The 72,089-nt window shown below is 41.1% G+C and overlaps 1 protein-coding gene and 1 long non-coding RNA gene across 3 annotated transcripts; one reads left to right on the top strand and one right to left on the bottom strand.

Annotated features, from left to right (window-relative positions):
* RNASEH2B (ribonuclease H2 subunit B) lies at positions 27,438–67,033 on the bottom strand. 2 transcript variants are annotated; one of them, XM_021376669.1, is made up of 12 exons: positions 66,907–67,015; positions 63,109–63,214; positions 55,475–55,546; positions 52,470–52,577; positions 47,270–47,346; positions 44,885–45,005; positions 40,387–40,451; positions 39,681–39,786; positions 35,728–35,806; positions 34,740–34,782; positions 30,038–30,118; positions 27,438–28,100 (listed from the first exon to the last, which is right to left on the bottom strand). In XM_021376669.1, the coding sequence occupies exons 3-12, from the start codon at positions 55,503–55,505 to the stop codon at positions 27,993–27,995; spliced, it is 819 nt and encodes a 272-aa protein (XP_021232344.1). In that variant the 5' UTR covers positions 55,506–55,546; positions 63,109–63,214; positions 66,907–67,015; the 3' UTR covers positions 27,438–27,992. The 2 variants fall into 2 exon arrangements, with proteins under 2 accessions (XP_021232344.1, XP_021232336.1); XM_021376661.1 differs by lacking the exon at positions 63,109–63,214 and having other exon boundaries at positions 44,885–45,002; positions 66,907–67,033.
* Positions 67,179–71,099, top strand: LOC110387925. Its single transcript, XR_002432750.1, has 2 exons — positions 67,179–67,487; positions 68,933–71,099. It is a non-coding gene; the product is annotated as an uncharacterized LOC110387925 (long non-coding RNA).

Genomic DNA, 72,089 nt, shown 5'->3' with positions numbered 1-72,089 from the left:
ATTTTCTGGACTCACAACATTCTCCATAAAACTACACTGTGGGCAGAAATTTGGCACTAGAGAGCAGTAACAACATTGTAACTAAGGCCTTCTTCTGTTTTATTTTGGGAAATTAAGATTAATGTTAATTTGCACATGACTGTACCTGGCTTCAGGCACGCAGATTTCATCCTCCCTGGCATGCTTTTATGGTTCATCCTTGGCGCATCACCTGTTGCTTTTACTTTGGTAAGGCTGTAGTCAACAAGAGCAGGACAATGTGTGTGCACAACATCATAAGAGCTGGAAAAAAAAAAAAAAAACATGTTCCATCTGCTTCACAGAAATATTTCAAAATAGTGCATTGCTGTATGATTATTTCTTTACCAGAATAAATTAGCTAATCACATTTTCAGTTCATTCCTTTGATTAAAAATGTAATAAAAAACACCTCCGCAGGCAGAGTAAAATGAAGGTTCACAGAAATAGTTTAGATTTCCTTGAAAATCTAAAAACATATTTTTAACTTTCTCATAAGCATCACCCTGTATAAATGTTTGATGAGTTTCTACAAACTGTTTTTTTTAAGACACTTTTGTGGAAAAAATATATATGTTTTGATCAATTGATCAATTAGCTGGGATTTGTTATAGAGAAAGAACATTTCTGGAGATATTAAGTGCAGAAAGGCATACAACACCTTCAGCAACACTTTTGCTTCAGCATCGCTTATGCCTTTCAAAATCCTCTCCTTGACATTAAAGTTCATTTTATTCTGTGTTCTCTTACAGAATGTTGTATCTTATTTTTAATCTCTATTCACAGAATCACAGAATTGCAGGAATTGGAAGAGACCTCAAAAGATCATTGAGACCAACCCCTGCCAAAGCAGGTACCCTACAATAAGTTGCACAAGTAGGCGTCCAGACAGGTCTTGAATATCTCCAGAGAAGGCAACTCCACAGCCTCTCTCAGCAGCATGTTCCAGTGCTCCGTCACCCTTACTGTAAAGTATTTCTTCCACATGTTAGTACAGAACTTCCTATGTTCAAGTTTTAGGCTGTTGCTCCTTGTCCTATTGTTATGCACCACTGAGAAGAGCCTGGCCTCATCCATTTGCTTCCCACTTCCCTTTAGATATTTATATACATTTATCGGATCCCCTCTCAGCCTTCTTTTCCCCAGGCTGAACAGACCCAGGTTACTCAGCCTTTCCTCAGACAGGACATGCTCCAGGCTCTTTATCATCTTTATCATCCGGATAAGTTTAGGGCTGAAGACAGAAAATTTTGCTGTGTATTTCCATTCCATGCTGCGCTTGATGGAGCAGAAAGGCAACATTTTTGGTTTGAACATGGAGCCAAACCTCTGTTGCAGAGCAATACACCTATGGGCTGGCTCCTTACTTGGCACAAATAATTGCCTCAGTTGATTGTGATATTGATGCAGACAGACTTTTTTTTTCTTTTGAGGAACTTTTGTTATTTTGTGTTGGAAATCAATGAACACCAGGTTGTTGGCTGGAAACTTGTGTTACCTGGTAAAGAAAACCTGCTTAGTCTCAAAATGAGATGTACTTCAGGACTGGGATGTTGGGCTTTGTGAACTTCATCATTAAGTAGTGTTATAGCATTTCTGAAATGAAGGAACTGAGATTGAAGTGGAATTCTGGCATCTGTGGAGTCACAATTCTGTCAGAACTTGAAGCATGGGAATCAAGAATTTGGTCAACCAAGGCCCCTCTATAGCTAGTGGTGAAAGGAGAATCTACAGAATACCCTTGTCAGAGCTTCAGAATTCAGAGCATCCATCACAGAATCTCAGTGTGCTGGCTTTAACCCCTTGATTACGAGGGGAGGTTAAGAGTGATTATGTTCCTACATTATGTGCTTTAATCTGATGGGAACAGTACTGGTATAAACATCAGCTGCCTGAGAAATTTCCTCAAAAAATCAGTAGTAGCAGTTCCTTCCACTAAAGAAGGGATGAGAAACAGGGTGGCTCATCATGCAGAGGGTCCTTATTTTTCTTTTCCTCTCTCACCATGGACTCAATCTTTCCCTGTCTCCCCCTTCTACACATCCGCAGACACACATTGTGGCATTTTATATCAGAAATATGAGACCTGTTTAGATAAATATTTTGTGATTACTGATCTAACAGTTACCTTCACCATTTTCAGTATAAGGAAACACATCATGAATTTTTGTTCTTAAAGCAGGAGAATTCATCTAAACCATGAGCAAACCAGTTCATACTGGAGCTCAGGGGTATCTTTTTACTTCTCTCTTTGTGGACTGAAAGCAGGGAGAGGAGAAAACAAACAAACAAACAAAAACAATCTAAAAAAGAGCTCTTGTGAATATATGATTCATGGAAAAAGATGCATGATACAGAATACCAGCTCTTCTGGAGATCTTTTTCTTTTTAGCACTGTCCATTCAAAGGAGCACCCAAGATTCCCAGTATAATCTGTGGTATGCATGTATGTCTATTTGCGTTGTCATATCTGATCCCAGTGAAAGTTTCAATGCTGAAAGAAGTGGCAGTAAAGGTGTGTTGCCAATGACCATATTCAAACACCCTTTCATTAATGCAAGCTTACAATGATCTTTGCTCTGTCCTTGTTCCTAAGAATTTATTCAGAATTACACCTTGTCTGTCTTTCCATGAAGCTGATGGTTGATTAAATGTCTGGAAAACCTTCGAAGTTTCCATGTTTCTGCTCCATGAAATAAGTCCCACAACAGTTGTATCATAGGGCATGGACAGGAGAAATAGGAATGAAGAAGAAGCCTTTACAAGAAAGGCATTTGTGGTGTGGGTATTTCTTTGTTTCCAATCTGGAACCTACTAAATCAGGAAAGTCCCATCCAGCACTTGCTAAAGAAGTGTCTAGCCTGTGTTTAGCACATGTATTTTGCTGCCCACTTTGCATTTCTTTACTTTAGAACCTTGAATTTAGAGTTACTTCTGCAAATGTGCACCTTTAATTCTTCACTGAAAATAGGGTTTCAAAGGGATTCTCTGATTACAGCTAAAGTGGCCATACAAGAGTACTCCTAAATCCCTGAGTCTTCATCTACATCCTCATGCAGCCCAGTTCTGCAGTGCACCATCTCCCCTGTCTCCCCATCCCACCACAGCACACTACTTTCCATGAGCAGGAAGAATCGCTGAGTGGGAAAGGATTGGAAGTATCTTGTTAACAGAAGCCTAAATTCCCAGTCTATGAAAGTGCACCTCCACAGCATGGCAGAGAAATCTCCTTTGCTCACAGTTCACAAATATTTGCCTTGAGCCCATCCCAGTTTGATTGATTAGACAATGTCCATAATATTTATTATTATTATTTAACAATGAGTTTTCTTCCACCTAACAAAACAGAACTGGTGGTGATAAAACAAAATTAAATAATTGGCTAAAAATTTGGGATGAAGAGAGCTCCTTCAGCCATCAGTTCTTGCAACCTGATATTCTTGCTCTCTCTTCAACGTTTTGAGACGAGTATTTCCATTACTCTTTCATTTGTCCATGTAGAAAATAACAAACTAAAAATTTGTATCTGAGCACTTCTTGAAATAAGAAAGGAATTTTTCTAATTCAGCATATGTGTCTCTCTTTATCATTTCGATGGTTGAACACCCATACCATCAATGGAAACGGAGACTAAGCTTTTATCTGAGTCCATATCACATCTATGGGAGCTTTTCCATTGACCTCAGTGGGTCAGTGTTGATCAGGTATTTTATTTTATGTTATTAGAATTTCTTTCTATTAAGTTGAAGAAATAGGATTTGAATATTGAGTCGCAGTCCTCACTGCTAACCATGCACCAAAATTAGCCATTTGGACTTGGCATGGAACTTACCTCCTAAGAGGTCATGAGTGCCATGTCCAATTACCCATTCAGGTAAGGATGACTGAATATTTACTTTGAAATAGATGTTATCTATCAGTAGCTACTTTAAGCAAGACCTCAAGTTTCAGAAATTCCAATATTTTCACTTCAAGGTAATAACCATGTGCTTTGCTGAATTGAGAATGTGGAGCTTTAATTTTAGACCAGGAAGGACTTTGTAGTCTGGAAGGCATTAACAGAGAGAAACAAACATTTAATGTAGTAGCCAAGTAGTCAGGTCACTGACAATTTAGAGAAGTAAATACTCAGAAATAGTCTCTATCTTTATTGATGTTTATATTCAGAGATAATTAGTAACTTGTGCACAGACATGTAATGATTTATTTTGAACTTGTTCTTCTCTTGTAAGAGCTGGTTACACAAGGGCATACATTGACTGGTTTGTTGAAAATATTTAATTCTGTAACTCTTCACTGACCAGGTATAAAACCTAGCACTATACACATGGAGAATTGACTTCAGAATGCTGGGCAATGAGAAGAGAAAATCTAGTGCAGAGACATCCAAAGCGATGCTTACTGTGATACATGGGGGATGTACTCTTCTCTTCTGCAAATTACCATCACCAGAGTGAGGATCACAAGATAGGGCAGGTCACAAGAGGGAAAGTGGCTATAGTGCCACACATCTTCAAACAGTACACTACCTGTCAGCTAAGTCCTTGTTTCTGCAAGAAGGTGCATGAGTGCCTGTGGAGAAGTAAGCTTTTAGTCTGTCTCTGGAATGGGGTGTGGGGAAGAGCCTGTTCAAGGTTTTGCAGTGGTTCAGGAAGTACAGCTAATATTGTGGGTAGCAACAGTGAGAAGCTAAGTGATGCATCACATTTTCTTTTTGATTCATGCCTATGATTCAGAGCTGGGATCCATCCTGGACTAGTGCTGGTTTGGGTTGTTGGTGAGAAAATGCCAAAGTGTGGCTTCTTTTACAACTTACATCTATTGACACTGCCAACAAAGCTCCAGAGATGGAGAGTCACAATCTTCCCAATAGCACCCACCTCAGCTGAGCAGCTTTTAGGTAGGGAAAAAGAAGTATCACATGGAACAAACCAACTTGAATGTTTTCTTCCCCATCACTTCTAGCTAGAGCAGTCATTTGAGAAAGGACATTTTTATATTACCTTTAACTGGCTATTTTGAAGGTTTCATTGGAGGGGTGTTCATATGGTCAGTCAGTTCAGCACACAAAGCAGTGAGTTGGTGCTTCAGGGGGACAACTTAGCACAGCTAACACAGCAAGGGAAGCTATAATGGTGGTGCAAACACTGCCACCCACAGACTTAGGTCACGTGAACAGAATTATTTTCACATTACTCAGTATTTCCATCCACCACCTAAAATTCAGGTGCTTGAACGGAGGAGCAAGATTCCCCTACTGCTCACCTTGTAAAACTCGCCAATGCTCTGCTTGCACAAGTGCCCATTGCTGACAGACAGAGACGGACCTCTCGGCGGAAGCGTGCTTCCCTGCCTGGACAGCTTTTCATGGGCTCTCCAAATAACAGGCTGTGCTGAGTGAAGTAATAACTTGGAAAGCCTGGAACATCCACTGCCTTCTCTGTTTGGACTTCTTTACTGGCAGGCTCCCCTTCTCTTTCTGTTCAGTCTTTTACCTGGAGAGTGCTGAACTACAGAGGAGCTACAGATTCTTTCAGCAACTTTGTCCTGTACTCTCCGCTGCAGCTTAAGAGCAGTGAGAGCTTGGTTGCTTAACAGCTATGCTAAATGCAGGACAGATAGCTGGAACCAGGCTTTTACACTCAATAAACTGGCATAATTGACAGGAGAGGAAAGCAATATGCACAGACAATGTAGACAAGTTGAGACGATTTCTCTGCGGATGTCTATAGGTTTGCAGAGTAGTTGAGGCAACCCCTTTGAACACTTAGGCTCAGGATTTACACTTACCTGTACCTGCAGAAGAAAAAGAAACCTAATTCCTAGTAGTCCTGATTCTGGTTTCCCATTCTATACTCAGGTTCTCCAGCAGGGATGTGTTGGCTCTGATTTATGGTTCACACATTTTTATTGGCCATGCTCTTTCAGAATAATTCACAGCTAAAGCAATTTTTGGGGCGTCCAAAAGAGCAATGCTTAAAAATAAAATTTCCGTGGCCTGCAGTGATTTAGTACTTGGCACAAGTCCTAATCAACCCCAAACTCAGCAATAAATAATTTGCAAGAACAGCTTTCTCACTGTGGCATTACTTCCTCCCCTACTGAACAAATACAGAGTTCTCCTTTGCATTCCATGTTCAGGAATAATTTCTGGTGGTGCTAACAGGACTTTGCCTCAGTAGTCCAATATCTGGTCAGCCATGTAGCAGTGCCACAGTTGATTGAAGCTGGCCTGCTCTACTCCCTGGGTAAAGCTGAGATTCTCAGCTGACTCTTACAACCTTATTACTTTCGGCATCACTTTGCAATATACAGCCCAGAATAATTTTGGTTTTATCAATAGGAAAAACAATACCCAGTTTTTGAGATCAATATATATATATTTTTTATGTAAAGGATGAAAAAATGCTATTGTAGTGCAATTTGAGAGCTCAGCACCATAGAGTCTGTTTGATTTGCATTGTGCATTACTGATGCATGGTCCCATGAAAACAGACAGAAATACTCATTAAAGAGTCATGAAATGCCACATGCTGTGCTCTATACATAACACCTTCACATATTTAACACCAGTAATAAGTACTGTAAAGTGCCATAACAAACAGCAAAACAAGTGTGCAAATTAAGTCTTGAATGTTTAGAGCAGATCTCTTTCTGAGAAATCTTGCAAAGTTCTTTTCTGCTCAAAAAATTTGCTAGCAACAAATGATTTTTATTAGCGTTGCAGAGCTAATGGAGCTGTAGGAGAGAACTCTGGATTCATTTCTGATTCATGCCTCGCAGCGGAATTGTTAAGTTCCAGTCGCAGAATTTTTTATTTCTGGTGATGATGCATGAGCCAGAAAAGAGCAGAGGCCGAATGGCAGTAAAGTTGGCACTCGTGAAAAAGATTTCCTAGTAAAAGCTGAGCAAATCAGATCAGAAACCATAAACATGAACCTTCACACTCTTACTTCAATCTGCTCATTTTCCTGCTTTCTTGTTGGGCATTGTTTTGTTTTGTGCATGGAATTTGGATATATAAAAGAAATATAGCATTAGAGAAGGTATCACTGAATCCCAGTCCTGCAGTCTGACATGCCTGAGCAGTCGTTCAGCTGTTATTCATGCTCTGTCCATTACAAATGGGGCTTTGGGGTTTTCTGTTTGAATTCATTTGAACAGCTCGATAACATTCAGAGACCTCACCCTCCATACAGATTTGTAAGAATGGTTTCCTTTCTCAAAGCAAATGAGCTCTTGGTATCTCTTCCAGACCAGGCAGATCCTTCCTGTACTCAGCACTGGTGAGGCCGCAACTCAAGCACTGAGCTCAGTTTTGGGCCCCTTGCTACAAGAAAGACATTGAGGCGCTGGAGTGTGTCCAAAGAAGGACAATAAAGCTGTGAAGGGTCCGAAGCACAAATCTTATGGGGAGCGGCTAAGGGAACTGGGATTGTTCAGTCTGGAGAAGAGGAGGCTCAGGCGAGATCTTACCACTCTCCACTATTGCCTGAAGGGTGAGGTGGGGGGTCGGCTTCTTCTCCCAGGTCAAGAGGACAAGAGGTAATGGCCTTAGGTTGCATGAGGGGTGGTTCAGGTTGGATATTAGGAAACATTTCTTCTCAGAAAAAGCAGTAATGCATTGGAATAGGCTGCCCAGGGAGGTGGTGGAGTCACTGTTACTGGAGGTGTTCAAGAACCATGCAAATGTTACACTGAGGGACATGGTTAGTGGGCATGGTGGTGATGGGCTGATGGCTGGACTAGATGATCTTAGAGGTCTTTCCAACTTAATTATTCCATGATTCTTATCAGAAGTAGTACTCTGTGGTATATTGAGTACTTGGAGGATGGGACCTTACACTGCCAGGTGGTTTAATGCAATGCTGTACAAAAGGACATAGTACACAGGGCGCTGTTTACACCCAGAACCATTACAACACAGGCAAGCACCCATAGAACAGTGAGCTCTTGCCTTGAGTATCAATGTTCTGTCCATCAAAATGGACAGAGCACTAATGGTCCCGCACAGTCATTTTGGCTTTTCATTTCTTTTTGATAATTTTTGGTCTCAGTGTTGCCACAGGGCCTCTTTGTCCTAACTTCCATGTTTCCTCTTGTGCAGAGCTCAGCAAAACCAAAGCTATGAAGGAGATGTAAGAAAAGAAACTGAAGAGGAAGTGAAAGGCAAGAGGACTGCATAATTTTTGAGGAAGAATTTGCATGCAGCTGAGGATAGAATCGAAGGGGGGCACCTCACTGCAGCCAGTGAGCAGAATGGCAAGTGCAGGGGACCTGCTGACCCAGTATGTAGCAGGTAAAATAGTGTTGCACTGAATGCTTTATAGAGGTAGTAAGCTCAATTTATTCTTTTGTGTTGAGTAATTCATCTATACTTCACGTAAAGCCCCTCCAAAATCTCTCAATAAATTAAATTCATAAATATTAAATTAATGCCATCCAGAGGAACCTGGACAGGCTTGAGAGGTGGGCCCATGCCAAACTCATGAAGTTCCACAAGGCCAAGTGCAAGGTCCTGCATCTGGGTTGGGGCAATCCAAAGCACAGGTACAGGTTGGGTGGAGAAAGGCTTCAGAGCAGCCCCGAGAAGGATTTGGGGGTGTCAGTGGATGAAAGACTCAACATGAGCTGGCAATGTGTGCTTGCAGCCCAGACCATATCCTGGGCTGCATCAGAAGAAGCGTGACCAGCAGGCTGAGGGAGGTGATTCTGCCCCTCTACTCTGCTCTTGTGAGACCCCACTTGGAGTACTGTGTCCAATTCTGAGGTCCCCAACACAAGAAGGACATGGAGCTGTTGGAGCAGGTCCAGAGGAGGGCCACGAAGATGATCAGAGGGCTGGAGCACCTCCCCTATGAGAATAGGCTGAGAGAGCTGGGGCTCTTCAGTTTGGAGAAGAGAAGGCTCTTGGGGGGGAGTTTATAGCAGCCTTCCAGTACCTGAAGGGGGCCTACAGGAAAGCTGGGGAGGGACTTTTTAGAAGGGCATGTAGTGACAGGACATGGGGAAATGGGTTTAAACTGGAAGAGGGTAGATTTATACTAGATATTAGGAAGAAATTCTTGACTGTGAGGGTGGTGAGACACTGGAACAGGTTGCCCAGTGAGGTTGTGGATACACCCTCCCTAGAAGCATTCGAGGCCAGGCTGGATGGGGCTTTGAGCAACCTGGTCTAGAGGGAGGTGTCCCTGCCTATAGCAGAGGAGTTAGGACTAGATGATCTTGAAGGTCCCTTCCAACCCAAACCATCCTGTGTTTCTATGATACTACAGTGCTCAGGTATACCTGCTCTGGCTATCAGTGAGTACACTGGATGACAGGACTGAATGTTACTGGAAAGCAGACGGAGAGTAAAATTTAAGCAGTGGACATACAATTAGATCTCCTCATGCTTGGAAAGTCATACTTGCAAAACAGGGAAACACTGTCCTGCCCCAGCAGAGGTAGGTCTCCAGCAAAGAGCTTGGAACTGGAGGACACAACACAAAGTCTACATGAATAAGATATCAAGTGATTTAAGAGCTCAAGGTTTTCACTTAGTTTCAGTGACTTCATCATTTTACAGTGTCAGTGGAAGAGCTAACAACTACCTAGAAGCAGGAGGCAGGGAATGGTCTGGGTGGTCTTGAAACTGTCTGGGCAGTGTGGGAGACATGGGAGAAGCACAAGGGAGCAGGGAAAGGGCATTGAAAAGGGTCAGTAGCATGAATAGAAGCTTTCTCTGGTGTAAAAGAGAGAGAAGTTGGAGGGATGGATTACGTTTAGATACACGACTCAGACTGCTGGTTTTGAGCCCCGTTTCTGGACAAATTGCTCCAGGACCTTCACCTGCTGCAGCCTATGTCTGCACAGAGGTTCATCTCACCGGGCTGCGCATCACTTCCACCACTACCATCCTTATTGCTGGTAGGAGCCAGTCAAAAGCAGTGACTAACATGGAAAAGACTACATATTGAGCTGTGAAAATAGGAAGAGATATATGTATTCCTCCTTGATGCATGTAGCCTTTAGCCTTCAGCCTGCAGAAGCCCAGATTACTGAGTCTACATGTGCTGGGCATGCTGAGATCTAGAAATGGAGGAGGATGGCTAAGCTCATCTCTTACTTTTGTGCCAAAGCTACTTAAGGAAATAACAACATGAAGGCAGATCAAAGGTCCATCTAGCCCAGCACCCTGGTAGGGGCCAGGAGAAATTCCTTAGGGAAGATCCTTGAGAATGGGAAGCATAGCAGCTGAGGCTCCACTTGACACAGCCTGTTGGCTTCCAGCAACCAACAACATATGGCCTCCCTGTCCCCAGAGTTGTGTTCAGACCACCAAGTTTAACAGCCATTGCCTTACCCTCCCTGAATCTGTCTAATTCCCTCTTGGACCCATTACTCCACAGCTCTGCAATAGCTGTGCTCACAGACACCACTTGGCGGTGATACATGTACGGAAGAAACCAAGCATGACTGAGCTTGTTAAAAGAAAATAGAAATATAAGAAAGAGAGGACTTTCAGAGCCTTCCTTCCCTCCCAGCTCTCTTTTGAGGCCTTGGTTTCTCAGCTCCTCTGCCTACCAGGGGCTGCTTTCTGCCTACTCTAACTTCTTCTGCAGGCAGAAGCTCAGCCAGGAGGATGGCAGCTGGATGAAGCACACTGATGACAACCAGCTGCCCATCGCAAGCTTTAAAGTGGCCCTGATGCTGTATTTCACACAAGGGCAGGTGGGTTGAGGATGGTCCAGATAAGTCAGGTCATACATTTGCCATAGAAATCATGCCCCAATGGCCAGATGTGTTTGAAAGCACTTACGTGTTCCACTCCTTCAATTGCCCCAGGAGCAAGGCAACTAAGTACCTTTAAGATCTGCCCCTTTGGAGTTGCTACTACATTGCTAATGATTTATCTCTGAAAGCCAGATTTCAGCCAATGCACTATGAGGGACACTTTAACACACGTTAAAGAGTTTTATGACCTGATTTGGCCTTATTTGCTCAGAGCACTGCTGCCACTGAGTACAGCACTAATCTGGTTTGGTCACAGTAGAGTTCACATTTTTATGGGCTGATGACGAATTAGTATGAGGCTCATTTGCTTTGCATAGAACAAGCCATCAGCTCCCAAGCTATATGGGCAACAACTCCTGCTGATGCCAAATCACCTGCCCCTGCAAGAGCCATTTACCTGCAGCAGTCTTGCTTCAAAATTACAGGTGACCTTCACTGAGTTTTTGAGTGTGTTCTTTGTTCTACACTCCTTCAGTCTGGAATCTCCACAGGATGTCATGAAACTGCTGTTGGCGTCCTGGGGGAATGGAAGCAGATGAATCAGTACAGATCCAGAGAAGACAAAGGAATATAAGAATGCATACACCCTGTGCTTCCATAGCATCACTTCTCAGCCCACCACCTCACCTCTAGTCTGCCAAGTCACAGCAGGGACATTATTCTCAGGATTTTGCCTTCTTATTCCCTTGGTCTGATACATTTCTTCAAGCCACCTCACAGGCATTCTCTGGGCCTGGTTATGTTCCACCATGCTCGTCTTCCTCCATCCCTCATAAGCAACTTTCTAGCACAGTTTCACTCTGCAGCTCTCAGATTTGTCATTGCTTCTTTTGCACCATGGTGTGTAGGACTCACAGTGAGGCAGACAATAACAGGAGTCAGAAGCAAAGCAGCAGCTCTGTCAGACAGAGCTGGACTCAATGCACCAGGGGAGCCCAGAAGAACGAGGCGACTCAGGACAGCACAGGCATCTGAGACAGAGGCATGTTGTCTTGGCCAGAGCTTTCTCCTGAGGTGGCTAACGAGAGAGGTTTGCTCACACTGAGCACTGCTTGGAGACTTTCCTGGCAGTTTTTTTAACACCCCTTCTTGTTTTCACTTGTTATCTGTCAACAGCTGAAGCCAGTTGGCTTCATGGAAGGTGTACAAAAGGGAGCAATGAAGAGTGGCTTTCCAATCACACAGAACACAGTGCTTTAGCAATGGCAACAGACACCCTGGGCTTAATGTTTTGTCGTAATACATGGAAAATAAGAAACAATCCATTGATATTGAGCACTTCAATGAAAAAAAAAAAAAAAGAGGTTTCATTCCAGACTTAAAGAATGCCAATACTGTGTAATAAAAATGGTAAACAGAAGTGTTTGGAGCTTTTGCTCGAGTCCCAAAATGAAAAAAGATGAAGCTTTATTACTTTTTTTTTTAAATACAGTCTAGAGCCTTTCGCTTTGGCTGCTAATATAAAGACAATGAGATATAACACTGTGACACAGCAGCTGCCTTTTCAATGAGGAAAGAGCCCCCAAACTTTGGTTTGCTAGTATGACATTCACTGAGAGACTATTTAATAAAAAAACCATGCAGGACGAGGGCAGGTTATCTACAAGCTGGATCTGGATCCATTAGTACCAATGGACTTCAAAGCTTTGGTCCACCCATTTAAACTGAAGGGATCATGTTGGCACCTTACAAGAGGATAGACACATGCTCTGGATGTCCATGTTCCACTTTGTCAAAATCACTACTGTATGGGCAAGAGGAAGCAAGTGTGAGGATGACTTGAGACGGGCAGTGAGTACCCACCTTCATGTGCCAGACATTGAGAATGCCTAAAAAACACAAATGAATTGGTACAGCTTCAGCCAGAATTCTGAGGAAAATATGTTAATGCTGGGGAAAACATGTTAATGCTGGGGATGTTCTGTTGGAGAGCCTCTGTTCATCACCCTGAGTCAGGGAGTAGGGGTATTTGAACTTAAGTCAAAAATATTTTAACCTATTGCCTGTGCACTAGGGAGGTAGGGTAGGCTCCAAGACCAATCCCTCTTTGCAAAAGAGGCCCAGTTTTCCCTGGGAAACCAACCTCTCCAGATAGGAATGGTTTGCATCAGAAATGTCAGCATCGAGCATAAATAACGCCAGGGCCTGCCCACTGACAAATTAAAGGTGTACCCAACCCCTCATCTCCATACACATTCATTTGATCGGCATTACCACAGGTACAAAAAGAAGGACCAGCTCGTGGAAAGTTCCCAAGCCTTTGATTACACAGTATGATGGCACATTTGTTACCTAGACTCACTGGCTGCGATCTGTGTCATTTACTTGGGTGGCTTGTTCTGCCAAGTACATATAAGTCATCAGGAGAAATGCAAACATGTTTCCAACTTTTTATATGAATTAGAGTCACGGCACAGGCTCTCTCATGCTTTGCTTCTATGGAAAATACTTTTTTTTATTTCATACCCGGCAGTTTTCCTCCTACACATCATGCAGACAAATAAACAGCCATACAATCTAGCCAGGGAGGTTAGCAGGCCTGATACTGTGCTGAGCCAGTCTTTTACATATGTTATATATTCACCTTTTGTCTGGCATCTGCATTGCACTTGGGAAAACACTCGCACGCAAAGGGATGGGCTCTGGGGAATGGAGAAACATTATCTAGCACGGGAATACTCAATTAATTTTCAGCAAGCAGCTTTTATAATACATAACATACACTTAACATAATACACTTTGGTCTCATGCCAGAGATTTTAAATGATTAGGCTGTATCAATTTACTCTTGAAACACTGATTAAAATCTCAAAACTTTCATAGCAAATGATGCATGAACCAGAATCTGAAATGTGATGATTGAAATATTGCAATGTCACAGATTCATCACACAGCCTTTCCAAATCTACTCTTGGTTTCAGCTGGCCCCTTAAATGTTCTGCTCACGCGTCCCAGTGATCAACTCTTTTCTCTCGCTTCATCTCCCCCTCCCCAGCCCTCCGCTTCTTGGAAAGATAATAGCCAGGCCTTAATTGAAGCAAACAGGTCATTAAAATAGTAATTTTGTAGACATTTGCACTGACAGACATTCATTCACTGCCAAAGACAAGCAAAGAATCGGGGACTGGATATTGCATGCACATTAATTCTACCATGGGCCCAATCAAAGTTAAACATCCTCCTCCCTTCTTACTGTGAGAAATTTCCACTGGGCACAGAATTAAAACAAAGAAAAACAAAATATAACGATTCAGCTCTTGCCCTGTGAATCACGCCTCGAAGCAGGCCTTGTCAAACAACGTCACACCTTCTCCACTGAGAAGGAGGACTCCCATCTCCCATTCCTTGGTACACACTCATTTCTATCAGCTGTTGTAGACAAGATAGGTCAAGTCACCCCGATTACTTTTACAGTCTCTCTGTAGGAAGGCTCTCATCACAACGTCACTAAGATGCACTTTTTTTCTCACTAGAATCCAGACACTCCAAGCCAAATTTCCTGCTGCGCGAAGCACGGTGTCCAACGACATGGCCTGACCTAGAAACCACCGCACTGAAGTTTTCTTGAAATGTTAGTTTAGTAGTGAGCCGCAGCAATAAATCTAGAATTGGGTCTCAAAGTCTGTACAAATAAGTACACTTGGCCTTCTTCAAGTTGCTGATTCCAGGACCTTTCCCCAGCTGTCAAACCACAGTGCCTCCAGGGAAGGTGACATGTGACCCAGATAGGCAGCTGGTGCGGGCATCCTGACCTGCCCCAGGACAGGGCAGGTCGCTGCCCTGAGGGCAGGTAGCTGAGCTTGGGCTCATCCTGTCTGACTTCAGGCCAAGTTCAGAGTCTTATTACACTAGCATTTTTCCCCCCACGATCAGTGGATGGAGGCACCACCAGGGCTCTTGTCAGCACTCAGATGAAGACACACTTCTGCTGTCTACAGTGACTCTGGAGAGAACTGAGCGAACAAAGCATTCAGTTACATGTGTAAAATGAGGCAGGGTGACCAGGGCCAGGCAGCAGCCCATGCAGCTGCCTCCACATTAACTGTCCGTGTGCTCCATTGCCAAGTCCATTGGCAGGTTAGGGCCAACGTGCCTGACCACAACGGATATCCCATCAGCACCAAAGGGTGCTCAAGGCCAGGTTGGATGGAGCCCTGGGCAGCCTGATCTAGTGCCTGATTAAGCGGCTGGCAACTCTGACCACGGCAGGTGGTTGGAACTCAGCAATCTTTGAGGCCCCTTCCAACCCAGGTCATTCTATAGTGCTACGATTCTATGAACTAGGGCCTGAGGAGATGAACTCTGTTCCACATCTGTCAGGGGCTACACAAGGGAGGGAGAAGCCAGCGGAACAGCACATCCCCATCTCAGTGTGATGTCCCGAAGGCTCCCTCCTACCCACCTGTGATGCAGTGCTTTCATGCTGTGCTTTCTGCATTTTTGAACCCATGTCCATGAGCTCTCCGTGGTCCACCACGTCTCACACGTCACCGCTAAGGGACAACTGTGCTCTTTTCAGAGCTTTTCTCTTCTTCAGCTCAAGCTGCATGTATGCAAGAGGAAAAAAAAGTCCTGAATGAGATCATTTTTCTCTTCTCATCTCAGACATTCAGCCTGCTAGCCAGGGTTACTGGAATAAAGCAGGGAAGCTCTTTTTCCACAGCAAGCCATCTGGTTGACATAGACTCACACTGATGCTAATCTGCTGGGTTTTTTTTTTTTCTTTTTTTTCCTGAGGAACACTTCATCTGCAGCTGTAAATTCAGACCTGCTCCCTCTGTGTGCAGAGCATTCATTCTGTGCACTTATTTATTACCGCATTATGCCCCATTCTAGGTGTCAGGAAATCATTGTTATCCTTGGTGTGTCTACGTTGTTCTAATGTCAGGGATGTACTTTCAAATGGAAATTAAGCAATTATGTTTCACATGGGGAAACCTGACAGATGCATAGATTTTTACACCACTGGCAATGTCGCTGTCACAAAAGCAGACATTGTTCTCAGCGGACTGTCAAAGAAATATAATGTATTTCAAGAGCAAAGCGGGGCGAAGGCGCGGGGTAATTAACTGCGTAATTCAAGTTCATAGATCATGGGGCTGTTTAACTTCGAGATGCAGTAAGGACAGGACAATGAGTCTACTCAGCTCATCCCTGAAAAGGAGCCTTGTGGTAGTCTTTTAAAACACAGACACACATTTTCAACCGTATCTTAACTTCCACCTAGGGTTAAACCAGGATGGTGTTGTATGAATCATAGAACCATTAAGGTTGGAAACGACTACCAAGATGACCTAGTCCAACAGTCAGTCCATCACTACCATGCCCCACCATACCCATTGACCATGTCCCTCAGTGCTACATCCACACGGTTCTTGAACACCTCCAGGGACAGTGACTCCACCACCTCCCTGGGCAGCCTGTTCCAATGCCCCACCACTCTTTCTGAGAACAAATTTTTCTTAATACCCAACCTGAACCTCCCCTGGTGCAACTTAAGGCTGTTCCCTCTATGCTTGCTATTCACACTGCTTTGCTAGCAACTTTAGTGCTGTAGAGCCACTTAACTGCCATACAGCTGGAAGAGCCATGCCACATCCCGGTTCACCCAATATCAGCTCTGTGCAGGCCAGGCAGCATTCTCAGGGTAGGGAGCTGAGGTCCTGCACACAGTGATGACTGAGTCCCATAGGATATGGCTTGAGTTTCTGCTCAGCCCACATCATTTCCATACAGCACTGGCCTAGAACCTCATGTGGCACAGCCTTCTCTCCTCCTCCTTGCTTTCCCCTGGTTATTTTTGTTTGTTCCAGGCTGCATTCAGCAGCCTTCTATGTAATTGTTCACTGCCCTTGGCCATTAGCTTCATCCTGCTCCCCTGGGGCAGTTGACGAACAGCAGCTCACAGCAGCAGGCAGTCAGCAGGGACCAGGAGCTGTGCTTGTGCCAGTAGAAATCAACAGGAATCCAGGGCCCGAAGAATATGTTGAAGAATAAAGTCTTTTAAAAATGTTTCAATAAAATATTCAGTAAACACGTGGCGTTCAGTAAGGGCTGCACGATGAAAACAAAGTATCTAAATATATCAATTTAAAGGCAATATCAAAAAGCACTTAACACTGCTTGGGGAGGATTTTTTGTTTTTTGTTTAATGGATATTTTAGATGGGCAAATCAGTCCTCAGTAAGGCCCAGTTCCTATGGTTGAGGTTACAAGGGTTAGCTGGAGATCGAGACTCCTGTAAGCCAAGGGCTGCACCAAATATAGCTGAAGAAATGGGTCTCACATCAAGGAGTTCACCTTAAAAGTACAAGGCATCACTAAACCACAGATGGGGGGAAAACACAGATTTCTACCTTCTCTCTTCTCCATGAGGAAATAAAGGTGTGCCTCATCCCATATCTCAAAGAGGTTTTGGAGGAAGTCAAGAACCAAGATGACTCAGATGCCAGCTACAGCTTTTCAACTCTTCCTGTGGTCAGATCAGGTTAGGTTTACCAGTAGGAGAGGGGAAAAAAGTCCACAGATGTGGGTGCAGATTCAGCAGGATGTGGATGCCTGGGGCCTGATGCTCCCAGAGGTGTTTTTTGGCTCCTGAATATATCTGCTGTGTCCAGAGAGAAGACCCTACTCCATCCCTGCGGCCCAAGGAACCTGGCTGGGAAGCTGCAAGCTGCCATTCATAGGTCTTGGGAAGGGAATCAACACAGATGTATCTGGCTGCAGGGCAGGAACCTGTCCAGCTCTGTCTTCTCCAACTCCCTGCTCCCTTCTCCTGCCGACTCACTTGCCCTGGCCTCAGCTTCTGTTTTAATTCTTTCCCTGATCCCCCACAAGAAGGTGTCCCCTGGTCATTAAGACCTTACTTCTGTTAATCCCAGCCCCGTGACAAGAGGCAAAACCTGAAAGCAGTGCTTGAGGATGTTAAAGATTGCTGAAAGTATTAGTGCTGCTGTAACACCAGTGGGTGAGAGCCATGGCTTCTTCAATGAGAAACAAGTGTCACTGACCCACAGATTAGGTAGGGAAAAACAAGCCCAAGAGCAGAAGGGGCATTAGCACTAGGACCAGGTGGGCTTCTGTAAAGTAAGGGTGGGGTGGAGGGAGATAACCCTTTCTAGCCCTCTGTGAACACATATTTTACCACAACTTGGCAAAACACATAGAATTCTCCCTAGGAATATTCACAGCTGATGCAATGTCCCATTGTGTGCTAAAGGTGAAAAGCAAGTCAGTGACACAACAGTGGGCCACAAGCAATTTCTGCCCATGGCAGTGCAGGCACCTCAGGAAGCTAAGAATCTGAGAAAAATGCATGGTGTAGTCCCAGAGTACTATGATCACCTGCACCACGTGGTCAAAAGGCAGAATGTGATCTATATATACAGAATTGAAGAATGCTGAGTAGCATGGCTTGACCAGTACCCATGATCTTCCAGGCCTGACTATCCAACCAGGCTTTTACTCATCTGATTGTCCATCATCCAGACCATAATGTCACAGTCTGGATACAAGAATACTATTGGAAACTGTCAAAAACCTCACTAAAATCAGTGCAAGGGATGCCTGATGCTCTTCTCTCAACCACAGTCCCAAGCCTTTCCCCTTCACTCAGGAGTACATGCACTGTTAGGATAACAGCTTACTCTCTGTCAACCCATAAACATGTTAATACCTGCTGCTTACTTAAACTCAGCAGTTCCAAACTCCAGGACAGAATTTAGCTACGCAACTCCCATTCTGTTCAATAGGATTTGTCTGGTTAAATTTTGGCAGAGTTGAAAATGCTTCCACACATCCAGAGCAGAACACATGGACACAAGGATGAAGACATCTGAGAATGCCATTGCTTGGAGTTACTCTGCAAGTCCGCCAGACAGATATCTCTCAGTGGTCTTCAAGTCAAGTAGAACTTTTCATGCACTGTAAAAATAAACCATCCTCTATAAAGAACTTCTGAGGCCTGGAAAACGCTGGACCCAGCATCTCTCTGATCCTTATAAGTGCTACTAAGTAAACTCATTTCTATGGTGGTTTTCACTTAAAAAGGTCCAGTAACATTTTCTCCTCGTGACTGCCTGCTACCTAGCGCTTTTCACATCCCAGTCGTACAACTAAAGATGAGCATTTACTGCTTAACTTCCAGACAAAAAGAGAGGCTGGAAAAGTGCTGAACCTCGGTTGTCTTTGCTCTCCTGTGCTGTCCAAGCTCCGTCTCTCTCCCCTCTGCCCTTTCTACTTCTGCCCTTGAGCACACGCTCGCAGACCTCACAAGTAGCCAAGTTAACCTGCCATCCAGCACGTTACCTTGGGAGCAGTCATCCCACTACAACCCTACAAACGTGTTTTTTGCTGGGCTTATGGTTTAATACTCCAGGAAGTCCAGAAGTTTCAATCTGTGCTTACCAAAGGCAAAATTGTACAAAAGCAGCACAAAAGCTCTAGGGTCATTTGCTTGCGGGAGCAATTGACAGTACTAAATCCTCCACAAAGCTTCTATTCCTTAGGGCCCAGCCTAACAACTCTTAAGCTGGATCTAGAGGGAAACTTCCCTCTGTCGAGGTTTGGGAGCCCAGGTCAGGGCCCAGACACTGCTGTCAGCCTCCCACGGAGTCATGAACCAAGTGCTAATCCCACACTGCTTTTCCTGAAATCAGAACAAACTGGTGTCTCCGTGTAGCTCCATCCTCCAAGGAGGTATTCTTCCTTGTGGTAGGCATATGGGAATTTGGAAAAGTTCAGGTTGAGTTCACGGGGTTCAATTTTAAATATATTTTTATTTAAATGTAATCCTGTGAGCTAGTAACTGTCACAAATAACTGTGATGAGGCTGGGAGACATAATTCACAGCTTATAGATTGAAGGCTGAGGGACAGAGAGCTGAAAGGTATGCTCGGATATACTCTTTCAGCTGAGCCTTAACAGCTTAAGCAGTTACGACCCCTTGGCTGCTGGTTGCTGCTTTAATTCGCTCTGAAAGCGCGGATGTGCCTCACCAATACCTCACAGCATCGCAGCCAAAGGAGTGGGGGGCAGTTAACAGCTGAGAAACAATAACTGGAAATTAAGGAGCTAAAACTCCTTAAAATCAGTCACAAGCGTATGTCTGGAAAAGGGTGTCAGGATAAACTTGCCTACTTTTATGCTTGCACGTTAAGCAGACAGCTTAGTTCAATTTCTCAGTGCTTTCTTGTGGGCTGGTGGGAATGTTTGTCACTGAAGAGTGGATGAGCACTAACAAATGTTGCCCTTACAATCACAGAACAGTTAACTGTGAGGCAGGGAGGAGGTAACAAACCAAGGCACCTCAGCCACTCCTCATGTCTTCCTCTCCAGAACCCTCACCATCCCTGTTGCCCTCCTTTGGACACTCTCTAATAGTTCTATGTCCTTTTTGCACTGTGGTGCTCAAAACTGCACACAGTGCTGGAGATGAGGTCACTACAGTGCAGCATAGAGCAGACAATCCCTTCCCTCGACTGGCTGGCAGTGCCGTGTTCAGTGTACCCTAGGATACAGTTGGCCTTCCTGAATGCCTAGGCACAATATTTAATGGAAAGCAGAAGGGATCTTCAGAGCTTGATCTATCCTGTCCTGCCTGGAGGCTACATTCAATTCCTCAAATACAGGACTTCCTCCCAATCTTGAAGATACTACAGAGATGCTGAGGACAGCCACTTGCAAATGTTGTGTGCGAGCACGCATAGTTGTCCAGGATCATCTTACTGGACATGAGAAAGAGCCATAGTGCCAGTGGATGTTTCTTCCTGGAATACAAAGTCACCTTTTCAGGACGCTCCCTGTTAATAACGGAGAAACTGCAGAGATTTAACTTGCAGGTGGTTAAAATGAGGTGAAATGCATCCTTAGTGGCTTACTTCATAGAATAGAATCATGGAATGGTTTGGGTTGGAAGGGACCTTCAAGATCATCTAGTTCCAACCCCTCTGCTATAGGCAGGGACACCTCCCTCTAGACCAGGTTGCTCAAAGCCCCATCCAGCCTGGCCTCGAATGCTTCCAGGGAGGGGACATCCACAACCTCTCTGGGCAACCTGTTCCAGTGTCTCACCACCCTCACAGTCAAGAATTTCTTCCTAATATCTAGTCTAAATCTACCCTCTTCTAATTTAAAGCCATTTCCCCATGTCCTGTCGCTACATGCCCTTCTAAAAAGTCGCTCCCCAGCTTTCTGGTAGGCCACCCTCGGCAGGCCCCTTCAAAGATCACTATCTTATCACTAGTTACCTATCTCAGTAGACTTTCTGCTTAGCTTCTCTGATGTAGGACTGGCTAAAGATTAGAAAGATTATCAGCTATTACTAAATCAAATGTGACAGTTTATGAAGAATGCCTAGTAATGTCAACTACACAAGGGAGGGACTTCAAGAGTGAGACTCAAGGAAGTGGCTGGTGGTTCCATTCACACCAGGACCAGCCCTGCATCATTTGCAGGGCTGGGGAAATCTTAGATTTTGTCTGTCTTCATAAATGCAGGCTCCTGTTCTGAATCGGTTTGCTTGGTTGGCTTGAAGTTAAGGAAGTATGAGGTTGTACCAAGTTAGCATGTCAGGAAAAAGAATCAAGCTCTCAGAGTGAAAAAAGCAAAGGATGAACACAATGAATGCTCATTCAGTGAACATAAACCAAAACAAGAAGCCAAATTTTAATGCATAACTTTTCAATTTTCTATCAGCTTTCCTTTTTAAAAAAATGCTGAACCTCACAGAGGCATTGTTTTAGTTGTGATAACATTGCTTGCTTTGCAACCAAATGCATTTTAAATGGGAGCTTTGGAAAAAATATGGCCATTTGTGATGTGACAGACCCCAAAAGATCTGTAAGTTGGGCACAGGAGGTACTAGAGAGCTAAGCTTAGACACTTGAGCTATGACAATTCTTCAGTCTTTGCATTACTCCACAAATTGTCTTTATTAAGCATAGCAGTGTAAACGCCATTTCACATTTAAATAGAAGCTGCCATAAATGCTTTGTCCTTAGCACTGGTAATTCTGTTTCTACAGATAACTGCTGGCAAGTGATGGGTAGAAACTTTACAGCTTTTCATGCTCATTAATACCAATAAACCAATCTAATTGCAAAAACAAACAAAAAAACCCCAAACCAACCCAACCAACGCACAAAAAAAAAAACCCCTCTACGTTTGCTTTGTCCCTTGTTCTCTGGATTTTGCAAATGAAATGGCAGCAGGTCTACTAAGAGCCCTACAGCATCACGTCAATTCTTGGTGAAACCAGAATAATGTTTTGACTGAGGAACTGCTTTTCCTTTGTGCCTGATTGAATATCTTCTATGAAACAAAAACACCACCACCAAAAAAAAAAAAAAAAAAAGACACAAAAAACCCAACCCAACCCAAAACCAACCAGAGAAAAAAAAACCCAAACAAGTAAGCAACTAAAAATAATAAACAGCAAAACCAACAAGAAGGAAAAAAAACCCACAACCCTCCCCCCTCCCAAAAAAAACACTTGTGAAAATCAAAATGGCCCAAGTGCTTAGGCCAACAACTATACATACATGCAGATGGGTTTTCACTACACTACCTGTACAGTAAAGGACTGACTTAACTAAATCACTGAATCTGTCTTACCAAACTTTTAGATTTGTATCTACTTCAGGATTCATTTTTTTTCCTTCAGCTCAGTTTAAGAGTTACTGACTAGCTTGCAGAAACTTGTATTCTGATGGAACTGCATTTCTCTTCGTATTTCCCTGTGACATTAATGAATAATCAACAAATTATTCCAAGAGTATTTATTTCTTTTTTTTTTGCACATGAATTAAAAGTAAAATCTGAAATAAAAATCCAACAACAATTTTCTGAAATATATAGCCTTATTTTTACATCAAACACTTTCTGAATACAAGTTAGAAAAATAGAAATTTTTATCTTGGACCCATATAATGTTCGTGCATTACTGCCTAGAAAACCAAGTTAAAATACATATTTTTATCCTTGAAAAGGGACAGTGAACATTTCTGAACTAGACAAGTATGAAGATAACAAAGAATTCAGTGCAAATTTCTAAAATGAGCATTCAGATTACATTTCCTTTCAACCTGATTTCTAAATGGTTCACAGTTCAGTTCTTTCCTATTCTGAAACAAAGATGATCATAAATGCAAAAGAAAATTGAATACGCCAATGCTTCTTCATCTTTAAGATTTCAGAAATGTCCTAATAAACTCTTCTGGATGTTCTTGTTTGACCTGGAGTTAGGCAGAATTTGTGGATGCAAAGCATCTCTTAATTTCTGATCTAGAACGCCTCAAACACATTCAAGCTTTAGAGAACATTTTGGTCACTTGCTGTAGGTATCACAGTGAATTGGGTTCATAGTTACAACATTTAAACATTCATGATGCTTAAAATCCTGTCCCTCATTACTTTAAAAGTTCTGTAACAAAAAATTAGATACCAAAGGTATCTTGATAAAGTTATTTAAGTTAAAAACGTCAGTCTGCATCTAGCATATCATTAGGGATGTCATTAGCATCCATTTCCTCCATGTTTTATGTGAATTCTTGTTGACATTTTGGTTGAAGTTCACTCCACAGAAAATATATTTTATACATTCAGAACAATAATATAATCAGGTCTCTCTCCCTCTCTTATTTTTCATTTTTACCTAAAGGACTACATAGGTTTCAGTTTTGTTCTCAACATAAAATATACATGTTGATTTCATCATGTTTAGGTTAAAAGCACAACTTCTCCATTAGCCCCTCTGAACTCATATCTTAGCTCAAGCCTTAGAACCTCAAGAATCAGACTGCTCACATAGACAGAGCTAGGTAACCTCTTCTGGATACCAGAACAGGGTTGGACAAAATCATTCAGATCACATTCAGTGAAATAACTCTTATGGAAAAAATCTGAAATGTCTTTAAAAAGTTAACATTTTTCATTGTTGATGATTTTAAGTCTGAACAATTGGACTTTTAGTCCAAAAGAGTATTTTGCGGAATTTGAAAAATAAATGCAAAAATTGAATAAAGCATTTTGCTACGCAGCTTCTAAAACTTGAAGTTATGGCCACTAAAATCATTTGCTCTGTTAAAAACAACTAGAAAAGAGAAAATTCATACAAAATCAAGTAATTATTTAGGACTTGCTTAAGGATGCTGCTGGTCTGATCTTTCAAAATACGCAGGCAGGTGCTTAATTTTAAGCATGTGAGTCACTGTGGCAAGAGAGGTTTTATGGCAAACACTAATGCACAAATATTAGTTAGACCAGCTCTTCCACTTCAAGATAAGCATAGACATAAGTGCTTTGCTGGATATAGATCAGGATGCTCAGCACCTAACAGGACTTTAGGCGCTGGTCCAGCAAAGCACTTATCCACACGAACAACACTGCTCATGTGCTTAACATTAGGCATGCTCGTAAGTGCTTTCCTGGAAGGACCCGATAGACCAATAGTGGATAAGCTATAAAATCTGAAGCACTGTATGTTTAACACACCGCATATTTAACAATGTTAATCTGCTGAGATTTGCTTTTTCTTGGAACAGGGCACATCTAACTTCAAGCATTTATTTTCAGAAAGTGCGTTAAAAAAGCCTTTAAAAGCTGCTTTGAGATTATGGCAAGTTAAAATAATATTAGCAAGTCTCCTTACGCTCCTTTCATTTCTTCTTTGGATGTTTTTGTGCAGGCATCTAAAAAGAAAAGAAAAAAACCCTAGGCATAAGCATTAATCTATTCAAATAAGCATCCGTGCATTTACTTTCTCTCTAAAAGCCATGAAGTCAGATGCAATTAACACCTGAAAGAATCACTAACTCTTCTAAATTTCAGATCTGAATGCAAATTCTACCAACTGTGCCATCATTTTCACCGAAAAAAAATCAAATCAATTGTCGCTTCTACAAATAGAATTGATTTTATTACTTAAGACTTCAAATGATGCGCAAGCCCAACTCTGATATATCCCCAAGTCAGTGCTTTATTTCCATATGAAGTTTTCCACGCCCACTGATGTCAGTCTGTTTGCAATGTGAAGTCTTAAAATGAGTAGGCCTACAAGAGCAGCTTAATCCAAAACCAACAACAATAAAAGCATCACAACTCATCAGATATTTACACGAGTGCGTAGAAACAGCATGCTAGTTCTGAAAAAGAAATACAGTAAGACCATATTTCTGAATGGTGCTGGCATATTGTCTTGAACTAAGCTAACCAAGCAAGAAATACAAAAGCAACACTTCATAATGACCTAGTGCTACTGCTGGCCAGTCATAGTAACTATATTTAAATCCTCATTGTGGTAGGAAATATTGCTATATGTATTTGGCACTACATGTTCTTCATAATTTCTTACAGCTACATGTTAAGGAAGTTTCAAAGTTACTAAATGTATTTCATTCTTTCCAAATGGGAAAAGAGTTTTGTTTTCACATGAAAGCTGTAATGGCTCTTGGAAATGGCTTGTGTTCTTCTGTCATGCACAAATTTCTGCTCAAAGACACAGTCACTAATAAAATTACAGCTGTTGTAAGTTACAGTATAGCAGTCAGCTGAAGTTGAGATGTGACAAACTAAAGCACAGTACATGCGCGTACAGAACTCTAGACTAGTTCTTATGTGCACAGATTCTTATGTGCACAGATTGTGAAAGTCATGACTAGAGAAAGAAAAAAAAAGCCCAGATCAGAAGCTCACAAAAGCCTTCCATCTGTATCAGGACCGCCCTTCTATCCTAAAGTCTGACAAGAGAAATAGGGTTTTTTTCTTAGAAGAAACGTTCTCAAATTTTTCAGTCAGTGAACAATTTAATGCAATTCCAAAATTATTTAAAAAAAAAAACCTGAAAGCACCAGATTTATATATCCAGAATAAGAAATACTGTCATCTATCTGCCCCATTTCACAGCTTGTTTCTTCTGTAAATTTCTCCTATTCATGTTTTTCCATGGAAATGTCCATCCCATGCTTGCTTCCTTCCTCAAAATTTTCCAATGCTCCGAATTGGCTTTCTATTAAGAGATGCCCAATTTCTTTCCTCTCATTTAACAAAACACTCCCCAAGATGTTGCTTACTGCACAAAACTTCACCTTAAACATGACAGTTAGTGTCCACTTGTTCTTTTTTCATTACATTATCCTGCACTTTGACTAGTGTTCTTCAAATGTTTCATCACTGCTGCATCCCTTTTTCTACCGATACCAATTTGGAAGGCATCTTTTATTCTCAAAAGAAACTGCTGGGCTAAGTTGAATGCTTTTCAAAACCAAACCCTTCCAGGTCACAACTGCAGTTGCTCATTCTGGGCTTACCGAGTGCTTGTTCTTTCCAATTCATAGTAAGAAAACCCTTTGGATAAACAAACACGTCTGCTACAGGGTTTGTTTTCGCTTCTAGTCCAGAGAAGAAAGGTAGAAAAAAAGCTAGATGGCAATTCCCACAATAGTGCACATCAAAAATTATCACACTGACACCTACTATTATTTTTTAAACTTATCTAACAGTTAATGTCAAAATAGGAAACTCTACTAGACAGGGCTGCTGAAATTCTGCTAAAGACACCTGAAGAGCAAGGCAGCATGGTATAACAGGAATTCCTCTACGCTTCCACATAACGTCTACCATTCTGGGACTGTTAACTCTACACTTGTTCCTCATTCAGTCCAGCTTCATTGAGAAGGCACTCACACTGATGAAATAAGTATCTTTGCAATCAGAGATAATTCCACAGATTTGTCCATTTACAGACAGAACTTTGAAAAAACACTGTTTTGAAAGGCACACAGATGCCAACAAACTACAAAACAACACACAAAATAGCATACAATGCACAGCAAAGTTTTACATTCACTTCTGTTTGGAAAAGAACACCACAGAGCTCTTTAACCTAACAGACACCACAAGGGTTGTAAAAGGCAAGTAGGTCTGAAGTGGGAAAATGGCAGTTACTAATAATGAAGAAACTCACACTTTCTCTAAAAGTCCCTATTATGAAGGGATTCAAGTAGAGTCTCTACTGAGCTGAAGTAGCTAAGAATGATGTATTTTAAGAATGTCTTCCTCTTCTAAAGCATTGTAACTCAACCACAGGAATGGCGCAGCCCATGAACTGCTGGAGGAAACCAAGCCTCAGTGCTCTGCAAGACTGGCAATCTCTATACAAATGATCCCAGTGACTTCGTCTTTTTTTCATTCTGTGAATCGTGAAGGTTGCAACATAGTAGGTAGCTATGCCCCTCTGTATAATACAAGAATACCTCCTAATGAGGAAAGAATACATCCAAGAGTGAGTTGTATGCTCAACATAATAGTTCAACTTTGTGCACATCTTTGTAAAGCTAAATCTTAGATAAGATATTCCACATTTTGAATTATGCATCCTACATCACAAAAGCTTTTTTTAACTGCACACTTTTGTCTTTAAATCAATCCTTCCCTAATTATTTTCACAAGGACCTATACACCTTGGAACTAAACATAAAGTAATTCTGTATTACTACATGTTAAGAGATTTATCATTTACGCTGAAAGCGATGTTGTAATTCTTTTAGGATTACAATTTACACACAGAAAAATACCAAAAGCCCACAAGAAATATCTTGAAGCATAACCCAACCCTTGAAAATACAGCAAATACAATAAACACAAACTGTTACATAAAGCACTTTATTGCATTACATGGATGTTGAAAGTTATCACAATTGTTTCCAGCACATTCAAAACTAAAATCCCAATATTCCTTTGCCTTGATAAATTGGCACTAATGGCGATGCTTACTTGAGCACTTAGATTCTCATCAACATAGAAATCTGATTATGCCACCCTATTCGGGTGTTACACCAAGTAAAAATCTCCAGAGTGTTTCAAAAAGGAATGTTCCTAATGAACAAAAAACCTCTCCTTTAACACTCATCACAGGAAAGGGCACGTCTCCAGGCCATAATGGAGTGCAATGGAAAAAGCTCTGTGGTGATTCTGACTGAGGTTGCTCTAGAATATGAATTAATATGGCTGCAATGTATGGTACATGCTAATTCCAGGCTGGAATTTCTCCACAGTACTGAGAGAAGAGCAGTCCCGCAGATACCTTCATCACACTCCACCACAGACACAGACATGTCTCAAATACACTAGTAACAAAAAAACCCAAGAGATAGCTTAATGTAAAAGTAACCACTATATAAAACTTCTTCAAGAACAAGTGTTCATTTTGATGCTTTAGGTTTGGAGCTAAAAAAAGAAGAAATGGATTTCATTCCACTCTTATCAACTTTGGCCAGAGCCTTCTGAGCTGCAGACATCTTGATGTTTGTCTGTGAGTGAAATTAGAACAGGTTAAAAAGCATGTCCGTAGGAAGGTAGTACAAGGTACAAATCCTAAATGCACAAATCAAGTAAAAAGTTGAACTACTTTTTTAGTATACAGCAGTAAAGATAATGTTATGCAGGCTTCAAATTGTAGGGAAAAAAACGTACAAAACAAATTGGAGATTATTCAATCAGAAAAATACTTGTCATAAATTGCTTAAGCTCAGACAAAGACAGAGAATCAATTACAAGGAAAAGGAGGCGAAACATCTTTCCTTTCTACAGAATGATATCCCAACTCAAACGTTTACTTTTGGATAATCCCTGAGTGTACATTAAGAGGAATAATGCATGCAATATAACAGATGCATACTGTACCCTCTGACTCAATCTCATGATTATGCTGTCAGCAGGCTGAATTACAGCCTTGCATTACTGATGATGAATAATTCACACTGATTTATTATCAAATTCTTTATGTGCAGTGAAATAAAGAGAAAAGAAATGGAAGAACTGAGAATGAAGAAGGTAACCAACATTTGCAAAGCACTTTGAGGCCACTGGGACAACATCCCAGACTTTTACACCTAAACCACATTTTATGAGGCACTTTTTTTTTTTTTTTTTTAAGACAGAGCTGACTTCTTTTCTTTCTTACATTTTAAAATGTTACTTCTTAAAACTCTAGGTGTTTTCCCTACTAAGAAAACTTTGCACTGACCTTTCTTTATGATATTTCTCAGACTGCAGGGCTTCATAATTACACTACTTGGGATCAGCTAGAAGGTTATGGACAAGATGGAGATATGAAACTACAGTATGATTGTGTTACTGTACAAACATAAATACTGCTTAAAAAAGAAAAAGAATGCTACACTATATGGAATCCAAGAGTTATATTTCTTTCCCAGAATCTCTCATCAGTGCTCTTCATTATTTTAAGTGTGAATCATATCTAGCATTAAAAGGAATTACCTCTTCTCAGTCTATCTTTATGCTCACTTCAAAACCAATGGGTAGATAACAGGGACAGAGGAGAACATGTAGATTTTACACCAGTTAACATCTCCATTTAAGGATCAATCCTCTCACTTCAAAGATAGTGTGAGCCCTAAATATGAAAAAAATTGAAGGGGTGCTAGGAGAGGAAGGGATTTATCTGTCACTAGCTGCTTTTCTTTGCAAAAGGATGAAGAGTAGTCAGCCTTAGCCTCAAGGTCACAAGACCAGCACAGAGGGCCTTTTCAGCTCCCCATGGACTGCAGAAGGATTCATTTTCTTTCAATACTACAAGAAATAAACCAGTGCAAGCCTCACAAGCTTGGCAAACACAGACAATCTATTTTTCACATCTATGTTGCTCTCCTAGGAATAGTATAGTGGCAAGCAACACTGGACTTAGATTTGAATTGGCCTCCAAACTTGTGTTGGAGCTGGAGGATAGCAAGCTCAGTGTTGATTTAACTGCACTAAATTGACATAAATAAGTGCACAAGCAATATTTCTATGAAAAAATACAGCTTGTCTTTACAACCCTTGAAATTTAAGCATGCTGCCATCTTTGCCTCTTTTTCAAATAACCGAAATATAACAGTTGCAATCACTATGCCACAAGATTTATCATGTATTGATCTCAAGAAGCTTTGCAAATATCAGCTGAGCATCTCAACACGTGTCAAAGTCTGAGAGTTTCACTGGAATGTTCACCAATAAAATACAGTCAAACAATAACAGTTTAGAAGAGTTCAGAATGGAACACAAAGACCATTAACGTCAAATTACACCTGAAAGTTGAAGATGATACAGCTGCAAACATCTGCCATTTGGCTTTTTTTTTCTTTTTTCCTTTAATGTGTTTTGGAGGAGAGAAAAAGGGAGAGTGCTAATACTGAGTTTTAAGCTACGCTTTAACAAAACATGCGCGAGCGCAAGGCTTGCTTACCTTTTTGTTTTTCAGATTACTGCTGTTAAACTTAGTATAGTCTTCTTCTGCTTCCATAGGGACATCTGATAACTTCCTTTTCTGAAATGTTAGAGTGATGAAGTTGCCCTGTCAACCACTTTTATGATGTACACACATGGAAGTTACAAAGCTTTGGCTTTGTAACGTAACCATAGCACCAAAACAGAATTGGCAATGAACTGAGGAATCTGCAGTAAAAGTCGAAGATTTCTTTTTGTAATTGTCTTCTTTACATATATACAGTCGCTACAGTATTCAGAAGAGATCATTCAATGTCATAAGAAGTATTATTTCTTCTCAGCCTCTGAAGAATGACTTACAGAAATGACTTTAATCCAGTTTCTAATTTCCATGATTATATCTGTGGTGTCAGAGTCTAAATATTTAGAGAACCTTTATGGAGCAGCTGTTGGAAGCTAGTGTCTAACAGCCAGGGAACACAGACTCTGGTCTTGACAGTCTCACAGAATTGTGAAGGACCAGCTACTCCAGCCAGTACTATTGCCATTTGCCAGCACAGGTGGATCACCATCTAGTCTGTGATCTGCTTGTGCACAACCTCTAGAACTAATTAGTTCTTACAGTTTGGCAAAAATGAAACACTGACATAGTTCTGCTGACTGTTTCATCACTTGAATACAGCAGTATATTGAGAAGTTTGACTCTGCATGTGTTGGGTGCCTTCTAGCTTCAGAAAAAAAAGGGATTAAGGGTTCTCAGAACTTCACATGATCAGGCTGTAAGAATGAATATTTCTTTCCATAAACTGCATGCATGTGTTTAGTTTAAAGGTGAAAACTTTCTGGTATGCTTCCAAAAGGGGAAAAAAAGTATATAGTATTTTACAACGTTGTATTTTTATTATTATATATCTGATATTACTACCCTGTCCTTAATATCCTGTGAAATCTAAGCTGTGGCCTTCCTAGTTTCTGTGCCAAGGAAAGTGATTTTGCAAGCAACTTGGATGGTACCATTTTAAGATCCTGTTTTATTCATTTTGTTTACAGTGCTTGTGATTCCCACTCCCTACCCCCACTTTCTCTCTTTCTCTGGCACTGAAACCAGGTCTGCAGCTTAGATTTCTCAGCTCTTAGAACCAGATCCAACAGCAGCCTTCTCTTTTGATTTCAACAGTATCTGGATCAGACTCTCTGGGAGGCTGTTTACTGAGCTGTGATTACATTTTTAAATGACAAATCTAATGAATAATGACTATTCTCCTCTTTCTGGAATCTGATAAACAAATTTTTAAAACTTATAATAAAATGTTTGCATTTCAGCAAAGCATTTGCTCTTCAGCTGTAGTAGAGAGTACATATTCTCTGTAAGCTGTCTTATCTTTGGGCAACAGCCAGACTCCCTGCGCTGACAAACCGGACAGTATGAGAATTACAACACAAGTACAATTGATACAGATAACAAATAATTTTTATTTAATTATTAGTCACAATGTCCAGACTGCATCCAGCTTACTTTGGTACTAAAAGAGACAGAATCTGTCATAGCTTTTCTGTCAAGCACTGAAGTTTCTAGATTTCTCCTTCCTTACTAATTTATCTTAACAACATTTCTAAATATGCAATTACTTTACTATACTAGGAAATACATGTTATACTATACCTTATTTGCAGTAATTGGATACTACAACTGCCAAGACACCTTGCCCTCGTAAGGAGAAATTTCAATGCAAATAAAAATGGTCTAAAATGCACTACAGATTTCAGTGTACAAGTCACGCTCCGCTGAGGTTGTGAAATAAAACGGAATTTTAAGCTCTGAAGCTGCTAAGACAGATGCATCATGCACATCCTGCTCAGTGCTCTGGAAATTAATGGGATCCTCAGCAAGAATTCACTGCCCAACAACTGAATAGTTCTAAGCCTCGTTTCCTCTGTAACCCAACTGCTGAAATAAAACTGTTTTTAAAAATAGATTCTAAGAACTATCCCAACGGTATAAAAGCTATTCATACAGAATATGAAATGTACATCACGTGCAGTTTTATGTAGTTGTTGTAACATGCTTATACAGCTAATGAATATCAGTTGGCTCATGATGTGTGCTTAATATTTCTTACAATGTGTAAAGATAATTCTTAACAGAATCAAAGGGCCAAGTAACTGTGCAGCCAGAACAACTGTCCAACCACATGGAAATAACTTACATCCACAGATATACATTGGAGAACAAATGCTATTAATAACAGTAGGGCCCAATTATTCCTACATGTGCTAGCTGACATACTGCTTAACAAAACAGTCACTGAACCAGCCAGAAATGAGGTTATTTTAGACTTTGTTTCGGTAAGTAGCAGGGACTTTGCAGGAAAGGTCAGTGTAGTAAGAAGTCTAGTTTCAATAGACACAGAGTGCCTCAGTTTAAATTAAATGACAAAGAAACTCAAAACTGGGGTTCTGGATTCCAGAAGGGCAAGCTTTGCAAACCATTTGTCTTATTTCTCAAAGCCAAAGCAAAAGACTCGATATGAGAGGAAAACATTTTGAATGCAAAAGAAAAAATGAAGTGATTTTGGATGTTCCACTTCAAAGCGAAAAATCTTGAAGAGTTTCTCAGACTAAACTAGATGAATATTCCCCCTACAAACACTTGTACAGATGCACATTTCCCAACCTTCCTCAAATTAAAGATATTAGGAGTAAGCAAAAATCTACAATGAATGGGGAAAAAAAAACAAACAAAAAACCCCACATTTGTTTCAGTGTCAGGTAATACAGGGATAAAGTGAGAACTGCCAAAAAGTCAAGCTGAGTTAGACCTTGGAAAGGAAATTAAAACAAATAGTAGAAGGTTCTTTAGTCACAGAAGCAAAAATGGAATCAAAAAAGCAAGGCTGCTACACATGAATAGATATTAAAGCTAATCTATGTCTAGCCTTAAAATGGATTAAATCCTTTGCCTCAGTAAATTGTTTTCAATAAAGATGAAGAGGTTAAACACAAGCAGAAAAAAATCTCTCTGTTCAAGACAGGAGTAAAACTCAATACACTGACACTGTTTGGAGAATGCTTCAGAAATAACAGGTCCAGAAGTAAACCCTGGCAACTGTTCTACTAGATAGGGACCATATCCTGCAGAACAGCAAAACATCCATCATATGTGAAGAGGAGGAAAGAAGTGATAGTAGGTCTCAGCAAAATAGAAAAGGGGGAAAAGCAAAAGAAGGAAGAAAAATTACAGATGTAGACTAGTTGAAAATTAAATGTGGATAATGCCTACTGATATGGCTTTTTTTTCCTCACAAAGATAATACATTTTCTGATGTCAGTAAATGTAAGAGCTTGCCAGAGGATTTGACATGGAGCCACTAAAGTAATTGAAATGATATAAAGTGAACATTAGGTAAGAATTTTAAGATAGGTAAGAAACTGTGTGAAAGGGAAACAAAGGCAAGTAATGCAGAAAGGGATGCCACAGGGATTGATGTATATTACCAGTGGAATGCCATGTACAATATATACTCAAAATGATCATTGTTAATTAAATATAACAGCATGCTAACATTTACTGAATGTACACCACTGAGCACCATTATGGCTACCTAAAGAGCCTGCAACAAAGTGAAGGAAAAGCCAAAGAACCTTCAAGACCTGAAACGTTACAAATGGATGAAATGTACTTATACAGAAGTACAAGGTCATGTACGTAGCAGCTGGCTGCATGAATTTCAGGTATAATCTGAATGCTGATCCACTAGGAATTGCAGTGGAGAAAAAAAAACCTGCATGTCTTAACCGTTGCAGCATATCTGCCACATCACACAGTAAGAGAGGCAAATGGGATTCTAAAATACTTCCAGTTAAGATCAGAAGGGACTAATGCCATGGTATTGTACTGATAAAGATGTTATCGTGAAAAATTATGATTCTGGTCACTTGTCGTCAAGCAATCTTGGAACAGGTGCAAAGAAATGTTACTACAATTATGAGAAAATGGAGAACCCATCTTCCACAATCAAGTTTGGATTCACAAAATGCAAACAGAAAGGATATGTATTTTCCCTTTACACACAGAGAGAACTAATGGTTAGGGAGGGAAAAGAGCCATTTCAATGGAGAAAAAAAACCAAAACAACAATAATGTTAGCACAAAACCACAGGGGAATAAATTGGCTATGAATAAATTCAAGGTGGAATTTACAGGAAGGTTTCTGAGCATCAGAGGAATGAGGTTATAGAACAGAATTCCAAGAGTAGTAATGGAAATAAAAATCCTAATGAGTGGAGAATGGCCAGTGTAAAAGAGATTATCCAACATGGTTGTCTGGGAATCTGGGACCCAGAAGGTCCCTTCCAGGGTCCTCATAAATTACATACAAAAGAAAACCTATGAGGTCATATTGTCCCATCAACCTCAATAAAACTAAACGAGCAAAACACATAAGAAAAGACTGCTGACCAAAACCACAAAATAAGTCTCTCTCCTCCTCCTCCCTCCTTTTTTTTTTTTTTTTTTAAGTAGGAAAACCAACTCAAATGTTGCTTAACGTAAAAGATAAAAGCACATGGTAATGTTCTTGTTTCATTTCAGACTGGGTTTTTACAAGGCCAATTTACTTTACATATTGTATTGTACCCAGTGCTTGGCCTAGTCCAGTTTTAATAACAGTTCAGAAAGATTAGCTTACAACATACTACATCTGTCAGTTTCTTTCTCTTACCTTCACTGGTGGCTCTGGTGCTGGGACTGTATGTTCTGGGAGACTGTAGAACAAAAGACTTCACGTTATAAATTTAGACAGCTGGATGGCACAGCCTAAAGTTTAACTCCTCCCCAGCAGAGGTTGCTTTGTGTGTCTGTTATTCACATGTGGCATGTGTTTACAAAAAAGTGGCTCGTGCGACCCTGTCTGTATTTCTCACTTAGGTAACTAAAACAGAGCCAGAAACATAGGCTCTTTTAAAAGTTCCTAGACTGGGAAGCCAAAACAGGAGAACCCCATCTTACCTTTGAAAACTTTGATTTAATTAGTAAGATGATATCATAAAGCACATAACACAATAACAGCAGTAACACATAACAACAATCAAGTTAAGATACAGGTGAGGTGTAAACTGCACATTTTTTCTATAGGTCATGATAACAGAATGCACTAAACAGATTTGAATGGAGGGGAAAATACAGAGTCCTAGAGACGCTCTAAGCAAACTGCTGCTGGTTGAGAACATGAGTAGGAGAACACTGACTCACCTGACAGATGTAAGTATAAATTAGCACAGGTTAGATATGCGAACTCAAATCCCAGCAGTGCTGAGTGATTAGGGAAAAGGAAAGAGCACTGGGGATGAGGACTGTATTCCAGGCAGTGCTCCTTGTACTTCACAGCTATGGACAAAGCACTTTAACTTTTTGGATTTCCTTTAATTCTCCTTTAGAATTGCATAAATTGCTTGAGCTTTTGAGATGAAACTGTGGTAACAGATGTAGGAGATTTAAATATTATTACATCTCTCCTCCAGCCCACGTTCTTAGTATCACAGAAAGGCTCAAGGTACCCCTGAAAATATCACATTTAAACCGAGGCATATATAATTTCATTGTGTTATTCACTGTAACTTTGATGACCAAGTATAAATATTCAATAGAAATGACCAAAGGACATTAATGCATGCCACATATAACTAGCAGCTAGCTGGAACAATGCTTACCCTAGGTATTTTGACAGCTCCTTACTCAGCTCTTCAGTAATATATTCTGATATTAACCCATGGGCATACCGTACATAGTCTTCAGCAACAGGGCAGAGAAAGGAAAGGAAGAAAAAAAAAAACATTCACATTATATAGTCATGCTGCCTTACTCATGATGTATGCACTACCATAAATCACAAGGTTGAACTAATAGTAAGAGACTTCTAATGGATACACTGCGATGGTTCTCTGTGTTGAGTAGTTTATGTTATATGACACTTGTAGGTTTATTTAAAAAGTAAAGACTTACTACACTCACTTTGTCAGCACATGTTATTAATATCTGCTGTATGTACTTTACAAAAGCTGTTCACTTTCTGAGAATACTAGATATCATGTATTTTTCCGAAGAAATTAAATTTTAAAAACCTGCAAAAGTAAAAAGCTGACTCAACAGAACATGCAATCATTAATTTTAAAGCATCTGGATCTTACAATTATTTGGCAAGCACTTCAGTACTAAAGTACATTTTCTGGCTTCAAGTGAAAACAATTAGATGAGACAATGAGTCTATTTCAAAGTCTTGTACTTAATTTCAGTACTTTATGGAAAATGCCAAGGCCTATCTAAACATCACTGGCAAGACACGATAATTATCTGTGGAAATAAGAACTACTAGAAGCTGTTCTCAGTACAGGGCACTCCTGCTATAAACGTCTTTCTGAGAGAAAGGAAAAAAAAAAAAGGTGACTCTTATAACGTGAAGTTCTAAACCAGATCTTTTCCAGACACGTTCGACACTCGCACTGACTGATCATGGGCCGGAACTTTTAAACTTGCTGTTGTTGAGGCTGCTAGGGAGTAACTTTATCCACACACAGGAAGCATTTGCCAGAGAGACATTAAGCTAAAATCTCACCTCTGAATTCCACCGACAACAGGCCAGCTCTATCTATCTGCTCATATGACAACACACTTAGGAGAGTTCAGAAGCACATGGTAAACTTGCCTCAGGGTGGTAAATAACTATTTTTAAGGCGTCAGAGATAGTTTCCTCTTTTTTTTATTTTTTAATCTAAAAAGCCCAGTGCAAACTGGCATTGAAGCTCAGAGTGTTAACAAACTGACATCAGCATATGCATCTCAATCAGACTGTCATCAAATTCACAGAATCTTCTGTCTGCACTTCTCCTTCCTGCACTGCCTTGATTCATCAAGTCTTTGTCATTCCCTATGTTTTCTTCAGGGTCAGAAGAGAAGAAGAAACAATTCTAATCCAAGACAAATTCACCTCTGCATTTAATATGCCCAGTTTGTCTCCTAAGAAAGTTATTTCCATCATTTCACTCTTAGCATTCTAACACTGCATGGTATGGACAAGTCAACTACTTACTATTACAACCAAATATAAAATAGAAAATGTATTTCAGCCTTGAAGCAATCTTCACTGACTTCTGTTAGAATAATAGAATGGCTTGGGTTGGAAGGGACCTCAAGGATCATCAAGTTCCAAGCTCTGTCCCACAGGCAGGGTTGCCAAATGCAAGATCAAGTAATAGATCAGGTTGCCCAGGGCCCCATCAAAACCGGCCTTGAATACCACCAGGGACAGGGATTCCACAACCTCCCTGGGCAACCTGTTCCAGCACCTCACCACCCTCTCAGTGAAAAACTTCACCATAACCTAAATCTTCCCTCCATTAGTTTAAAACCATTCCCCCTTGTCCTATCACTATCTAGCCATCTAAAGAGTTGATTTCCCTCCTGTTTATAATCTCCCTTCAAATACAGGAATGCTGTAACGAGGTCTCCCCACAGCCTTCTCTTCTCCAGACTGAACAAGCCCAGTTCCTGCAGCTTGTCTTCATAGGAAAGGTGCTCCAGCCCCCTGAGCATCTTCATGGCCCTCCTCTGGACACCAACAGCTCCACATTCCTCCTGTACTGGCAGTCCCAGACCTGCATGCAGTACTCCAGATGGGGCCTCAAGAGGGCAGAGTGGAGAGGGACAATTACCTCCCTCACCCTGCTGGTCACCCCTTTTCTCATGCAGCCCAGGATGTTGTCGGCCTTCTGTGCTGCAAGGGCACGCTGCTGGGTCACATTAAGTTCTTCTCTACCAAGACCTCTAAATCCTTCTCAGCAGGCCTACTCTCAAGGAGTTCCTTCTCCCAGTTTGTACAGATATCTGGGATTACTCCAATTCAAGTGCAAAACCTTATACTTTGCTCTGCTGAACTTCATTACATACATATGGGCCCACTTTTTGAGTTTATCAGGGTATCTCTGGATGGCATCCCCTCCTTCTGCCATATCAACTGCATCACTCAGCAAGGTGTCATCAGCAAACTTGCTGAACATGCACTTGATCCCAATCACTGTTTGCCTTCCAGGTCCTGTTCTCAATTTAGTCTTGATTTGTTATTAACCTGGCAAACACCAGGAATAACTGTGTGCCTCCCTTCTTTGTCTTCCCAGTGAAACACTAAGGTTTCACATCTTAAACTTTCCCTCCTATCTCCCTTGCACTTATTATATCCACCTACGTTTTTGCCCTGAGACATTTGTAAAAGCTAACTATAATATTAATCTATTTGTAAGGTATTGAAATTTCACAGTACTCCTACACAAGCAATTCTCTACAGATATAAATTGCACTGTCATGATAGTGAAAGATCAGGCAAGAAAATGAGGCTTATTAAAAATAAATGTTGAGTAAGGTCCATTTGACTTCCTGTCATTCGCCTTGCTACATACAGTGGAACTCCCTCCAAAACTTACCTATTTTTAACCCTCAGTATTCCCTACTTCAATGCTGCTCTTTTAAATCTACAAATCTAAAAAGACAAGAATATGCATGTTTCTGTAAGCAAGCAGGAAGGTGGAAAAAACAACGCAGATTAGCTATTTGATTATAAATTTCAGAGATAAAGTATTTAGGCATAGTCAAGATTGTCACTGTCAGGACAGGACAACTTTCCATTTCATTAAGGTACAAGTAGGGAAAAAGAATAAAAAGCTACTGTGAAGTTAAAATAACTTACAAGTTTTGCAGCTTTGCCTCTTTTCAAAAACCATATATTACAATCTCTGTTCTATAAAACTGTCCAGCTGCCTCTTAAATCTCATTTATGCTGTTCCCTTTGATATCATTATTTGGTAACTCCTTTTCCACTTTGTCAGCAAATTGCTTTGTTTTTCCTTATTTTTCAATGGCATGCAGACTTCTGAACGTCTTAGTAATCAGAAATAATTTGCTTTTGTTCATTTTGTTCTGAATCGTTTTTAATTTTCATTAACTTTCAAAGAATTTATTTCCCAGAGACCATTTTTAGGTTCGTCTACACAACTTCATATCCAAGTGACACTCAGGGTGCTGCCCTCCATAGCAAAAAGGTGACTAGAAGCAAATAGGACCACTTCAGGCACAGTCACTTTCAGAGATATTTAATACATGTATTATTGAAGTTTTTGCCCTGAATAAGTGCATATGTGTGTATTCTATACCTAATGTTTCCTCTATGACTATGTCTTCCTATGATCCCTTCCCTTTAAGGACAATCATCATATCAACAGCATTTGCATGCTAATAAAAACAGTCTTTTCTAGTACAGAGACTTTTATTGTGTGGATACTCATACATATTAAATGCATGTGCCCTATTACACAAGATGGTCTCAGTTCAGCAAAACACTTCAGCATATATTTCAATGAGAAAACAACTTGTCTGTAAGCTAAGAAGCTGAAAGAATCCCAGCAGAGACCTACTGTTAAATGCAATGGCCCCAATGAAGATACCTCAGAAAAGTGAAGAGACTTGGTCACAACATGTCTGAATTTTTCTGCGTAAGGAATACATTCACTGCAGAGGCCGCTTTCAGCATGTTTCAGATGCTGACTGTTTTAACTACAGGCATGCTACTTCACGAAGATTGAATTCATTACAGCCTTTAAATGGTTAGTTTCCTTACCTTCCTCGGCATCAGTGATTTGTTTACCGCTGACAAACGTAGTCGAATATATCCTATCACCTACACATATATTGTTGCTTTTAAGTGCTTTCACTGTTTGATTGACCTGTAGGAAACCACAGAAAGAAATGTCTATATCAGTGTTGTTATGCACAAGTTAATGCAGTGACAAAGCTCTTGTAATTTTGTTTCAAGCATATAAAACACTCAAGTTATGGACTGTGGTGAAATTTAATATACATTTGTAATGACTAGCATATGAGCTCAAAAACGCAAAGAAGCTAGCACGTTTTTGAACACGTTGCCTTGGTAACGCAGCACCAATTTTGTGGCACCCTAAGATGAGCAGACCTATTCAGAGGTAACAGCCAGCATTACACAGGTGAGAAATATACCTGCTAGGAGAACAGAGAATCCCTGAGCTCAGCTGGACTGCAAAGGTAGCACTGATGCAAATCAAAGATTAAGGACATTACAGGGCACTGTTATACCATATCTAACACAGAGCACTGTCAGGCAAAGAAATTTCCAACAGCACAAACAGGTACTGCTCAAACATAAAAACTCAGGCATTCTCTGCAAAGTACATTTCCCCTAGATTCAATTGAGGGATGCCGCATGGCTCAAAACACAGATACGAACAAGCCAATACGCATTTTGATTTTAAACATAAAGCAATTTTGAAAGTAAAAGAGAAACACAATACCTTTTTTTTTAACCACTTCAATGTCTTCTCTTGGCTGTACTTGTGAAATTTCTGACTGCCAATCTCTGAGATAAAATGAAATAAGGGGAAGAAAGTCACGACTGGTTTGGATTGCATTTTCAATACATTTAAAATCTCCAGAGTTGTAGACAGAGTATGGAAGTTAATTTGCAACTTGCACATGTTTGATATGAGGGCAAAAAGTTTCAAAAATATTGGAAACATGGAAAAATAAACAGACTGAACTGATATGAGTCTGAACAACTTAACAATCCTTAATTAGGCTCTAATCCAACAAAGTACATATTTTATTTATATATGTGTAATCTCGTGCTGCCTGAATTCAGTAAGATTTTTCTCAAGCCCCTGTTATTTGCCAAATCTTTACTGCCCTGTGTTACCAGAACAGCCACTTTAACTACACAGTTTGCAACATAAAATGCTGTTTCCATGACTGCTTTGAAAAAAAAACCTAACAAAAAACAATCCCACAAAACCACACCAAACCCCACTACATAGTATCTTAAACTTATAGCTTATGAATTCTGGCACTTAGTAGGGGGCCAGGAGAGAGGGTTGGTTAGGAAGATAAACTATCTGCCCCTTCAATAATCCCTTTTCCTATCATTTCCCTCTCTTCTCACTTCACAAGGCAACTCCAGCAGAAGTTTTACCACTATTCCCTTTTTACATGGCATAATACAGTGTCAGAAGAAAACAGAACTAAAACAGTGAAGCATACTCCTAGTGGGAGGAAGTACAAGATTCATTTTTGATTTATTGAGCAACATAAATTAACTCGATGATATAAGAATTTCAGAAACTGTTTCCCCTGTGACAACTAGGGTACCATGAACATTTCACTATTCACGTGTGATCTGTTAGCTGCAGGTATGTGAACTCACGACGCTGCGGCAAAGGAGAGAAAATCACACAGGCCGATGGAAATTTTAGGATAAAAATTATTGAGTATTATTTCACAGAGCTACATTCTAGAAATGGAACAGAATGCCTAATCAGATTACACAGGAGATTTCAGAGCCCACAACGTTTGAAGCTTGTTCTTTAGCAGGTATTTCAATAGCTTTTAATCTCCCGTATACCACTGCCATAAATACATACATCTGTTTCATGTCATTTTTCTGACTCGCTATCATATTCCAACACTCAGTTCATGGAGTTTCCTTTTCCCCTTGCAAACAACAACATATTATTTATGATTGTTTCAGCATTTCCTTCTTTGGGGTTTATCTTGGCTCTTTCAAACTGCATACAAATATCTAACTATTATGTACTCTTTATGTATGCATGGTAGAGGGTACAGAGAGGTCAGGGAAAGCTGTCTTCAGGATTAAGTTTAAATCCATCTCACCAGCTGTAGAAGAGTAAAACAAAAATTTTTTTGAGTAAAAAGGAAAAAAAAGGCTAAAATATACTTTGCTTCATGAAGTTGATGAGTTGCAGGTGAAGTAATTAGGTGTGACACTGCTGGCTGCAGTGACTTAGAAGATCTGAAAGAGAAGAAGCAGAAAATGGGGGAGACGCTCTGGATTCTTGAACCTGCTTCTCAAAGAGCTAACATGGTTTGGGTCCAAGTACAGTGAGTACGATTCATGGATTCCTCTCTTATCTGAGAAAGTTCGAGGAAGGGACATCCTCCTGCCACCATCCCCCAACCCATGCTGAAAAGTAATTCTAGTCTGGATTCCCAGGCAGACTCCCCCACAACAGTATGATTCAGAGTGACTCAGTTAGGGAAAGGAAACGTAGAACTGTGAAGCCATTTTCATTAAAACATGTGAAAAATAATTATGCTGAATCCTTCAGAGATCACTTTGTTTGAAAATATTTTGTGTGCTTGACAGTTTTGACTATTAAACTCTAGAAACTGACAATATCTGAGACCTCTGAAGAATTAAAGTGAGTTATGAAAGTCACAAACTGCTGACAAAAGGATTCAATATTGGAACGTGGATTTAACATGTGATGCACATTTGATATTGGTGAGAGTTAGCGACTATGTTTGATAATATGAGTATATATTGGAAAGCCTTTTTTTCCCCCTAATGTGTCTGGTGCCTATAAAACTGGTCTGAGACATCTGGAAAGATTGGGTTTGAGAAATACAGATGGAATATAAGTGGTTCTACAATTAAATAATATGTTCAGCGATCGGGTAATCGCTATGTAGACTTGGAAGTTTCCCCGATGTATTGTTGAGCAAACTGCCTAAAGCACATTTTAACATCCATTTTCTCAGTGTTTTCCATAACTCAGAAACTCATACAGCCCCTTTTTCCTACCTTCTGGGAATACAAGCTTGGCAATATTACTTAGTTATTCTAATCAGGTAAGTTTTCTTGGCTCCTCATGTTAATCACATCAGACAAGATCACAGCACAGTTTTTGCCTTGCAAAATGAAACAAAGAGTAACACTTTGGCACTGGAGTTCATAACCTCTTCTTAAACCTGCTCTATCGTACACTTTATCCAATCTTTGAATTCATTAGCAAACAACCTGCCCCACCCAGACTTAGTGAGCTGTAACACACTCTTTCCCAAACTACTGAAGCAGGTAAATGGGAATTTAATCCAGCAAAATGAATTTTCAGTGCCCTTCAACAGTGAGGCCAGGAAAGGTGGACTTTCTACTAACTCCGTAAGTGTAAACCGTGAGTGCTCTAGGGTAAGAATTTGTTATACAGATGTTAAAAACCTTAAGATTAAATTGAAAGTGAAATAATTATGTTGTTAGCTTCTGCCAAACTGAACAGAGTTGCAGAAGACCAAACATGACAGATACTTCTTGCCCTAAAGCCCTGCTCCTTAAATGAGAAAGGGTATGTAGTGGACAAGTCTTAGCACTGGAAAAGAGTGTATTAGTCATAATATTGGTATTTTTTACAAGCAATAAAAGGGATGTGAAAATGAAACACATAGAGGGGGATTGTACAGAAAGGCGACCTTGTGCATGACAAGCGGGCAAGCCCTAATGTGTCTGTTGCATAACCACAGGTTTAGTGTTCTAAGAAATTAAAGAAATTCTGAGAACAAGCCCCAGTGTTGTTATTTTCAACCCGACCCTAATCAAGAAAAGAAGCAGTAGGTACACATACAGAGAAATCCAACATTCTCACACACAGCCAGAATGCGGATGTGTGCACAGCACTAACATCCATTTCTCCATTACGTTTCAAAACAAATTTATAACAACAACAAGTAAACAACAGTAAGTGAATGCATCTTCTTTAACAGTTAATAGCATTTGTTGGCAAAATGACCCAAACTTCAGACTAGAGTACATAATAAATTACAAAAAGCATCAGTTCAAAAACCAAAATCAAGCAGTAAAGTATCTTCACTACTATATACACTAGCAATATAGTTTAATCAAACAATGTGGTGGATAATGACTGCAAATATGATTTCAGAATAGACAGAAAGGTTAGACTAAGATATAAGATCTTGTCTACGGCAAATACTTTAAATATACATATATACTCTTTGCTGTTAAAAAGAAAACATAAATACTGCCCAAAGACAGTACTGCTGTTTGGAGGAAGTGGCCTTTCAGAAAAATAATCTCACCTTGCCCTATATTCCTATGCAGAGCTCAAGTTTGACAGGCAAGAGAATCTGAAAGCATTTTTCACCTTCTCAGACAGGTGGGCAGAATTTTAGTATCCTCTCTCTCACTCACAGTTCCTTAGCCAGCATTAGAAAAGCTGCAGGGGACAGAAACTGCCTAAAAGTTTGAAGTTAATTTCTATTGGAAGCATTTATCACCCCGTGGGAAGGCAAAGGAGGTTTTGTAGTTCAGGTGAATCTGTGTTGAAGAAGCCTTCTCAAAAATCACAACTCACCCTCAGAAAAGGGTTGCCTGCTCCCTCTGACACCAAATGTAACTTAATGCTTTTCTAAGTTTCTTTTGGAAATCCAGGACAGCACATAATTCCAACTACCTCAGTCCCAGCAAAATGTTGTAACTGTGTCACTGCCTAGATTTTCTGCTGTCTTGTTATCATTTTCAATGGAAAGCTGTCCTGCCTGAAAGTTCAAACTGATACTTATGGAGAAGTAAGAGCTCCATGTTAACTGCACATACACCACATCGTACAGGAAATACTTGAACTTGTGCATTTAAATCCTTCAGGAAAAGCTCACAGCCACATTGATGTTCTATGCAGCAATAAAGAGGTCTGGCATTTTACTTGTTAGCGGGGGACAATAATGTCTAGGAAGCCAGCTCCGATTAGTTTTTCATTTTTATGTCACTTTGCAGGAAGACTGCACAACTGTTTCAGTTACAGCAGTTACACCTCATTCACAATACTGCAAGAATGATTTCTAAGTCTAAACTTCTGTTTTTGAAGTACAGCTTCATCCTGCATACCTTGAGTGTTTGGAAAGCAAAAAACAGTACTGAAATCTATATTGTAATGAAATAGCACAAACAAACCCAGCAGTTCCTCACTCCCTCCCCTGCACTTTTTTCACCTTTTTCTTCTGTTATATGGCCTATGGATCGTTTAACATCTTCACACTTCAGTAGCAATGGGCAATATGGGTATTCTGAGTCCAGGACAACTTGATCCAGTGGCTGGAACTTTCCTTGCTGCTGAAAATACATCAAAGGGATAATAAAAGCATTATTATATTGTTAAGACATATACACATGCACATATATAGAAATACAGATGCATGTAATTGCCATAGCTTTAAAATAAAGGACTTAAAGAAGATTTACTTTGAATGGTACCACATGACATTTAGAAACTGATTACAAAGTGAACTATAAATATTTACTTCAAACCAGTAAATATCTGCTAAATGCCGAACTCTTCAACTACTGCACATAAGAGCCCAAATTTAAAATAACATGGGAGAAGCTAATGTGAAGTACAGCGAAATTTTTTTGGAAGATGACATAAGACACATTAGTCAATGTGTGCCAATAGTGTTTGAGACCAAAACCTGTTGGATTAAATCCAGTGTCATAACTTCCATTCAAATTTTGCTTTTCCTTCCATAAAGATAAATCTCAAAGGAGCAGGGCAGCTTCTGGAACATAGTATTAACCTTTCACCTCTGCAAAGTCAATTTCAGTTTGGCCACAGTATGCATATAAAGCGATTTTGGCAGCACTTAAAGAGCCCTACACATGACAGAATCATCAAACAAATCTTGCCGTTGCCAAACAATGCATAATCACTCAGCACAGTTTGGCACAACGGGCAGCCTTCCCCTTGGAAAGATCCTTTAGCGCATCAGTACAAAGACTCAGTGAGCTCTCCATCCTTGGAGAGTGTATGGTCTCAGGAGCCAAAGCTGAAATCATTACATAGGTTAGCATGAAAAAAACCACCCGGGGAAAATGCTTTCATTATTAATTAATCCTCTTACAAGGCAAACAGAGGCCTAATAAAAATAACCATATATTGTAAAATAAGATTAAAAAAAAAGCAAAACTGAACGGATTTTTATTTTTTCCAATTAAAAAGAAAAGGCACTATTATAATGGAAAAACATGAGAGGCAAAAACAAAGCTGCAATTAACAGCTTCCCCTAGATAACTTACCTGCAGAAGCTAGCTTGCGTCCAGAAGCAAGACAGCCACATTCACCTTGTGAAGCAACACAGAGCCTAAGCTAAGAAGGCCTGCTGGACAGGAGATGGCTCCAGGTATCTGGCACCATGCCTGCCTTAGGAAACCCTTAGGAAATAATGTACGTAAGAAGCAAAGGGCGGTACAGGACTACTCCCATGCACAGAAACTGCAGCGAAGGTCATCCTTTATTCAGTTTACCTCAGCACTAACCACAGACAGGGATATACTGATTCCCTAATTTACTCTTGGTGTAAAGCTTTCAAAGGGATTCTGAATTAAAACCTGGAGAAACAGATACACTATGCCCATGAAGCGACTTCTGATGGGCCACCCTCTAGCAGGAACAGATCACAGAAACACTGAACATCTTTGTGTATCCCATACTATAAATAATTTAGAAATAATTACAGAACAATAGGTTACTAATACAAATGTCTAGTAGGACTTCATTTCTTCAGCACAGAACAGTTTTTCTGCATTCTTCACTTGTAACCCAAAGCGGAGAACAGCAAGCTACCTTGAAGGACTCTCTTCTCTTTGAAGAGAGACCTCTTAGGATGCATAAAGTGAAATTAGTGCCTTCATGAAATAAAAAATAAGGATTCGTGTTTTTATTTTACTGACATTTTTTCAAAGGCAGATAATAAACTACAGAACAGCAACATTTCCTATGCCTTTTGATACACTTATGAAATTTAAGTGAAGTTTTGCAACACCCATGATAAATTGATCAACCCATTAATGTATTATCCATCTTTTGGGTACTTGCTCATCCCTTTGCTATTCAGCGATGCATCATTTCTACAAATATTATTTCTAAAAAGGCAATGTTTCCTTTCAAGTTCGAACTGTCACAGAAAAGTTTCTTCTTCCTCTTCCGCAGCATCCAAATTCATCTTTCTTTTTTCCCCCCTTTCTCAAAGTGAATCATCCACTCCTCAGGACGGGCACTAGTTTGTTTTATTATGATGACATCCACCATTTTAAATTCAAGAGTTCCAGGATAGGCTCTCACAAAAGGACAAGAGATTCTCTGCTTCTCTTACAAAGAGGAGATTATGTTTTGTTCAGGTTGCAAGCTGATTCATGGAATATACTTTACTGGCCAACAAAATAAAAAGGCTGAAAACAAAGATATGCCTAGGGTGAACATCTCTGCTGTAAATGCAAACTAAATTTCACGTAGTATGGAAGTCTCTCTTCATAAAATTAACACAGTAACAGAAATAATGTTTTCTCCTGAGAATTCCAATGAAAAAAATAAGCAGGCTTACCTCCTTGTCTGCCTTTATGAGATAATAAAGTATCAGAAATAAGGGGTCCATCGGTGTAACAAAGAGCAAGCGCCCATCTAAGGGACAGACACATAAAAGTAACTTTAGTACTACTAGGCACAGAATTAGTACTCAATCATTTTTTAGGATGCTTTTCAGGAGTGTGGTCAAGAAGAGAGGATTTTTTTTTTCCACAGTAAGCATTGCAATATTTCAGTAAAATGGGCAGGAAAATTCTATTTGTGATTTTATATTAAAAATGCAGAGAGAGCTCAATTCTCAGCCCTGCCAAATGAAAGCACAAGCTCTACTGCAGGTCTTCTGACTTGAAGTACTGTTTTCCCTTCCTCTGTGATATATTAAAAACAGCAAAATTAAAGCTGCCCTCTATTGGCAGATTTGAGTGTAAAAGAACCTTGTTTTGGGATGCTAGATAAACATCCAGCATACTCTACCCCAAACACTGGGCAAGGCAATGCCAGTTCAGAAAATACGTCGCTAAGTGTTTTATTTAAAATTACATCGTCATTTCAGAATGATGGCTTGCTCATGCTTTCTGTACAATTGTAGATAATTTGAAACAATGTAACATCAAGGAAATTCACTTATTAGATCAAATAATTGATAACACTTTAACATTAATTACCAAATCAAAAGCAAACATATATATATATTTTTGTTTCAATTCACACGATTAAAATTAAAGAAAGAAAATCCTACTGGAACAGCTTTAAACTAAGATAAAACAGGGTGGCAACAAAGTCGTTGGTCAAAGCTGACAATCTAACGTCTGTAAAATTAAGATGATGCAATGTGGGCAGTCTCTACATCTGCATAGCCAAATTAGCTTGGGGATCCAGTTCACATTTATTTCTAAGCTAATTTCAATTTTTTTCTGTCCAGAGGGAGTATCAAGGACATGGCTATTTGTTATAGGGCTACTTCCACAGCTTCTGACAAGCCTCAAGGATACTAAACGACATGTAGGCTGGAGCAGTGAGCTCTTACACTATATTCTGTTGTCTTCCTTCTGAAATTCTGTACTCAAAACCTAAGCCTAAAGGTACCAGCCTTGAAACATGGCTCTAGTGCTCAGCATGAATCAAATGAGACAAAACAAATATAAGGCATCAAAATGATACAGATCAATCCAAGCAAGTAAAGCCAAAGCATTCACGGCCATAATATTTTTCCAAGTATGGCACTGCCAGGTCCCTGGAAAAATACTACCCAGGTCACAAGGGAATACATTTCCCTGACAAGAAGCAGGGAAAAACAGTTCTTAATCCCAACTCTGCAACTACTAGCAAAGAAAGTACCAAGACTACTTACTCACAAACCTGGAATTTTTGATACTAAGATTGGAGGAAAAAATGCTATTGCCCTTCTTAAAGCTTCCATTTAAAAGCTTTCATCTGTACCTCCATGAAAAATTATTTTTATTTGTTCTATGGAGTTCTGACTAACTGTAGATGTTTGAAGACATCACAGAATCATAGAATGGTTTGGCTTGGAAGGGACCATTAAGATCATCTAGTTCCACCCCCCTGCCATAGGCAGGGACACTTCCCTCTAGACAGGGACACCTCCCTCTAGACCAGGCTGCTTAAAGCCCCATCCAGCCTGGCCTCAAATGCTTCCAGGGAGGGGGCATCCACAGCCTTGCTGGGTAACCTGTTCCAGTGTCTCATCACTCACACAGTAAAGAATTTCTTCCTAATATCCAGTGTTCCAGCCCTCTGATCATCTTTGTAGCCCTCCTCTGGACTGGCTCCAACAGTGCCATGTCCTTCTTGTGCTGAGGGCCCCAGAACTGGACACAGTACTCCAGGTGGGGTCTCATGAGAACAAAGGGGCAGAATCACCTCCCTCAGCCCACTGGTCACACTTCTCTTGATGCAACCCATGATATGGTTGGCCTTCTGGACAGCAATCGTACATTGCCTGCTCATGTTGAATCTTTCATCAACAGACACTCCTAAATCCTTCTCCTCAGGGCCGCTCTCAAGCCATTCTCCTCCTAACCTGTATCTATGCACGGGAGTGCCTCGAGCCAGGAGCAGAACCTTGCACTTGACTATGTTGCGCTTCATGAGGTTGGCATGGGCCCACCTCAAAATACCTGTCCAGGCCCCTCTGGATGGCATCCTTACCCTCTAGTGTGTCAACTGTACCACTCAGCTTCGTGCTGTCTGCAAATGCACTGAGGTTACACTCAATCCCACTGCTCATGTCGCCTACAAAGATGTTAAGTAACACTGATCCCAACACCAATCCCTGAGGAACACCTCTCATCACCAGTCTCCACTTGAACACTGAGCTGTTAATCACAACTCTCTGAGTGCGACCATGCAGCCAATTCCTTATCCAGCAAGTGGTCCATCCATCAAATCCATTCTTCTTCATTTTGGCAACTAAGATGTCATGCAGAACAGTGTCAAATGCTTTGCACAAGTCCAGGTAGATGATGTCAGTTGCTCTTCCTTTATCCACTGATGCTCCAACTCCATCATAAAAGGCCACCAAGTTTGTCAGGAATGACTTGCCCTTGGTGAAGCCATGATGGTTACCACCAGTCACCTCATCTTTATTTTCCATGTGCCTTAGTAGGGTCCTCAGGAGAATCTACTCCATGATCTTGCCAGGCACATAGGTGAGACTGTAGTTTCCTGGAGCTTCTTTTTCTCCCTTCTTGAAAATGGGGGTTATGCATCCCCTTTTCCAGTCAGTGGGAACTTCACCAGACTCCCGTGACCTTTCAAATATGATGGACAGCGGCTTGGCAACTTGATCTGCCCATTCCTTCAGAACCCGTGGATGGATCTCATTGGGTCTCATGGACTCGTGCACCTTCAGCTCCTTTAGATGGTCTCGAGCCCGATCTTTACTTACAGTGAGCAGATCTTCCTTCTCCCAGTTCTTACCTTTGCTTTCTGCAGCTTGGGCAGTGTGGCTAGAGCCCTTGTCGGTGAAGACTGAGGCAAAGAAGTCATTAAGCACCTCAGCTTTCCCCGTATCCCTCGTGACCAGGTCTCCAGTTTCCTTCTGGAGAGGGCCCATGTCTTCCCTGGACTTCCTTTTATCACTGATATACCTGTAGAATTTCTTGTTTCCCCCTTATGTCCCTGGCTAGATTTAATTTTGTCTGGGTTTTAGCTTTCCTAACCTGATCCCTTCTTTTTAGTCCTCCCAGGTAGCCCATTCCTGCTTCTACTCCCTAAGTCTTTCTTTTTGCACTGAAGTAAGTCCAGGAGCTCCTTGTTGGTCCACAGAGCCCTCATGGCATTCTTGCCTGCATTTCTTTTTCTTGAGATGCACTGCTTCTGGGGTTGGAGGAGATAGTCCTTGAACACTGACCAGCTTTCTTGGGCCCCTCTTCCTTCCAAGGCTTTATCCCATGACACCGTGCCAAGCAGTTCCTGAAGAGTTTGAAGTCTGCTCTCCTGAAATCCAGAGTAGCAGGCTTGCAGTGCCCCCTCTTTGACACCCTAAAGATCTTGAACTCCACCATTCTGTGGTCACTGCAGCAAAGGCTGCCCTTGAGCTTCGCATTACTCACCAGCCCGTTGTTGTTGGTAAGGACAAGGTCCAGCATAGTACCTCTTCTCATGGGTTCACATATCACTTAGAAGAGGAAGCAATCACCAACAGATTCCAGGAACTTCTTCAATTTCTGGCGCCCTGCTGTGTTGCCCCTCCAACAGATACCAGGGTGGTCCCCCATGAGGACCGTGTTTTGTGAACGTGAAGCTGCTCCTATCTGTTTACAGAGGGTCTCATCCACTTGGTCTTCCTGGTTGAGCAGACCCCCACTATGATGTCTCCTTCTCTGCCTTCCCTTTGACCTTAACCCACAAGCTCTCTGTCAGCACCTTATCTATCCCCAGATGGAGCTCCATGGACTCCAGCTGGTCATTGATGTAGAGGGCAACACCCCCCTGCCATTCTCCCCTGCCTGTCTTTCCTAAAGAGTTTATACCCATCTATTCTTACATTCCAGTTATGTCCTTCTCAGCAGATAATGAGATGATTTGCTTTTAATTGCAAACACACAGCTTTTCTGTGTCGTTCTTCACCTGACTATTTCAGATATGCAGCAGCCCAATTCCATTCAGGAAAATTTTTTCCCCTTTTATATTAAAAAAATAATAATAAAAACGAGGCAATTACTCCTTAAGGCAATTGTTTCCCAAGGGCCAAAGTAGAGGTTACAAAGGGAGGGGGAGAATACAGTTTGGACATAACTGGGAGCAGGAAGCAGACCCAGTCTTTTGGCTCATCCCCAGAGGGAATAAGGGAAATCTCAAAGACATACAGCTTTCATTGCTATATGCACCTGCAAGGTACATTTAAATGTTAACACACATTTGGGATATTGCCATTAAAGAAGGTATATGTCTGGTGGGGTCACTTTATTATTAGAAATGGTCTTTTTTCTAGTTTTAAACAGACAAAAAGGACACACCTTCATCTCCTGAATTGATACTAATTACATAGTCTATGGAAATCCTGGGAGAGAAACACTACTCTAGGGACATCCTTACTGAGAAAGGATTGTTAAAGCCATCACAAGTGGTTACACAAACTTCTTTCTCATTTTCAGAAAGATGAGCCAAGATCAGAGACTATGATGCTACAGACGAGGTCACTCAGACACAGCACTGAAATGGCACCTTCAGACAGCAGGCTTATCCCAGGATCAAGGCACTTACAGAGAAGACTACAGAGGTAATTAAAAGAAAACCAGATCAAACCACATTCCAATGCTTGGAGTTCTGCTTAGCATTGCTTTGCTCAGCTAGCTCAGGCTTTCCAACCCTTTTTCCCTTCAAAAGGATAAGAAATATTTTACTTACACCAAGGACCCTCTGGTCTGACTGACAAGGAAAACTAAGTATTTTACGGCATTTTAGTTTAAGTACAACTGAACGACTCCCCCATCTCACCATATCCTTCCTCAAAGACAAATGAACATCTGTCTAATTGAGGTTGCCAAAGGCAGCCCTTTAAAAAGCAACCACAAAGCCCCTAGCCCTGCTTAAATCCAGATGGCAAATGAGTGTGTCAGAAGGTGGGGATGTGATGCAGCATGTCTCAAACAACTAAGAGAAACACCTGTAAATTTAATAGCAGGAAGAGAGAAGGTCCCTTTGTATGAACATTAGTTACAGCTGGGGGAAGGGTACATAACATTACTCACCTTGTTGAACAGTCTCACCTATAAACCAGGAACGATATTCCTCATGAAAAGCTTTTACTTCAAACAGCTGCTGTGCACCACTATTGAATAAGTAAAGGGTTGCTTCCCCTGTTGAAAAAGAAATCTGGTTTGTGTTTGTAAGCTTTCACAAAAATCAAAAGAATACCCAATACATCTGAAGAATGTCCCTTATATACATACACACACAAGCATACACACATTCTACATAAACTCACTACAAAGAAAGCTCAGACAAAGAAAACTATTATATACAGATGTTTGTTTACCAGCTCTATAAACCAAACTGAATTTGAATCAATAAATAAGATGTGTGAATAGTTCATCTTACAACTCAAAGCCTTTGATCCAAACCCAAATCAAAATCACACAAGAAATTACTTTCTGTCTGTACTGAAGGGGGAAGGTGGAAACCCAGAAAATTTCCCTGCCTTCTCTCATGCTTGTCTCCAAGATATCACATGTAAGGTTAGGGGAACAAAACACTCAAACCTTCAAATGACAATGTGATACCCTTTTTTGTGTATCAGAACAGAGAGCAGTAACTCAGTATGAGTAGACAAGTAAGGTGAACAAGAGAATATTGACAGTTTGAAAAGGCAAGCTTTATTTTAGGCCGCTCCACAGCACAACTCTGCTGTTTCATGTTAGTTTGGGGTTCTAATGAGAGAATGACAAATATGTCACAAACAAGATTGGCATTTTCTGTGTCCAAATCAGGAAGTCACTGGAACTGCAGAAGGAGCCACTGATGTTCAGCTACTTGAGTCTGCAGGCTGGATTAGTCCTGTCATCTTCAAGAGGCTACATCAACTATGGCAGTCCTGGCTCAAAATACGGTAATTGCAAAGCAGCACTGACTTGCAGATCATGGGCTAGCTCATAAAAAGTGCCAGTGCAAGCCCTTGCAACCTGATGTCAGCACTGCTGTTTTCAGCCTGGACAGATCCCCAGGTCTTACTCAAGGAAGGTGAGCTAAAACAGGCAGATGCATCTTTTCCCAAAAACGACCAATGGTGTTTTTCCCCCCCTTTCTCCAAAAGGCTGACAGGATGTTTAGCCTCACCTAAGGTTACAGTTTCTGTTCTCCGACAAACGCTTTTCTTTTGGATACAGGAGGAATTGAACAGCACGTACAAGGGAGAGCAGAGATACCCATCATGATTCTCAACAAGGGTCTACATCATAGTTTGATCCGCATCAGACATCAAGACTAATCACAGAAGAACTTGTTACACAACTTAAAGACTCCTACCAGTGAATGAACCAGACAAACATGGTAGAGAGCAAGGAAATGTTGTGAAATGGACCATTTCTATTGCCTAACTTCAGTTCCTTATTTTACCTGCTTATGTTGAAAGGGCAGGCACCACACGTTATCAGCACTATCATTAGAGAGATTCTCCAGTGGATAGAGAGAGAACCCAGGAAGCTTTGCTCCTAACTTTATCACTTCAATTAGTTGCTTAAGTTTGTACTATGAGCATTCCCCTTGTTTTAGTTCAGAATTTTGAAAAATGCTTCTTGTCGTACTTCTGAATTACAAGCTGAAACTCTACTTTATAGTGTTTGTATACGACAGAAACGTTGTCCTTTTTACCTGCCTATAAAAAGGATCGTGCACACTTTTATTAAATAAAGTGGTTAGCACAAATATCCGTTGTGTGTTGAATCTTTCAATGGCTATTTATACAATATTAGTCAACAACAATTTGTCTATTAGACCCAAACATAAGCGAAAGACATTGTCAGGAGTTCTCAGCCCTTCCATTTTCAAATACTATACTTATACGCTACTTCACTGAAAGTTTATTCAGGTCTATAAATAAGCTTCTGTAAATTCTGAAGGAACACACCCAGGCTTTTGGTCAAATCATTGTACTTTTGGTTTTTCCCAGAAACCTTTCCCAAGATCTCATATTCTTCAAGTTAAATCAATCTCTTCTTCCACAGAGAAAAGCAAATTAATACGTGTGCTTTTTAAAACATAATAAATTACAAGACAACATAATAAAACAGGTGGAAAATGTCTGTGGCTTTATATTCTCAAAGTAAATCTGAGCAATCAAAAAACGGGTATCACGATGGGGATAAATGATTTCACATTCTGTATCTATTGTTTTTACATTACTCTTTCAGGAAGACTTAGAAGTGAGTATACCATGTATAAAAGTGTACCTGAAGACTTCAGTTACAAATACATAAATACAAATAGTGAATTTCAAAATAAAAACACATAACTTAGAAATCAAATGAGATTGTGAAAAAGAAAAAGATTATGAACTGTGTCTTCAAACAAAACACATTAACCCTAACCAAGGCTCGCTGCAAGTTCCTGTTGCTGTATCTCATACTGCAAACATTACATTACTCATACATTAATAACAGATCCTTGACAAAAGGGCAATCTGATGAGAAGAAAGTAACTATTTGTGGGATTGTGGTGTGATTATATCACCTGCATTTGCTGGTCTTCCCAATGTATTTTGAATTCAAAGTGCCACATCATCTATTAATAAGAAAAGAGATACCCCTGCTTGGACCAAGGAAAGAAGAAGATTAGATTTAAAAATGAAAAGACTCAGAAAGCTTGGTAAGTATAATTGAATCACTTTTCTGACTCTGCCTGTTTATTTTACAGCATAAGATGAATGGTATGAAACCTAAATTTGGATTAAAAAGAAGCCAAAGTTCAACACCCAACACTGCAAGTTCCCCAAATTGAATGCACTTAAAAACACAACTTAAATTACAATTCTTTTTTGTGCTGCCAGTAATCCTGATGAATAAACAGTTCAACCAATTAAAATTATAAAAGAAATCCTAAATGTTTGCACAGCATTAACTATCTGGCATCAACAGCAATATCTTTGGCACATAAGACTTACATTATCATCACTATTTCAGCTCGCAAAATATGAATAGTTTGGTGGTGGAGGGAATCAACCAGAGCATTAACAGGCTCATGTCACAATTCCAAAACTTGCCTGTGCTTGGACTGCGTAGTTTTGTAAACATAGGTTCGCTGTCAGGTGTCTTAGGGGGGTCAGTAGCAACCTCTGTGGAGGGAAAGGAAAATGTTATAAACTTTTGAACTGTGAAGCATTTCACGTTCCGCCATGCTTCTCCAAGACATTAAGAATTAATTGGATTGACACTTTTTGAAAGCTCATGTATTTTCTGCCTAAAAAGTTACATGCCTTAGCCCAAATCCATCCTACCTGATCAAGGCACCTAAATTGTGATTCCAGACTTCTGGCACTGTTTGCCACAGAAAAGATACACACCTGGGGATGATTTAGATTTTGAAAACCACTTCCCCTCACAGAGCCTCAGGCAACAGAACTCCTAAGCTTGGTATCTCAGTTAAGAGAAATGAACTGATGTGTTGCCCTAGTTAGTCTCAAAGATGATTGGAACACTTAGGTAAGTTAGGCAAAGCACTGTGAGGATGTAAAAAACGCACAAGGTAAAATAATTGTAGGAAGAAACAGCGGTCTTCTAAAGCGTTCAGGAATTTTCAGATTATTCAGGAATATGAGGCAGGAATTGTCTGAGTGGTCGTTACTTGTGTGAAAAATATGCACACTTGCTTATCTGTTGTATATAATCTTAAAAAACAAAGAGCGCGTTTAATTCTCCACAAAGGAAAAAGAAGCTGAGAAAATATAGCACTTCTGGCTTAGCCTCCTGACGGTTGTTCTCTTTTTTGTGTATTTAAGCAAAAATAGTCAGACAAAAAACAGAGCTGCAAAAGTACAATTTCTATGTGAAATTAAAAAAAAAAAAAAGGAAACAGCTCCCATAAGGATGCTTATTCAAGCTTGAAAACCATCTTTAAGGATCCCTAGTTAATTACATTCTATCTAAGTTCTTTTCGTAGGGAAAGTCTAACTTATATTTATGAAAACAACTTCCCACATCTGAGTGAAGAGCAACATGACAGCATCATCTTTCTTAGCTTGCAGACTGCCAGTTCAGTCCCAGTTCCTCTCATAAAGGCATTCATCAGAGCAAGGAAAATAACTAAAGCATTTCACATGCATAACTAGCATCCAGACCCTGGAGAACAGGCTCCTGCTTGGGTTATGGGGCTGCTGCTGAAAGAGGAGAGAAGCAGCAGAGGTGGGCTGCACAACTACTCCCAAGGGAGGCTGCTGGAGGGAACAGAAGTGTGACATTGTCCTTCCCTTTTTGGTAGTATTTGGGAGGTTTACTGACACTGAGACTACATAGCTGTTCTCTATGACAAACAAGGAAGTAGGAAGCCCAAATGCATTCAGAAATAGCCACCCCCTCTGACTGAAAGCCATTCCCCAATACCTCAGGGAAGAACAGGTGGGTGGACTTCTCATAGGCAGTTCCCAGGTACCTCTGTGGCAAAAAAAAAAAACAAAAACAAAAACAAAAAAACCCCAAACAAACAACTCATCTTTCACATGTACTCCTGGGTACTCAGCTGTGCCCCAAACAGAAATTGCCCAGATGAAGCCACAAGCAGGGCTTAAAAACCATGTCTTTATTGGTTTGTTCGTTTTTCAAGTATATTCTGTGGTAAAGTATTGGAAGATAACGGTTCTTAAAGGTGTTTGAAGAATTTACAGCCGTTTTCTTCCCCTGAATTTTCAGTTGAGTCTTCAGGTAGCTCGAAAAAGTGCTTGAAAAAGTTTCAGTATAAGTTGGGACGTTTTTAATGGAAAAAAAAAGTCCATATTTGCTAACCAGACTTACTTCATATGCTGATACATAAACACACACGGTTGTCAAGCTACATTTGTCCTGGCAAAGGAGAACTTCAAATTTCTATAGCTGTGTATATTTCATTTTTTGACCACAGTTTAACATTGCTGTATTTTTTGTTACTTTTTAAAACACTGCCATGATTAATGACAGTGAAAGAAACACGCTGCATGTGTTTACTTTGATGTGTTTCATAGGAACATGTTAAAATATACACACCAAATATGAGCTTCAAAATCTAAAACATAAAGCAAAACAAAACAAAACAAAAAAAAATAAAGGAATTTTTAGCGCTCACTTGCTCCGCTTTCTTCATGAGTAGATTTATGAGCACTGGGAACACGTCCAGCTGAGCCCTAGTTGCATCTTGTAGAACGTGAACAATTAAGCAGACAACCCTTCCTAATGTAGCTGTTTTTAATGAAGTCTGCGTCTTTATTCAGTTGACGTGTTCGTTCTCCAGCTTTCTAACACCAAGTGCATGTTCTGTCCTCGCTGAGATGCCCGCACGTAGGGAGCTCAGCTACAAACCCATGGGCTGCAGTGCTGGCCCCCGCGCCTCCTGGCCACGTTCTGCCCCCCCCATCTCACGTAGCACCACCCAGAAGGGACGCACAAAGGGAAAGAGGGGGCAAAGGAGAAAGTGGTTTCTCCAAGCTTCTTGTACCTTGGGTTTCTTCTAACTGTATTCAATGCTCTGCTTCCAGGGCCAGATGAAGTATCTTTCTGTTACAGGTTGGTTCTACTAGATGTCAAGTTGGCAGATAAAAAAGAGGAATTTGGGAGGACGCCTGCTTGGAAAACTGGATGCGATATTAACGTGGCCTTATGGGCGAAGAAGGCCCTATTTATCTGAATTTAAACACTTAATGACTAGGAAAATGCTGAGCAAGGGATTTTTGAAGTTAGGTGTCCAAAGCCTTTCTGGTGTGTGTTCTGGCCTTCAGCCAGGAAAGGTAACCGGATTTCTTTAATGTCATTACATTTATCAGGCCTTGTGTTTGGGTAAGGATCTCTTATAGCTGAATAAACAGACTTCTTAGAAAGTGGTTCTGAAGACATTTTCTAGCAAAACCAAGAGTTAAACTAGGTTTTTTCATTTTTAAGATTCACAATCAGACAAAAAATAAGCAGCCCAAATGGACACTACAAGAAGAGCTTTTTTGTTAAATTCCAATAGAAAACGACAGATGAACATCACTGCTCTTAATGGCAACTTTTTCTGCAGCTCAGCTGAGACACTTGTTCATGGAACGGAGTAACAAGTGAGAGGGATCACACCTTTCTGACTGTTATGCTCTCCCCCAAGCATTGGGCAGCGTTCAACTGCAGGCAGCACACAGCTGTACAGTGCAGCTCCCCAGCAGGTGTGTCAACACAGCACGCCTCTCTCCTAGGACAAGTTTCACTGCAAGGGTACAACGAATGGATACTAGAGTACAGAGGGACCAATCAATCCTGTCCCAGTGAAAAAGCAAGCCACTCCCTAAGCTGCCAGGGAAGACAGACAGGCAGACCTGAGAGGGGACAGGGAAGACAGACAGGCTGCCATGAGGCAGCCAGCCCACCTCAATCCTGTCTCATGCCTTGGGTGTCCCCAGCACAGTCACCATCAGCCCTACAGAAACAAGACAGGAGCAACACCACAGCAAGGAGTTCAGAGATGAGCACGGTGCAGGACAACCAAATGCCAACACTAGGCTGCTAAGTAGGCATGCTTTGCTGAAGTTTCAGCCTACTGTGCATTCACCAAGCTGCACAAAGCCCACCTAAAGGCGTGGGTGATACATCCACCAGTGGTACTGGAGCTCACGGAGAGAACCTCAGAATCCCGAAGCTGAGCTAAGGGGACTGTAAAAGCTTCATAGCAGCTTTCCACTACACAGAAAGAGAAAAGCCTATTGTATTTCGTGGAGGTCAGACATGCAACCAGGCAAATTCTATAAAACGTATAAACAGAACAAAGTGAAAACGAACCAGCTAAGGATTTTTGGAAATAATTCATTCCACAATGGATTGATATGAGGCATTAATGAATCTGACCATTAAAAAAAAGAAAAGGTTGCTGGTACTGCAACATGAATGAACTGGAAAAGAACATAAAACTCCCACTAAGATCTATGAAACTGTCACAGATGATGCAAGGTCTGTTCACCTTTTTTCAAAAACTGCTTATAGATACTATATATAACAGACTAATATCAAGTTATATGGAATTCCCATGCAAAAAGCTGCCAGCCAAGCAAGCAAAAGGCTGTAAATATCTGTCAATTGCGTAAGAGGAAAAAACCCTCCACCACCACCCTACAAAAAACAGGATCATTTAATAGTCTGGAATTATAAAGTTAAGATTTCATTTAAAAACAGATATTAAACCATACGTCACCTACACGAGTCTTTTCCATTCCCTTCTCAACTCTGAGTCATGCAAAAAAGGTGTGTCAGATGGAGACATGATGGAACTCATTTAATGGACATTTTATGGAATACTGAACTATGTGGTCTAGAGGTGCAAATATGTTAGATCTAATAACTCTTTTATTTATGTTCTTTCTAGAATCAGTCAACCCTGAAGTAAATGGTTTTAATTCAGTAGCTGTGCTAATGGTACATGAGTCAAGTCCTCTGTTCTGCAGCACACCTTGAAAAAAGCCCAACAAAAAATAATCCAGTACCTTGTATCATTCTAACTTTTAATATTTTTCAAGTTTCAAGGTAATTATGTATTAGCATAATGAATAAATTCAGGTATGCATTGACTGAGGATGCAGTTCTATAAATGGCTTCAAATGACCAAAATTCACAGGTCACTAAAAAATGCAGTCCCGAGTTCCTCACCTCTGTTGCTTTCTTTCCACTAAACCCAGCAATTCAGTGGCCACATGGCAATCCAGCTCAGTTTGCTGATCCATCTGAGAAAAAAACATTCATTTTCACCCAGATCAGCAAACTACTGCCACTCACCATATGGTTGGTTACATGTAGGAAAGAACCTGTGGCAGCAGCAGGCGATAAAGAAAATAACCTATCTGTTCTGTGTGTGACAATGGACTCTTCAATTAGTTTAAGCGTACCAGAAAACTAGATTGTATGTGATTTACAGAGGTGAGAACAAGAGAACAGCCACAAGACATCACTGTGCCCCTGGCTGACAGTGCTCTAGAAGAATGCTACACAGAACACAGCTCCATCACCTCTGCCAACAGCCACTCCCCCACGTGCTCGCACAGAAGACAGAGCTTCCCATGAGAACCTACTTGATTTTTGGAAATCTTACTTTGGTCTTTACTCAGTTATGATAGTCTGGTATTACCTCACCCTCTTATCCTCCTGACCATACAAAGTACTGGCTTCAACAAGGAGACTTCTGCAATGCCTATTATAAGAGCTAGAACAGCAATCTGTTTGGTAATCGCAACGTTTATTATCTGGTGCCTTAAGCAAATAGCATTTAAGGTGGTCTAACTGACAACCCCTTATAGTCTATCTGGCTCCCACTTCACCTGGAAACATTACAAGAAAAAGGTTTACTGAGATACAAAAAATGTCACTAACTTTCTATCCTGAATAAAACTTCAAACAGAAATGCTTGAGTATCTTGTGCCCCAGCACACAGACAAGCAACTGCGCTGAACAGTAAGACCACACTTAAGAACAGCCTTTAGCTTTGCCCTACGCTGTCACAGTTCGCTTCTGAACTCAAAACCACGTGCTCATGGACTCACTGGCAATAATGGGGAGTACTAACTCGGCTGTCCCTGAAATAGAGATGCTGGGCAGATCATGCAGAGAGGTTGGAGCTGGATGAAGAAATCAATCTTGAGAAGTTCAAGAACAGGTTATCACTTGAAAGGCTAAAAACTTCAGACTTCCCATCTCAATATTTATAGGGTCAACACTGGTGCAGCTGTATTACTGGCTGAATCAGCCCTATTCCCATGTGCAGAGAGGCCTAAGTTGGCATATGTCGGTCTCTTCCAAGCCAGATGGCAGAAAGCAGAAGTAGGAGATGGTGTTACACATTAAAACATCTCTTTTCAGTGCTTTTATTTGCTATGCTTCCTTCTGGCTCCTTAGCTTGCCAGTTTTATCTCCTTTATACACAGCTGAGCTCAGTATGCATTTTAAGAGATGTAAGAAACAGCGCAAATTACCTGCAGGCAAAGGGCTTCGTTCAAGAGATGCAAATGCCAGTTTAGGGGGAGCTTAAAAAAAATATGCCCGAAGAGTCCTAAAATATGCATATTCACACTCATTTTATTAAGTAGGTATAAATATGTGCACATATATTTACATAATCTTTCTTACATTTTAAGTCAGATACTTAAAAATACACATTTTTAATTGTAAGCACTATTTCCAAATTCTTTCCCTAAATTATTCTGGAAGCACTAATGTTCAACTAGCCCACCCAATTCTGACATTTGCTACAACTTCTGAATCAAGCTTTCCAACAGCACAGCACTGCAGTCTGTTTTGTAGCAGATGCTTCAAACAATTCTTTTCACGTTAAATAAAAGCACGTATCAAAGTGTTTTTAAACACAAGGTGTGAGAACGGTGAAGAAAAATTATGAAAACTGCCTACATCAGATTTTAATGCAAACTACATTTATGCATTATACGAAAAGCTTCTTTTGATATGACATCTTCTCTCAATATGACCCCAAATTTTCAAGTAAAATGCTTCTTCTGTTGTTGCGTGTTGACAAAAGTTCCTCGGTCTCATTTGAAAGAAAGGATTAATTTAATGCATGCTGATGCCCTATGGTTTGGCATCACAGTTCATTTATTTCTGCCTCCATTTGACTTTTGGCATATGAAATTTGTTCAAAAAACTTGCCAAGCTTCATGTGAAACCGCTCCTTTTACTTAAAAATAAGTAATTCCTAAAAATAATAGGATTGTTAAAATCCCTCCCTTCGTGCAATCCTTCCAGCGCCACTAAAATAGCAGTTCTCATAAAACAATAAAAAAGTTAATCAATTTGCTGTTTAAGAAAACAACAGAATGGAAAAAAATGTAGTAATCTAAACTTGTCTACTTCAGAAAAAGAAAGGTTGAACTTAATCATCAGCTTGCAGCTAACCCCTACTTCTTTTACTAATACAGAACAAATTAAATGCAGCAGTCTTAACTTCAGGTGTACAGAGGAACATCAGACTTAGGAAACCATTCTCATATGCTGACCTCTTTGCTAAAGCCAGTGGAGGATATAAATATATCAGTTCTGAGATAACACTTCCCCCTGTGAAACTGTCCTTCACACCCACCCTGTTCAGCAGCTGGTGCGTGTGTTTGGCTGCTACTGGTAAGACCAGTTTGAAGCCTTTATATAAGAAAGCTGTTTTGTTATACTGAGCCTAGCTCAGATCTGTCACACAATGGCATTTGGGTCTTAAAGATCCTTACTCTTACAAACCTACAATTGGATGAGGTCTCAGTATTATTTCTTTTTCCAACAAAAATAATTTCTAGTTCTTATGATTTTCAGAGAAAATGTTGACAATAGGCTCTGCAAAGCAAGCAGAAATATCCTATACACATACTTACAAAACCCCTCTGATTCAGGCGGTACGATTTAAAAAAAAAAAAAAAAAAACAACTACAAACCAAGAAACATGAATACTCAGTAAACAGACAGAATCTCTTCCATATCATTAGCAACATCCTGGCTGGGAGGTAGATGGGTTCTAAACCTCAGGAGCCACTTTGTTTCCCTTGCACCTATTTGATAGCTAAACCAGTGTAAGAGGAAGCTGTATACAAAGCACTACACTCTCAAGGGCAAGGGGGAGAAGCAGACACATACATAACATCCCAGGCTATCCAAATACTGTTAGAAATGCAGAAGGGCACAACCAGGAAACTCAGATACCTACAAGCGAAGTCCATGTGGGTCCTTCAGTACTTATAAATACTTCAGTGTCTCTATCACGTCCCTCCAGTGCTTCAGATTTGTCTCCTTAACTATGGATGTCAACTGCCCTGAAAAAACCAAGTTCAGATGCAGATTTCCGGCCAAGCTAATAAAATCCCCTGGAACAAGGAGCACAGCAAAGAAAGACCCAGGCAGATCTGCACAGAGCCAGCTCAGGTCCATCAGGACTTATTAGTTCAGACACTGTTGAAAGCAGCTGTACTGCAAAGCTGGTTCTAGAAACAGCAGAGATGTGTTAACATGGCACAGCACTTGAAATAATAAACTGTATTAGTGCTGAGCAGAATCTGCTCTAGGCCAAATCTGGAGCCTGTACAGCCACGGCATACTTAATCTGCAACTGGAGAAACTGCCCAGAAAGTTGACTCTATTTTAAGCACAGCCCTACCTCTACATGCATGCCCAACTTTTCCATCCTCACCAAGTTTTACATCCTAATCACCTCACTCCATATGACCAATCCTTCCATCTAACCTTTTCCTGTTTGTTTATTGCCCTCTCTCTCTCTTGACGATTCACATCCTTAGAATCATAGAGTGGTTGAGGTTGGTAGGGGCCTTTAAGATCATCTGATTCCAACACCCCTGCTCTAGGCAGGGACACCTCCCTCTAGACCAGGTTGCTCAAAGCCCCATCCAGCCTGGCCTCGAATGCTTCTAGGGAGGGTGTATCCACAACCTCACTGGGCAACCTGTTCCAGTGTCTCACCACCCTCACAGTCAAGAATTTCTTCCTAATATCTAGTATAAATCTACCCTCTTCCAGTTTAAACCCATTTCCCCTTGTCCTGTCACCACATGCCCTTCTAAAAAGTCCCTCCCCAGCTTTCCTGTAGGCCCCCTTCAGGTACTGGAAGGCCGCTATAAACTCCCCCCCAAGAGCCTTCTCTTCTCCAAACTGAAGAGCCCCAGCTCTCTCAGCCTATTCTCATAGGGGAGGTGCTCCAGCCCTCTGATCATCTTCGTGGCCCTCCTCTGGACCTGCTCCAACAGCTCCATGTCCTTCTTGTGTTGGGGACCTCAGAATTGGACACAGTACTCCAAGTGGGGTCTCACAAGAGCAGAATAGAGGGGCAGAACCCATTTCACGACCTTTCTCTAAATGCTCATGATAAGGCTGCACACTGTCCAGCAGCACGCACACTTCAACAGCAACTGCTGAAGTCCAAATAAGAATCCCACCTTCCTTACACGTACAATCAGCAAGACTGCTCCGACACTTCTGCAGGGACAGATATATTCTGAGAATGCTGTAAAGAGTAAGAGACCTGAGTAACCCATGCCAGTGTTCAGAACTCCAGCCATATCTGTGCCTTGCTCTAGAAAGCTACTGAATGGTCAGACTGACTGAAAAGTGCTGACAGTTAAGAATGCAAGTTTCGGTTCTCAGTGCTTTAATTCTATATTTATGACAGACTTTATTCTTTTTTAGACTGCTATCTAGCCTCTTTGTGGATACAGTCATCATCTGTAGCCATACAGAAACTTTTAAGATGATACAATCAACTCAATGTGAATGATGTTTCCAAGCGGAAATGTTATTAAGTTGCACGGAAACGTTATTAAGTTGCATAGGATGATTTGCAATAACTTTGCAAGTTGTTCTACACAGATGGCTCTGGTGAGTAGTCCAAACTAACTTAAGTACCTGAAATCAGGGCCTTGGAAAGTGCCTTTATTGTGAGAAAACTTTTGGAGCTTCTTAAATAGCATTAAAGCGTGTCCTTCTTCTTCCTGCAAAATGAACTTGCTACTTACACCTTTTATACTGTTTGGAAATGTGTAACTCTAAAAAATGATAGACACCAACTTTAAGGATATCCTTACGTAAAAATTGTTAAAAACAACAAAAATCATGACATTTCTTTCATTTCAGCAGTCCTACTTTAGTGGAAAGCAAGCCTTATCAGCAGTGGTGTTCTGATATTATCAGCCGCAGCGATTTGTTAAAATCACTGTGTGCTCTGGGGTTCTAGTAAGGCTTAATAAACTTTCTTACAGGTCTGGAGCACTATATAAATTTTGACAGAGCTGCTCTGGCATAATTGGTAATACAAACTGTCTGGCTTTGTGGAAGTTACAAGCTCTGGCTCCAATCCTGCCAACACTTACCAAAGAATTTAACTTACTGCGCAGAACCCACTACTCATGCATAAGTTAAGCATATTTGTAAATATTTGCGCAGTATGGACATCTGTTGGCACAGCCAGTCATCTGATACAGGATTCAACTTAAATCCTAGTCTGCAGAGAAAGGAATTCCTCACTTACAACTTCCTTTCTTAGGCATCAAGTATGTCAGATACCAAAGGCTGGAACTGAAAAGCTACAACCAGAGGAAGAGAGGAATCAGTGAAACCACAACTGGCTCCATTGTTCTTGTAACTAGAGCAGCCCACCATTGAGAAATGCCTCAAGGCTAAAATCCTGCCTGGTTTCCAAGCCTTGCTGAACCAAACTAATGCTACACCTCCCCTCCAGGGGTGCCAATTAAAGCATTTCTCACATCGTCAGAGACACTTTCATGAAGCACATAAAAATACTCCCAACAGCTCTTCCTTGTTATCAGGTTTGGTTGAAATTAACAAAAGAGCACAAGAGTTTTGGGTCAGAGAAGAAAAAGGTACAGTACAAAGCTGGCTCACAACTGGGGAAGTTTCACTGCCTTAGGAAATCCAGCTAGTAAAAGGACACTTGGTGAAATGCTTCCTTGCCCTGTGTCTTGGAGAGTGAAATAGGACATGTTCAAATATCATGCTTAACACTAAAACCTTTTGTGGCTTGTGAAATGAAAGCCTTAAAATCTGATACCAGTCAGAAGTGAATGTGAAAGGGGAAAAACATCCATGCTTACTAAGTGCAAAGTGAGAGAATCTAAGACAGCCATGTTTACAGCCCATGTACAGTGCAGAGCTCCCACAGAATTGCTTGAGTTGGAAGGAAACTCTAAAGGCCATCTGGTCCAGCTCCCCTGCAATGAACAGGGACACCTACAGGGCGCTTGGAGCCCCGTCCAGCCTGACCTTGAGCGTCTCCAGGGACAGGGCATCCACCATCTCTGGGCCACCTGAGCCAGTGCCTCACCACCCTTACTGTAAAAAAGTTTTTCCTTATATCCGTGCTAAATCTTCCCCTCTTTTAGTTTGAAACCATTTCCCCGTGTCATGTCACAGCAGACCCTGCTAAAGTTTGTCCCCTTCCTCCTTACAGCCCCTTTAGGCACCGAGAGGCTGCTCTCAGCTCTCCTGAGAACAGCCCCAGCTCTCAGCCAGTCTTAGGACACATCCAGGCCTTCCTGCCCTGCTTCAGGAGCGCAGAGATCTCACTAACGACGACGATGAATGTTTCCCAGTGAGCTTGTTAATAAAACTGAGGCTTAGGGCGCTAACCTATTACCTCAATGAACAGATAAAATAAAAAACTGCCTAAAGGCGAAGCAGGCAGGGGGACGGTGCTGAGGCTCCATCAGAACGGTGACCCCTCCTCACCTCCTCTTTCCAAAACTCACAGCACTGCCTGCGAACTGGGACGGCCCTACCACCACAGGAAACAAAGCACTTCGGTGCAGTGCGGGACACGGGGGATCCTCTCAGGACTTCGTTTGGGGCTGTGTCACAGAACCAGGGCCGGCTGCGCTCCGCAAGGCACTCGCCTCCTGCCCAGCTCCGTCAGCGGGATAGGGCGGGCGAGCGAGCGGCGCTGCGGATGAGCCCGTCCCGCCTCGGGGCCCCGCGGCGTTACCTGGCGCTATGAGCACCCACTGGTCAGGGTGCTTGCCCGCGGGCCGCCGCTCCGCGCCGTGCATGCTCCTCCGCCCCCGCCAGCCGCTCCCGCCGCCGCTCCCGCCGCCGCTCCCGCCGCCTCCGCAACATGGCGGCGGGGGCGGGGCGGGGCAGAGAAGAAGCGGGAAAGGCGCCGCGCGCCCCTCCACACGCGCGCCGTAGGGCCCCGCGCGCCGCGGTAGGACGGCGCCACCCCGCGGGACGCAGGGGGTAAAGGGGGGAGCGGGCGGCGGCGGGGAGCTGCGGTAGCTGCGGCTGTACTGCATCGCCCGCTCTCTCCCCCCTCCTGCTTGAGGAGAATGGTACGAGCCGCTGCAGCCTGGGCGGAGGATGGCAGAGCGGCTCCGTCTCGTCCCGCCGTGCGGCTTTCGATCGCGGGGAGCTCTCTCGGCGCGTCCGGTGTGGCAGGCAGAGATGTCCTCTTCTTACCGCTGCGCCATCGCATGTTTTGCTTGTGGAGGGCGGTCGGGCGGCCGTGGCTGCCTCGTGCCTGCTGCCGTCGGCTTTGAAGGCTTTGTCTTACGGAGCCACAGCTCCTCAGTAAGTGGTGGACGTGGACCTAAAGGCAGAAATACAGGGACAGGGAGATCATGAAGGGACGGGAGCATCTAACGTGTGAGGAAAGAGCCTGGGGAAGAGACGGATCATGGGGGGAGCAAAGAAGGTTTGCACGAGGCACTTCTCAGTGGCACCTGCTGACAGGCACAGGCTGAAATACAGGAAATTCCATTTACACATACGAAAAATAAAGTTACTTTAGGGCTCTAGGTAGTTGAATGCTGGAGCAGGCTGTCCTGAGAGGTTGTTGATTCTCTGTTCACAGGGATTACAGAATCATAGAACCATTAAGATTGGAAAAGACCACCAAGATCATCTAGTCCAACCATCCCCACCATGCCCAGTAATCCATGTTCCTCAGTGCCACGTTGCCCTTTTCTTGAACACCTCCAGGGACGGTGACTCCACCACCTCCCTGGGCAGCCTGTGCCACTGCCTCACCACTCTGAGAAGAAATGTCTCCTAATATCCAACCTGAAGTTCCCCTGGTGCAATGTAAGGCCATTGCCTCTCATCCAATAGGTGTTACCAGTGAGAATAGGCTGACCCTCACCTTGCCACAACCTCCTTTCAGGCAGCTGTAGAGAGCAATAAGGTCTCCCCTGAGCCTCCTCCAGACCGATCTCAGTTCCCTCAGCCGCTCCTCGTAAGACTTGTGCTCCAGACCTGCACAGCTTTGTTGCCCTTCTCTGGACACGCTTCAGGGCCTCAATGTCTTTTTTGTAATGAGTAGCCCAAAACTGAACACAGCACTTGAGGTGCAGCCTCACCGGAGCTGAATACAGAGGGGCAATCACCTCCCTGCTCCTGCTGGCTGCACTATCTCTGATACAAGCCAGGATTCCATCGGCCTTCTTGGCCACCTGGGCACACTGCTGGCTCATCTTCTGCCAGCTGTCAACTGACATGTATTAAAGCCCAGACTGGACATGGCCCTGATTAAGCTGCTGTCATTGGCCCGGCTCTGAGCTGGCGTAGTGTGTCTCCAGAGGTGTATAATATCCTGGTAAATGTGTCCTATACTTACCAATAGTCCCAAGGAGACATAGTCACAAAGCAAGAGCCATGCATATGCATGCACGTACACGTGTACATAAACTTAATGTTACCAGCACAAGAACGGGCTGATGGCCACTGTCCCAGAGATTTAGAAGACAAACATTATATGTTATCAGAAGTATTAAAGTATACATATCAATTGTAAATCTCAGAGATATGAAACAAATATTAAAAACATACTGACATTTATGCCCCCAAACATAACAGAGCTAACCAAGGCCAACATATGCAAAACAGCTGAGTTGATGTAAGGCTGAAAAAAATAATTTCCTGAAGTTGGAGCATATACATTCATAACTCTGAGATTACACTAATCTAAATTTGTTTTATTTTAATTTTCCTGTTTTTTTTTTTTTCCTTGCCTGAAGTGGGGCAGGATATAAATGCCAAAGACCACACTACACCATGTGCTTTGAAGAAGTCCCTGCTGAAATCACAGGGCAGTTCTGCTTTCAAAGTGACTGCGAGTTGCCCTAGCATGTGCCTGGATTGCAACATTTTCTGATGGATCTTGTAAAACTCTCTTTGGTACTTGCTTTAACGAAGAGAGAAAGAGGCTCCCAACTGTCCCACTGTGACCCAAACAAGAGCACTGAGAGAGCAGAGCAGGATTGGTTGCTGCATTCAAAACCTTTCTAGGAGGAAAGCCTCCCATATGGAGAAAAGGTTCTCTGTAAATAACAGTAACAGCTTGACTTCCAGTCCTGAAAAGACAATGTGATGCATGGTAGGCTGTTGTACACTGCCAAGCTTCCTAAGGCACAAGAACAGGAACCCAGCTCTGCAAGCACCAGGTGCGGTGTCAAGGTCAAGCCCAGAGGCATCACCTGCAGTTGTTCCAGACATCCTGTTTCCTCCCTGACTGTAGTGTGTGCAGGACCTTGCATGATGGAAATGTTGTAGCAAACATCGCTGTACATTTGCAAAATTGAGTTGTCAAGCTCACATTTTCAAAGCACCAATCCATCCTAATTTAGACACCGGGTAAGCAAGCTCATTTTCAGAGGTGCTGAGTACCTAGCATCGGTTGAACTGAATGGACATTCCATATGTCCTATTCTTTTTTTGTTGTTGTTAAATTTGTATTTATGAGCATCTTCCACAATTTCTGGGTGCATATTGGCTTTCAGATCTATAATGCTTTTTTTTTTCTTTTTTATTAAGGAACTTCCACTTACTAATGCTTTTCTCAGGTACTTCAAAATGCCCCAAACTGAAATTCTTGAATGGGCCTGAATAATGTTTTAAAATGACATCAGTTTGGAATAAAAATAATACAGTAATTTATACATATTAAATATTTAAAACTTTCTGTTGTTACTCATGCACATTTGAGATATGCTATCTGTCTTTTTAAACAATGATATACTATATCATTATAAATAAAAGATATACTAATTTGGGATTTCTGTCAGGAGCTGATGGTACTAAAATCTTATTTGCTTAAGGACTAAATATTTTCCTTCCAGGCTTGCCAACACTTTAAAACCTTCCTGATACCTCCTAGGGAAAAAAAAAAAAAAGCCTCCGTTTAAAACACTGGACTTCTCTGAACTGCTGTGGTGATATCATTGTAAACATTCAAATCTTAATTTTACACACATGAGTATTCTCATTTGGGTCCATATGACTCATCACTACAGAAAGCTAAATGCATGCAATATGGGACTGCATCCTATCGGAGGACAATCATTTTACACATTTCTGAGCCATTTGGTATGGATTCAAACCTCACCTGCATGTTGTCCATTCATTCAGTTTTGCAAGGGCTGCTTCCAATAATCCAAATGTCTGTGCAAATGCAAGCATTCCTTTTTGCCAAACAAAAATTACTTTCTGCTGCCAAGGAAATGCTACCTTTGTCCACCTTCAGCTGTGGAATTTATCCCTTCCTCCTCTGCTACTCGAAGTGAAGCAACTTTTAAATTTTACTTGGAGCAAGAATTGAACCAAAGTTTAGAAAGAAGCGTGATTCATTAAGTCAAGGCTGCTTAAAAGAGAAATGTTTCCGCTTATGATTATGTTTCATTTTAGAATTTTTCAACGCACAAATTACAATTACGGCCAAATTTATCTATTTTATTCTTCAGTGGTCCAAACATTTACATGTGAAGCTTTAAATCCATTGATATACAGGTTTAAGGGTCAGCTGTATATATGGAACAATGCTACATTTCATCAGAGTAAAAGCCCACTTGATACATGTAACTTTAGCTGATGCACCAAAATATAAAAATAATTAGGATTCATTTTATGTTATATAGTATGAAATACTGTTCTTGTTACGTGTCAAATTATTGTTTTGTTTTGTTTTGCTCAAAACAAATGCTCCTGGCATTGAAACAAGCTTTTTTCTTTCTTCTTATTTTTCTTCCTATTAGACAAGAATCACACTCCTTCATTCTTGTGACTAATGCTGGATACACAGAAAAGCCGAAACAACAGATAAATATAAAAACTGAAAAGGCTAATAAAATTGTATAAGGAAACATGAATCATGCTTCATTGCACATTAAAATAAGCTCATTTAAATGACAAACGGTATATTCTTAGCATACTTGAACAGAGCATAAACCGGTGATGAAGTATCTGTGTTTTAACCCACCAAAACAAATCACAGTCCTTTCTCATTATATGACCAAAAGTACTCTCTGATGTGACCAAAACGCAACATCCGTCATACTCAGTTCAGGTAATGGGATCATCTCATCACACATGCGATGGGATCATCTTGTCACACACACAAAGTCTCATTCTGTGACAGGAAGAATTGCCATTTTGGTCACATGAAACACCTGTGCTGGCAAATACAAGGAAAAATATCCAGGTGTGCAGTCTTCTTGTCCACCAGAATAAGTTTGCTTGCCTCAGAAAATGATCACCCTATCTCAGTCTTTTTGAATTCAAGAATACTGGAGAGCTGGTTAATTCCCACTCTTAAATCCTTGTGACCTCAGAAGGTTTTTCTGCAACTCAAAAGAACACATAGAGCCCTAAAACAGAGATGGCATGGCCTGAAAGAACATGCACTGTAATATAAACATTATAAATCTACAAAGCTCTCAAAGCAATGTTTGAATTTGTAACTGAAGTACCAAATCATTTTTCAAGCTGAAAAATAATTATTTTAAGTACTTCTTCAGGACAGTATTCATCTAAACATCTATGGGATTCACACTGTCAGACTTTAGACATCTATGCTAGAAATGCCTACCTCCAGGCTGATCATTTAGAGTCCTTTTCTAGTTAAAAGAAATGAACAAAATAGCATTCATATGAGGTACTTTGTAAGTTTATCTCTACTTTAGCCCATCTGTCTGGGGGCAGAAATCCAAACAGTAGATACTTCAGAACAGCAGGTAATCATAGAATCATAGAATGGCTTAGGTTGGAAGTCCCTTTAAGATCATCGAGCTCCAACCTTCCTGCTGTGGGCAGGGCTGCTACCCACCAGCTCAGGCTGCCCAGGGCCCCATCCAACCTGGTCTTGAATGCCTCTGGGGGTGGGGCACCCACAGCTTCATT

The sequence above is a fragment of the Numida meleagris genome, chromosome 1 (genome assembly GCF_002078875.1).
Source record: "Numida meleagris isolate 19003 breed g44 Domestic line chromosome 1, NumMel1.0, whole genome shotgun sequence".
NCBI classification, from domain to species: domain Eukaryota; kingdom Metazoa; phylum Chordata; class Aves; order Galliformes; family Numididae; genus Numida; species Numida meleagris.
This window is presented reverse-complemented; position numbering and strand designations above follow the sequence as displayed.

Excerpts from the sequence above, each read along its gene's own strand:
- RNASEH2B (XM_021376661.1), bottom strand. The coding sequence starts at position 66,970 with ATGCACGGCGCGGAGCGGCGGCCCGCGGGCAAGCACCCTGACCAGTGG. Across the intron at positions 52,578-55,474 it reads ACTACGCAGTCCAAGCACAG|GGGAAGCAACCCTTTACTTA; the intron begins GCAAGTTTTGGA and ends CTTTTTCAACAG. Across the intron at positions 30,119-34,739 it reads CACCAGAGCCACCAGTGAAG|AAAAGGAAGTTATCAGATGT; the intron begins GTAAGAGAAAGA and ends CTAACATTTCAG.